At 33.9% G+C, this 71316-nt stretch overlaps 5 protein-coding genes across 6 annotated transcripts; 3 read left to right on the top strand and 2 right to left on the bottom strand.

The window, feature by feature from the left end:
• Positions 1–6189: 6189 nt before the first annotated feature.
• On the top strand, positions 6190–8253 carry LOC109806864 (uncharacterized). Its single transcript, XM_020370431.3, has 2 exons — positions 6190–7210; positions 7337–8253. Exon 2 carries the CDS (start codon positions 7337–7339, stop codon positions 7856–7858), a length of 522 nt encoding a protein of 173 aa, XP_020226020.1. The 5' UTR covers positions 6190–7210; the 3' UTR covers positions 7859–8253.
• A 34701-nt stretch (positions 8254–42954) lies between these two features.
• On the top strand, positions 42955–48235 carry LOC145954273 (uncharacterized). The gene is made up of 3 exons (XM_083068248.1): positions 42955–46762; positions 47235–48065; positions 48187–48235. The coding sequence occupies exon 1, from the start codon at positions 45051–45053 to the stop codon at positions 46515–46517; it is 1467 nt and encodes a 488-aa protein (XP_082924374.1). The 5' UTR covers positions 42955–45050; the 3' UTR covers positions 46518–46762; positions 47235–48065; positions 48187–48235.
• A 4463-nt stretch (positions 48236–52698) lies between these two features.
• LOC145954932 (uncharacterized) lies at positions 52699–56001 on the bottom strand. Its single transcript, XM_083069625.1, has 2 exons — positions 55663–56001; positions 52699–55524 (listed from the first exon to the last, which is right to left on the bottom strand). Exons 1-2 carry the CDS (start codon positions 55999–56001, stop codon positions 52699–52701), a joined length of 3165 nt encoding a protein of 1054 aa, XP_082925751.1.
• A 1825-nt stretch (positions 56002–57826) lies between these two features.
• LOC109809633 (uncharacterized) lies at positions 57827–60357 on the top strand. Its single transcript, XM_083069967.1, has 7 exons — positions 57827–57906; positions 58042–58137; positions 58275–58373; positions 58523–58615; positions 58766–58840; positions 58997–59116; positions 59410–60357. Exons 2-7 carry the CDS (start codon positions 58042–58044, stop codon positions 60115–60117), a joined length of 1191 nt encoding a protein of 396 aa, XP_082926093.1. The 5' UTR covers positions 57827–57906; the 3' UTR covers positions 60118–60357.
• A 5033-nt stretch (positions 60358–65390) lies between these two features.
• Positions 65391–70582, bottom strand: LOC109809323 (transcription factor GAMYB). Of its 2 annotated transcripts, none has more exons than XM_020372594.3 (4): positions 70107–70582; positions 68845–69218; positions 66247–67255; positions 65391–65877 (listed from the first exon to the last, which is right to left on the bottom strand). In XM_020372594.3, exons 2-4 carry the CDS (start codon positions 69202–69204, stop codon positions 65672–65674), a joined length of 1575 nt encoding a protein of 524 aa, XP_020228183.1. In that variant the 5' UTR covers positions 69205–69218; positions 70107–70582; the 3' UTR covers positions 65391–65671. The 2 variants fall into 2 exon arrangements, with proteins under 2 accessions (XP_020228183.1, XP_020228182.1); XM_020372593.3 differs by having other exon boundaries at positions 69987–70580.
• Between the last annotated feature and the right edge of the window lie 734 nt (positions 70583–71316).

Below are 71316 nucleotides of genomic sequence, written 5' to 3'. Positions count from 1 at the left end.
CACTCAAAGTAATCTCCCATTTGTCAAGATCACATACTCATTAGAAGAGTATCTCATAGATGGTTGTCTTTTCTTGTTAGACCTCCTAAATTGGGCTAGTGGTTGCTTAGGTGCATCTCTAAGACTTTTGTCCTATGATGTACATTGTTCATTTTCATCAACATCATCAATAGGAACATCTAACTCATTGATAAGTCGTTGTTCACCAGCATAGTCATGTTACTCACCATTTTGAACATTAATATCCAAATTCTGAATAGGAAACCAAACTAGATCAACATTATCCTAGCCACTATCTCCCTTGGGTTTAGTTTTCCATGAACTTCACATCATGGCTTTTAACAAGCTTCTTAATTCTCAACAGGTTCATAAAATCTATAACCAAATTCATCCCCCACCATAGACAATTGTAGACACTAGATTTCGTTCGGGCTATCAAGACTAAGGACAAAGGACAACTAAAACAACATGGATGGCCCCCGAGGACCTGATAAAGCACCATAATGGACTAGAAAACAACAAGAGGCCTAAAGACTCAAAGGTAGGATTTTAGGCATGGAATGGGTCATTCCCAAACTGGAATAGGTTGTTCCAAACTACTAAAATATCCTAAAACTCTTGTTGGAAATGACCTGTTCCCAATCTAGAACGGGCCATTTTGGCCCACTAAAATGGCCTGAAACCCTAGTTGGGAAGGCCTGTTCCCAATCTGGAACGGGTCATTTCGACCCACTAAAATGGCCTAAAATCCTAGTTAGGAATGATCCATTCCAAAAACCAGAATGGTCGTTCCACATCTTTAGGAGCCTATAAATGCGTGCCCAACGCACATTCCCACAAGCGCTACTCAATTGACCTAGTCCAAGCAGAAACTCTATCCTCTTTCTCTGTATTTTCTTGAGTGTTTGTGAGGTTTTTATAGAGCGAAAGACTACCAAAATGTGCCTTTGTACTGAGATCTTGATGGTTATTCTATAAAAGCTTTCTACGAAGGTATTTTCATTAAATTCCCTTCTTTTTTCGTTATTTATTTGATTATTGTTAATTATATTATTTCCATAAAAACGTCATTCATCATGTAGATATTTAATGTGTAAATAATTAATAAAAGGGGTAAATATTTAAATCATTGTCCATTATTATGTTAAAATCGTTGTAGGGTACCAATTTACAGCGTTGTGGGATGCCTAACACCTTCCCTACGCATAACCAACTCCTGAACCTAATTCTGGCTGTTAAGGCCATTAGTGAATTTTAAAAACCTTTTCCTTTTTCCGATGTTTGGAGTAAAATGTCGGTGGCGACTTCTAAGAACCTTTTTCAAAAGGCATTGGTGAAAGATTAGTCTGTTCTTCGGGCATTCCTAAACCAATGAGATTTTTAAATAAAATTCAAAATCATTTATGGTTAAGATTGGAATCTTTCGGGTTTCGACAACAATATGAAGATACACTCCATCATTTTTGCATCCAACTTGAATCTCTCATTCTTTGGAACATGCATATATGCATTACAACCAAAAACTCTCAAGTAATCATACTTAACATTCTTGCCAAATCAAATTTTATTTGGCACCTCACTGTTCAAAGGAACAACAGACTAAGGTTGATAACATGCATCATTGTATACAATGTCTCACCCTAAAAATGCTTTGGTAACTTTGCTTTAAAGAGAAAACATTTCACTCTTTCAATCATTGTCATATTCATTCTCTCTGTTAAATCATTCAACTGAGAAGTTTTAGGAGCTATTTTTTCATGTGCAATACCATGTTGCTTACAATAGACATTAAAGGGTCAATACACACCACCATTGTTAGTACGAATATACTTCAACTTATTACCTGACTTCTTCTCCAACACCTGGTATTTTGTCTTTAAAGCATAAGCCCATAGGTTGCTAAAAGAGTCATCAATAAAGGTAATGAAACAAAGTTCACCCTAAAAGACTTTACCTTCAAAAGTCCACAAACATTTGAATGCAACAATTCAAGCAACTCAAATTTCCTAGAAAGATGAGAACATTTATCCAACTATACATTCTTCAATCCTTAAAAAAAAAACATCTTATTTTGCTAAATAATTCAACCCCTTCTCATTGATATAACCAAGCCTTCAATGCCGCAATGATGATTCCATATACATGGCTTTCACACTATCTTTAGCAACCAAAGTTTTTATATGGTCAAGCTTAGAATTTTTCTCCCCTTTAGTGACAATCAAGTTCCCTTTGGCGAGTTTCCATTCTCAAGAATCAAATTGGTTATTGTAACCACCTTCTTTAAGAATCTACACAAAAATCAAATTAAAAAAGACATTTTAAGCATGTTTAACTCCTCTAAGAAATAAATACATCTCCATATTTGTTTGCAAGTAAACATCACCAATACCAATCACCTTGGACACGCCAACATTATCCATCTTTAAGGCTCTAAAATCACCTGGAGTATAAGAGATAAATAAGTTATTCTTGGTTGTAATATGTATTTTAGCACCACTATCAATTATCCACATGCTCTCGTAAGATACAAGATTAATTGTATCAGGATCAAGGAGAATAACAACATCATTGCTAGTAGTAGCAATCACATGATCACCATCATCATGATACCTCTCTATTAAATTTGCTCACATTTCTGGTTTTTATTTTCCTTCATCCACAAAAACTAATTCTTTTGTATGTCTTATTTTGTGATAAAAGTTACACTTCACATTCTTGTACCACGACCTGAACTCACTCTTGCTTTTATCTCTAACACCCTTGTGTTCTTTTTTCTGGCTTCACCTTATTTTCAATAGTAAGCACCTCTGAAAAAAATGAAGTACCCTATGTCTTTTTTCTCATTTTAAGTTCACCACTCTTTTCCATTTTCAAAGAAAATATTACAATTAAGGGCATCACTAATCATGAATACTCGAAATGTCTCTCATGAATCAGGTAGAGATTATAATAGAAATAGTGCCAACAAATATTCACCAAATTTTAAACCCACTCCAGATAGTTGATCAAAATGCCCTTGAAATTCACTCAAGTGATTTATAATAGGAATCCTCTCTTTGTACTTTAACTCCACAAAATTCTTCAACAAGTACCATTTATTAGTCCTTAATTTGAAAAGCATATAGGGACTAAAGCTTATCCTATAGGATTCTCGAATGTGTCTCATTAGGAATAAATTGTAAACTTTATCATCCACAAATTGCCTAATAAATCCACACACTTGTTGATGCTCAAAATCTCATTCTTCGTCAAGCTTAGAATCCAGCTTATTAGCAGCAAAAACAAGAAGTTGCAAATTCATCACAAATAGCAAGTCCTTGATGTTCCCTTTTGTAGGCGATAAATTTCTCCATTCAAAGAAATAATCTTTGTATGTGTCTCTGTCATTTAAGCAATCCAAACAACTCCTTAACTGAAGAGCTTTGATGCAATTGTGATGAGGGAAAGTCCAACACAATAACAACTTAATAAAAGAGTAATATTCAGCAAAAATAAAATCTCCTAACTTGCAAGAATCACCAAGGAGCATAAACAAAATTGAGAATAAGAAAAAAAGATAACTCAAACCTAAAGAGACACAAAGATTTTTAACATGAAAAACTTTTCAATATAAGGGTAAAAATCACGAGTCGTTTAGATCAAATAAAAACTTCATTATGATCAACAAAGGGTGCAAGAGAGTCTCCAATGAATGCACCAAACAATTGCTTTACAATAAGTTTAAAGTATGCCAAGCACAATTGCTTACGAATGAGAAACAAGAAGAAAAACCCCAAAAATAGTTGCTGATATGAACAACCTTTCTTCTACTCCAGACCTCCAATCTAGATCCAACCATTGAAAACAAAAATCCACCTATGACAAGCTTGTTGCCCAAATTTCAGCTTGACCAATTGGTGAAATCTAAAAAATGCTACCCAGTGCAAATGCGATGCACAGTGAATTTTTTTTCTTTTCGTCTTTCTGTGTTTTTTGTTGTTCTCTCTCATATTAATGCGTCTCTCTCAACTGTAATGTAACCCATTTTTATTTAGTTAAGCGAGACACAATAAACTTACACATTTGGATCTATTCTTTGCAAGAAAGGAGTCCAAAATCCTACATGACACGCCCGTGATATGGTGACTCGTTGATAATCATGTACTTCTACATTACTTTAAATATTTGAGATATGTGATTTTGAACTTACCCCACCATGCATATTTGCGTTAGGATCTAGAATGACATAGCATGACATGAATTAGTTTAATATACGAATGGTCTATAAATTGAATATCGGTATGTATATAATTTTTTTTGTTACTTGGCCTTTGTTTCATACTAGCTAAGAGCATAAGTGAAATATATCGCACTTAATTTTTTCTTTATTTATTTTATTTGTGTTTGGACTAAATGTTACTTGCAAGTAAGGATTATTATGGTGTTGATATCGGAAGAGAGGCTTAGACCAAGCTTTGGGTATCCTTATTCTAATAAAACATGACATTGAGTACTGGGGTCTAGATTTTATTATATTGCAACACCTATATGTCACCTTTAAATTTTAATTACAGAATGTTTGGTTGAAGAATTTTAGAAACTCAAAGAATTTGAAAATCTTGAAATTTGACTTCAAATTCTATCATTCTTTAAATATTTTATTTGGATAAGTCAATTCAAATTTTTTAAATTTTAAATTCTTAATTTAGATATAGTAATTTAATTTCCATCATGGGTAAAATTGATTTTATATATACATATATATATATATATATATATATATGTGTGTGTGTCTGTGTATTGAGATTTTGAGATTAAATTTTATAAAAATAAGTATTAGTCAATTTTTAAAATTTAATGGTTTTAAAAACTAATATTTTAAATTCTTACTTTTTTGGTTCTTTAAGAAATTTCAAAGATGTTTATATATAAAATTCTTTATAAATTTTTTATCCAAACAAAACATTTCATTTCAAGATATTTAAAATCTTTTGAAAAAATAAATTATTTTATTTAAATTTCTCATCCAAATACACTATTATTACAATTTTAAAATATTTGTATGACTTTCGGATGCTATAAGTTTACTCACTACTTTATGTTCCTTTTATTTAAAAGTTTTGGACTTTGAGTTAGATTGTGAATGTGAATCATTGACTCTTTGGAGAAAAGTTTTGATAACTTTTATGAATAAAAAAAACCTCAAAATGAGAGAAATTATCTTCATATTCGATAAAAAAAAATATATTCCTTCATAATGAAAAAGAATGTTATAACAAAAATAATGATTAAATTTTCATATAAATTTATTTGAATATGAAACAAACATGGTCTATTGCATTATTTAAAACACTTAATTTTTTTTATGAATTAAAAACACTTAATTTAAATAGTTATTAAATCCACTTATTAAATGAATTTGAAAAAATGGCATAAATTTAATATTTTCCCCTCTTTCCTCTCTTTTCCCCTCCTCTTATGTTAATTCTTCAAATAAAAGTTATAACAATTAATGCCCTGCATTACTTTATAAAAAGGTTCGGTTACTTATTACATATAATAATAAAAATATTGATTAAAAAATGAAGCTTTATATCTCATTTTTGAACCCGTAATATTACTTAAAAAAATGAAATTTTATCTATACATATTAGGAGATATTAGATATGTAATCGCTTTTAATCTTTACTTTTTTAAGTGAATCATTAAATCCTTTAGATATATAAAAAAAAAAAAACTTATATTTTATTTGAATAATTATACATAACATTCTAATATTTTATTTGTATATAATTATTAAAGGCACGAAACTCGGTTCCTCTAGTGTGTTATAAAGGGAATATTGGAATATATAATTATTTTTAGTTTTTACTTTTTAGTGAACCATTATATCCCTAGGATGTAAAATATATATATAAAAAAACTTCTTATTTTTTCTAAATAATTATCTACAACCTTCTAATATTTATTTGTATATAATTATTAGAGACACCTTATAATATTTATTTGTATATAATTATTAGAGGTATAAAGTATCTCGATCCTTTTAGTATCTTATAATGCGAGAACACTATTATATTTAATATTTTTAATAATATTTATCTATTTATATTTATTGAAATGTTACCTGTAGATTTAATAAATAGATTATTGCAACATTATTTTTTTAGACACTGTTATTATAGATTATGTAATATTTTTTTTATCTCAATATTGTTCTTCTAAATTTCTAAGTCTTATCCAAAATTATCCTAAAAAAATTATTTCTGAAAATTAAGTCAAATATTGAGTAAAAAGATAATATATAAAGAATTATTCCTTTGATTTCTGATTTTTTTTTCAAAATTAAAGTTTTACGTTGAATAAAATAATGACATATAAAGAATATATATAACTATAAAATAAAATTTAAGATAAATCAATTTTGATATGTGATCTAGATTTAGTTATGATTAATTTAAGATATTTTTTTTTACAAAAAAACTAAGATATCTTTAACCTTAAAGGACTTGTAAATAGGTGTCATAAAATATAAGTAATAATACAATATATATTAATATTAATTATCATTTTATAAAAGTTTATAAAAATTTAGTGATATTATTAAACATTTTTAAACAAATATAGAAACACGGAGTGTCTCGATCCCAGTAGAACTATATATAATGAGTATATGACAATCATTTTTCTTACGAATTAGTGTGTTTTATACAAGTTTAAATTTTTATTATTAATAATAATAAATTATTAAAATAAATGTTAAGAAAAATATTATTGTAGCTTTCATTATGGCTGGTAATGTTTAAACTTTAATTTGATCTCATCCAACACAAAATCATCATACCATGACAAATAAACAAGGATTCTCTAAAAAAAAAAAAAAAAAAAAAAATAGTCCACTAGTTATCTTAGGAATACATCTTTTTGGACTCAGAAAGTTGAAAGAAAAAAAAAGAAAGAAAGAAAAAAGAGGGGAAAAAATTAATTATACGATAAAATAAAAATATAACAAAAGAAGTGTGATAGTAAATAACAATTGGTTACTTTTTTGTTTTTATATAAAAATAAACAATGCTTTAAAAATATAACATAAAATAAATTGATTCCCATAATTAGATGATAAGAGTTAATCTCTTACCTTCTCTCTCTTTATTGATATATACCTGGTTACATTCTGTGGATTTTCACTCCACTTTCATGTTGTGTGTGTCTCTCTTTCATCTGCTTTAAGGTTCAGAAATCAGCATATTTTTTCAACTTTTGTTTTCAATACGGTGGTTAATATATTCACCCCTTTTGAAATTCCAAACTTGATTTTTCTCACAATTTTTTTTTTATATATATATTTTTTCTGCAGATGGATCCTTCTGAAAAAGGGGTTTCAGATGAAGTGATGAATGATGATGTTGATGCCAACAACCCTCAATCGCTGCCTCATTCTGGCACCAAAATAATGTGTTGTTACTGCAAGCGCGAAATCAAGCGTCTGAAAAGAAGTGATGAGAATGCACCAGCCAATAGTGGTGTGAAGGAAGGGCAGAAGGAAAATGAAGAGAGAGGAGAGAAAGTGGGTGAAGGTGATGCTTCCATAGAAATTGATCAACTGGTTGATGAAGCTGTTGCTGAGGTGCTTGAAGGAGGTGCTGAAGATTGTGTTGAAGTTGGTGAAAAGGAAGAGCAAGAAAAAGAAGATGCTGCCATGGATGGTAACAATGAAGGTTCTGGTGGTGTAGAAGAAATAATGGAGGCAAAGGAATCTAATGAAGTTGTTGAAGGTGGAGGGGAGAGTGGTGGTGGTGACTCTGAAGAACACAATTCAATTGCCCCTCCAAAAAGTCTAAACTTTGATCTTAATGAAATGCCTCCTGAGGATGATTGAAGCATGAAAGTGGTAGATTAATTAAGTGGTTGTGTTTTTTTAGCAAAGTCATGTATAAGAATCAATATATGAAATTTTCTGATAAAGGGTGTATTTCATTTTCTGAGACAATGTAATAGTTTTCTTTTATCCATGTTTAATTTCTCTATGAATTTGCATCCTCTAGTTTTTCTTAGGATCTGTAAAAAGAGTGGTGGTCCAGGGATCATCAGAGTCAAATTTTGTTGCTCCTCCCTAAATTTTTAACTTTGACCTCAAATGTTTTCTAAGGAGTATCAAAACACAGAGAAGAATGATGTTTACAGCACCGACTCACCAACTTGTCCTGATGCAAATTAAACATAATCAGGCACCACAACACATAACATCTCAGTTTTAACACATGGTTTGTAAACTGCCTTTAGATTATTAAAATGAAAAAAATTTAGTAAAGTGGGATGTATATGGTTAGATAAATAGACAAAACGTAATTTATGATTAAATTTCTTTTTGTAGGAGAAATGTGTTTGGATGCAAGTAAAGTCCCACATCGTTCAAACAAAAAGATAAATATGGGTTTATATACAAACAGTTGTCTTTCTTGGTAGGGAGACCTTTTGGATGATGTTCAAAAGCAAATCCGTGAGAGCTTGGGTCCAAAGCGAACAATATCTATTGGGATCCATCTGGAAGAGAGGCTTTCTAATAACATGCAGGTTAGGAGGCGTGTCCCACCATCATTACACTACTAAAAAAGTGTCACTTTCTTGCAAAAAAATATTCGCAGAAATTTTTTGCGAATTTATTTGCGAAAAATAACTTACAGATATTTCTTACAAATTTTATTACAATTTTAATAATCATAGAAATTTTTTTTCCATGGTAAAAATTTGCAAAAAATATTGTAAGAATTTTATTTTGTTTCTTGTAGATTTTCTTGCAAAAATAAATTCGCAAGTAATGTTTACTAAATGGTAGAAAAAATTTGTAAGTAACTTTTTCTGCGAATTTTCTTGCAAATTTTAATCTGAAGGAAAAATAAAAAAAATATATATTTAAATTTATAATTTTAATATTTTAAAAAAACTTCAATTAAAGAGTATATAAGTTGGGGCAACACTTACCTTACAAGTTGATTTATATGATTGAGTGTTAGGCTTATAATCTACCATCTTAGAATTTAAAAGATTATGTATCACATGTTGGAGGCATGGAAACAAATGCTTCGGATGAATTTATTGTGAACATTTAAAAGTTGAAAAATTATTAGTAGAATTTATAGTAATTTCTTTATTTTTTTTGTAAAAAATATTCCTGCAAAATTTCTTGCGAAAAAATTCACAGGAAACTTTCCTGCGAATTTTTTTTGCAGGAAACTTTCCTGCAAATTTTTTTTTGCAGGAAACTTTCCTGCGAATTCTTTCGCAAGAAATTTCGCAGGAAAATTTCCTGCGAATTTTAAAATTCACAAAAAAATATTATCTACAAAGGTGTTACCTGCAGATAAAATTTCGCAGGAAAATTTGCAGGAACGACATTTGCTGCGAATTTTTATGAAAAATTTACAGAAAAAGTCGCATGTAATAAGAGAAATTCTAGTAGTGTAAAAGAGGTCATGATAGAGGGTTGTTTGGGATGCAAGCAAAGTCCTAGAATAAACTGTTTATATACACACAGTTGTCTCCAGGTATAACCCCCTTGTGCTCAACAAAATGCTTATGGTCAAAATCTTTCTTATTGCTTGATAGTTCTGAAAACTTTTGACTAAATCATCTATCTCTAAACCAGTATTGTTTGAGTAATATACGTATGTCTCTGATTCAAAAAATTAGTAAATAAATAACTACTGTGTTTGTATATATACAAGTAAAACTGGCTACAAAATTGGTTTAAATAGTCCATGTAGCTTTATTTTATCCATGTCAATGCTTAAAAATATTATAGTTCATTTTAATGTTAGTTGAGGCAATAATAGAATAAGACATCATTGTTATTTAGTGGTGTTTGTTTAAGGATTTAATATTGGTTCTTGGGAATGTGAGCATACAAATGTAATATTCTCATGTTTATTATGAATTTTAAAAAATTATTCTCAAGTATTTATTTTTTGAAATGATTTCCTCCCATATTTCTTATCTTTTTATTCCGATGTTAAGGTGTGAGAAATGTTTTCATCAAAATAATAGAAATTATATTCTAATACACTTGTAACTTTTTTAATTATTTCTTAAAAAATTCTTTTATATTTTAAAAAATATTTCAAAGAATATTAAAATATAATCAAACACGTTTTTTAAAGATACCTGCAGGGAATAATATTTCAATCGAAATATTCTTATGAATATGATTTCTGGAAATACAATGCTATGCATCATTGCTAAATGGAGTTTCTTAAAACGCTTATTTTACTTTGAACATCTTAATTAAAGCTAATGGTTACATTCATTTGGAGATAAATGATCTGGAAATGATTAAAATGGACATTGAGTTACTTGTAGATTTTTAATTCCAGATGATAAATGATAGTATAGTTTTGAAATGGTTAAAATGATCGGTTGCAAAAAAACGTTTATGCAATAACCTTGTCTTAAATGTGTATATATTCAATTAATGATGGATTTGACTTTTAATTTTTTTCTTGAAAATAATTCGTTTAAATATGTTTTTGTTACTTAAACAACTGTGTGATTTTAGTTCTTAATCGAGCAATTTTAATATATCATATATTATAATTGTGCAATTTTAATCTCTAAAAAATTTAATTAAATAATTTTAGTCTTTTAAATATTGTAATTTAGTAAATTTAAGTATTGCACTTATACATTTTTATTTATTTAAGTTACATATATTATTAATTTTAATAATAATAAATATATATTATCTAATATATGAATAAAAATCATAATATATAATTTATATAGGTCAAAAAAAGTATATAATTGTAATATTTAAGATAATAAAATTGTTTAATTTTAAAATTTAAAAGATTAAAATTATTCGATTAAAATTTAAAATATCAAAATTGAATAATTATAATACTTAAGAGATTAAAATTATTCAATTTAAGTTTTGATAATCAAAATTGTACGATTATAATACTCAAAAATCTAAAACGCGATTAAGCCGAAATAATTTCACACCATACAAATATTTCTAAGATACTAAATAAGTCTAATAACATGATTGGGTAAACTGTCATGTATATTTAAAAATGTAATCACCTAATCGATCATATTTTCACTGTTATATCAGCGATCTAAATTGTTACTTTGTTTAGGAAGACTTAAAAAATTGGGTCATGAAAGTTATAGGTTCAAAACTAAAAGTGGTATTCAAGTGTTGTCTTAAAATAATGCACACAGTTATATATAGTTGGGTGTTCATGTGGTTGTAGTAAATTTTATACTCTAAACGATATTCAATTGGATGCAAAATACTTGTGTGTTGAAATGGAAAACGATCCGGAGCTAAATAAATACTATAGGAAATAATATCAAATTTGGAGATCAGGTATGTATCCATAAAAAATGACATTTTATATATAATTCAGGAGTATCTAAAAGGTGTAATGTGTGATACAATAGGTTGGAATGTACGTATATAGACAGAAATCAACTTTTATCCCTGTATAAGAATTTTCTCAAAAGAGCATAGGAAACACGTAAGTTAAACATTTAATGTTTTTGTTTTTAAAATGTATCTTGTTTTATAACTTGAATTTAAAAATCGTAGTCAGCGTAGGGAATATAGCCTATCGTAGAAAACTTTAATTGTCACCATAAGATAATAACATAATAGAATCCATTCAGCCACAAACACAAGTCTACACAACCTATAAAACCAAACCTAGAATCTTCCTCAAAAAGGATCTTAAGGTTAGCATTCTCTGTCCCACCAACACAATTTTGTGCAAAGACCCCTATATGTCCTCCAAGACTCCAAGCGATATAGGTTTCTAGAGTGTTACAAGTCTAATTCAACTTTATAAAATATGTTTGTAAGATAAATCCACTTATTATGATTTTATTCTTAAGTGATGTGAGATCTTCGATAATTATTATGATCATGTATACTCTTGGATCCCTTATGGTAAACTTGAACTCTAAAGGCCAAACCATCACCCATGTCGTTTTCCATCATCCTTCCCAACGTATGGTTAAGAATAGCAAGTCGAGTGGACCTTAGAGACACTTATTAATTGAGTGCCTAAGTCTCTTCGTGAAGCCACGAAAGGAAAAGATTAGACGACCTACGTACGAAGAATGTTGAACTCTCAAGCATATTCTTGTTACCATCAGTGGTCACATTGAAGGTATAATTTTGAAATGGCTTCTGTTTTAGAAGGTTTTTCGCATGTGTTGGGAGGCCACCAAGAATGAGTAGCCATTTTTGTTCACTAAAAATCCCATGAACAAAGCGTTAGAGTCACGTGGTCTCAAGAAGGGATGACAATGGGATTCCGTGGAACGGATAAGAATAGGGATGGTAAATTAACTTGTACCCGTGGATAATATCCGACCCCGTTCTAATTTTGACAGGCGTTTGATCGGGTACGGGTATGGGTAAAACCTGATATGTTAAACTGGGTACGGGTACGGATACGGGTATATACATACCCGTCCTCGTCCCCGTCCCTGATTGAATTATGTTAAAAAAAATTAATATTTTATTATGAAACATTTATAGTTATTTAATTATTAAGAAATCTCTTGATTAAAATATGAGATAGAGAAATAATTTAATTATAATTATAATATAATGAAAAAATAATTTTAAAATATTGTGTATATTTTTTGCAAAAAGAAATAATAATAATTTTTTACGGGTACAGGTATGGGTACGGGTATACCTGATACCTGACGGGGACGGGGATGGAGACAAAAATCATATACCCAGCGAGTACGGGTACGGGTAAGGGGATGAGTTTGAGTCGCGGGGACGGGAACGAATATCATGAAACTCGTACCCGACCTACCCCATTGCCATCCCTAGATAAAATAGTAAGATACTTGTACCAGTCTTTTAGTTAAAAACTTATCTCATACTCATTCATACCCGTACGGGTATCTGTTGACCAAATACCCATAAATTTTATAAATATCCATGGATATCCATAGATATTCATGGATATTTATGAATTTTTTTAAAATTAAAAAAAAATATTATAAATAATTTTAAATTTATATTTAATGTTAAATATATTGAAATATTAAACACAAACAATTGATATTAATTTTTGAACTTGCAATTAATAATAATTTTTTTGAAATATTAAAATTAATATAAAATATAAATAGTTAAGTAATAATATTTAGCGGGTACTGCGAGTATAGATACTATCATACACATCCCACCCCTTTTTTAAATGAATAAAAAAAATATCCATACCCATTACTCATGTGTATCCATTTAACACTAGTGGAAAAAAAAAGTTTTAAGATCAGACATTTTTTACATTTAAGATCGGTTAATGAACCGATCTTAAAAAAGACAAAATCTTAAAAGTTAGACTTTTAAGATTAGTTATTAACCAATCTTAAATGTGAACTTTTAAGACCGGTTTTCTATAAATGAGAAAAGTGCCGACGAGAATCATGGTGGCTAGTTCAAGAGAAACTGAGAAATGCAGAGAGAACAACGAATAGTTTGCGAAGACAAGCGGGGCACACTCCTATATTTCTGTTTTAACTAAGATCGGTTATTTCAACAACAGATCTTGTATGGGTTCTACAAGATCAGTTACTTAATAACATGATGGAATCATGCCAAGGAGGTCAAGGTGACGCATTGAAAAATCCAAGAAGAATGGGCTAGACATAAAGATTTGGGTATTTCAGAGCCTGGTGGGTTTGGTGGGCCCAAGTTGCTCTTCACTTGGGTCAGACTCTAAGACACACTATTTGTACATATTATATTAGTATAGGATTCATATATTTTGGTCTTGTATTTTAAACCACTTAGATTAGGGTTTTTGGGCCATAGGCTTATTAGGCTTGTTTTTGGGCTTAATGGGCCTGGGGTATTTTCGTACCCAATAATGGACTCATTTTCCTTCTTTTATTATTTCCTACTGTTTGTATTTGATAGGCCATTGTATTTAGGCCCTTAGGATAGGAAATTAGGGAGAATACTAAAGTAGGCAAGATTGGCTAAATTTAAGTTTCATTTAGAAATAATTTAAGTTGCATTTGGGTCACATGTTTTAAGCCAATGGTAGCTACACATGTGACGTTCCAAATCAACCCCAAATGGCTTCTGAATGCAACCTAAATGCATATTTAAACCCAAACAAATGGTGATGCACATGGGGGGCCGAGAATTTAAATTCAAATACCATTTGAATTCAAAATCTTGGAGCCAAAGCATAGCATATGGTTGGTGCCAATTATGTCAAGCCTTCTAGCCTATAAATGTAGTCCTCCTTAACATTTGTACTCACTTTTGATATATGAGAGTTTCAACACATGTTTCTCAGTAAATTCTCTCCCAAAAGTACCTAAATTCTTTGTGATGGAATAACACTAAGGCCAAGAAGTCCAAGAAGAAGTCCAAGAGGTGATGTATTGAAGGAAGCAAAAGGAATGGGTTAGTATTGAAAAACCATAGGAGGAGTGAGGCCACTTTTGGACCTTAGCTCCTAAGTTCTTATTAGCATAGCATTTATTTTTATTCCTATTTTGCCCTTGTACTTTGGGGTATTTTAGTCATGGAATTTATTTTACTTGTATTTCCAATTTTACCCTTGTATTTTGGGGTGTTTAGGACTTAGAATTTATTTTCTTTTGTATTTCCCATTTTACCCTTGTATTATGGGGTGCTCTAGATGATTAGGGTTTTTATTTTTGGGCTAGGGTGTTAATTAGAGGGTGACACATTTTTGGTGCTTTTTGGGTCTATTTTTGGTGTTAGAAAGGCTTAGGGCCCAAGTGGAGGGCAAAGGTTGCATGGTCTTATCATGCACCTAGATATAGCCAATCTAAACCCAAAGATTCCATCCTTGGCCACCAAGTTGCATCTAGGGTTCATTTGCATTTCATTTGGAATTCATTTGCCTACTCCAAATGCAACCCTAGATGCCTCCCCTCCTATACTAAAGACCAAGTAAAGAGAACCTTAGGCCCACCAAACTCATTGGGCTCGCTAAGCTTAGAAGCAGTGAAAAGTCGAAAGACCCACAAAGCCCAAAACTAGGCCCAATAAGCTTAAAACCCAAAAAGTCTTATACTAAGGCCCATAATACAAGACCAAACATTATAAACTCCTATACTACCAAATATATGAGAAAGGTGGTCATCCATGTAAAGACCAAGTAAAGAGAACCTTAGGCCCACCAAACTCATTGGGCTCACTAAGCTCAAAAGCAAACAAAAGCCCAAAGGCCCACAAAGCCCAAAACTAGGCCCAATAAGCTTAAAACCCAAAAAGTCTTATACTAAGGCCCATAATACAAGACCAAACATTATAAACTCCTATACTACCAAATATATGAGAAAGGTGGTCATCCATGTAAAGCCCAAGTAAAGAGAACCTTAGGCCCACCAAACTCATTGGGCTCACTAAGCTCAAAAGTAAACAAAAGCCCAAAGGCCCATAAAGCCCAAAACTAGGCCCAATAAGCTTAAAATCCAAAAAGTCTTATACTAAGACCCATAATACAAGACCAAACAATATAAATTCCTATACTACCAAATATATGAGAAAGGTGGTCATCTATATAAAGCCCAAGTAAAGAGAACCTTAGGCCCACCAAATCCATTAGGCTCACTAAGCTCAGAAGTAATCAAAAGTCCAAAGGCCCATGAAGCCCAAAACTAGGCCCAATAAGCTTAAAACCCAAAAAGTCTTATACTAAGGCCCATAATACAAGACCAAAACAAAAGCCCAAAGGTCCATGAAGTACAAAACTAGGTTAGTGAGCCCAATGGGTTTGGTGGGCCAAAGGTTATCTTTACTTGGGCTTTACATAGATGACCACCTTTCTCATATATTTGGCAGTATAGGAGTTTATATTGTTTGGTCTTGTATTATGGGCCTTAGTATAAGACTTTTTGAGTTTTATGCTTATTGGGCCTAGTTTTGGGCTTCATGGGCCTTTGGACTTTTGATTGCTTTTGAGCTTAGTGAGCCCAATGGGTTTGGTGGGCCTAAGGTTCTCTTTACTTGGGGCTTTATATAGATGACCACCTTTCTCATATATTTGGTAGTATAGGAGTTTATATTGTTTGGTCCTGTATTATGGGCCTTAGTATAAGACTTTTTGGATTTTAAGCTTATTGGGCCTAGTTTTGGGCTTCATGGGCCTTTGGACTTTTGATTGCTTTTGAGCTTAATGAGCCCAATGGGTTTGATGGGCCAAATGTTCTCTTTACTTGGGCTTTACATAGATGACCACGTTTCTCATATATTTGGTAGTATAGGAGTTTATATTGTTTGGTCTTGTATTATGGGCCTTAGTATAAGACTTTTTGGGTTTTAAGCTTATTGGGCCTAGTTTTGGGCTTCATGGGCCTTTGGACTTTTAATTGCTTTTGAGCTTAGTGAGCCCAATGGGTTTGATGGGCCTAAAGTTCTCTTTACTTAGATTTTACATAGATGACTACCTTTCTCATATATTTGGTAGTATAGGGGTTTATATTGCTTGGTCTTATATTATGGGCCTTAGTATATGACTTTTTGGGTTTTAAGCTTATTGGACCTAGTTTTGGGCTTCATGGGCCTTTGAGCTTTTGATTGCTTATGAGCTTAGTGAGCCCAATGAGTTTGGTGGGCCTAAGGTTCTCTTTACTTGGTCTTTAGTATAGGAGTTTATATTGTTTGGTCTTGTATTATGGACCTAAATATAAGACTTTTTGGGTTTTAAGCTTGTTGGGCCTAGTTTTGGGCTTCATGGGCCTTTGGACTTTTGATTGCTTTTGAGCTTAATGAGCCCAATGGGTTTGATGGGCCTAAGGTTCTCTTTACTTGGGCTTTACATAGATGACCACCTTTCTCATATATTTGGTAGTATAGGAGTTTATATTGTTTGGTCTTGTATTATGGGCCTTTGTATATGACTTTTTGGGTTTTAAGCTTATTGGACCTAGTTTTGGGCTTCATGGGCCTTTGAGCTTTTGACTGCTTCTGAGCTTAGTGAGCCCAATGAGTTTGGTGGGCCTAAGGTTCTCTTTACTTGGTCTTTAGTATAGGAGTTTATATTGTTTGGTCTTGTATTATGGACCTAAGTATAAGACTTTTTGGGTTTTAAGCTTGTTGGGCCTAGCTTTGGGCTTCATGGGCCTTTAGACTTTTGATTGCTTTTGAGCTTAGTGAGCCTAATGGGTTTGATGGGCATAAGGTTCTCTTTACTTGGACTTTACATAAATGACCACCTTTCTCATATATTTGGTAGTATAGGAGTTTATATTGTTTGGTCTTGTATTATGGGCCTTAGTATAAGACTTTTTGGGTTTTAAGTTTCTTAGGCCTAGTTTTGGCTTTTATTCATAAGATGTTTGATGTCATTGAGGAATGGGCTTCATATCTCGCTCAATTGAAAAACTATACTTAAATTTTAAATGTGATTTAGTAGAATGAAAAAAAAAAAAAAAACAAATATGTAGCCAGAACGAGCCGTTCCGAATTCAGAACGGCCCGTTCTGGTTTAAGTAATCATATGTTATTTTTAAATCTGGAACGGGCCGTTCAGATTTCAGAACGGCCCGTTCTGGTGTAGTTTATCACGTGTTTTTTTTCCTTGTAGAACGGCCCGTTCTGGTGCATTATTCCTGTGTTATTTTTTCATCTAGAACGGGCCGTTCTGGTTTCAGAACGGCCCGTTCTGGAAGTGACAGCTGCTTCATAATACGTGTTTTTTTTTATAGGTAATTTTAAAAATAAAAAAAAAATCCAGTAAAATATTCAGAAATTTTATCCAGTGTGTGAAGGTGTACAATATATCTTCTCACTAAATCACAATCTCAACCATTCATTGTTTTTAATATTATATCTATGGTGATTTTAAATGCACCATCCATGGACCACTTACTAAACTTCACTATCAGAGACTTCACCAATATTTAGCAAGAATAGTGCCCCACGCCTAATTTAAACTAACACAACTCCTTTAATAAGTGGTTCACTCTTGTTCTTTGCGAATTTCAAAGAATTGGTTCGAAAACGCGGCAAATTCTCTAATGGACCACTAGCACAAGTGGTGTATGGGTGCACCATCAATTTTGACCATAAGATGCATCTAAACTAATAGCTTATTATACACTCTATCACACATGATCAAAGTTCTCGAATTTTTTACTGAAATTATTTTTTTTTTTAAAATAATCTAAAAAAGCACGTGTTACGATGCATTGACGCAACTGCTATTCACGTTCGAAACGGGCTGTTCTAAAATCAGAACGGGCCGTTCCAGATGAAACAATAACACAAGAATAATAGATCAGAATGGCTCGTTGCAAATTCAAAAATAACACATGACTAGTTAAACTAGAAGGGATCGTTCTGAATTCAGAACGGGCCGTTCTGACTACATATTTGTCATTAGAACTTTTTTTTAAGCAAAATAATATTTTTTTCATACTACTAAATTACATTTAAAATTTAAGTAGTTTTTCAATTGATAATGTTTTTCTATTAGAATTAGAGGTTTACATTAATTATATGCGTAAATTTCTAATTATAATTAGAAAATAACACCAAACAAAATTTTCTATTATAAATATAATTTTCTCTCATTTAAATCATTGCAAAAATTTGTTAGTTTTAGTTTTATATCTCGACATTTTCCTCTTAAAAAAAATGATGTTACCAAATAATTTTCTATTTGATTTACATTAGTTTAATTGCTTTTAAGGTGCATAGACTTTCGTCGTTTTGTTGCCAATGCCACAAACATTAGGCGTTGATTAAATGTCACCTAGTGTGAGGAGAGATACTCATTTTCTGTTTGGATTTGCATTGGGTGCTAATGTATGTGGCGTTAAACATAAGTTAGACAAAGGCCCTCTGCCTAATTATGGTCGGGCGTGAGTTTTGTCATACCAGACACGAGAGAATAGGAGACTCTTTGCCTCAATGACATTAGGTGCGGGTAGTTTGGTGCTAAGCGTGAGTGAGATATGAAGCCCCTTCCTCGATGACATCAAGCATTCTATGAATGAAGCCCAGAACTAGGCCTAATAAGCTTAAAACCCAAAAAGTCTTATACTGAGGCCCATAATACAAGACCAAACAATATAAACTCCTATACTACAAAAAATATGAGAAAGGTGGTCATCCATGTAAAGTCCAAGTAAAGAGAACCCTAAGCCCACCAAACCCATTGGGCTCACTAATCTCAGAAGCAGTCAAAAGCCCAAAGGCCCATGAAGTCCAAAACTAGGCCCAATAAGTTTAAAACCCAAAAAGTCTTATACTAAGGCCCATAATACAAGACCAAACAATATAAACTCCTATACTACCAAATATATGAGAAAGGTGGTCATCCATGTAAAGCCCAAGTAAAGAGAACCCTAGGCCCACCAAACCCATTGGGCTCACTAAGCTTAGAAGCAATCAAAAGTCCAAAGGCCCATGAAGTCCAAAACTAGGCCCAATAAGCTTAAAATCCAAAAAAGTATTATATTAAGGCCCATAATACAAGACCAAACAATATAAATTTGGAATAACATCCAAAACTATGTCAAACCACTGTGTTATTGATTTTTTTTATACGCTCAATAGCACGAATTGGAATAACATGCACAAATTGCAATACTAATGTTATTTAACTGAAATTTGGCATACAACATAAATCTAACAGATTGTCTGCTAAATATATTGTTCATATAACATATCAGCGCAATGTGTATAATCTTATGTCTATAATGATCTGATATAGTTTCTATACTTCATAAAATCACTCATTAATAATGGAATAATTAAAATATTTAGGATTCATATATTCGTACTTTTTAATATATATATATAGAGGAGGGATCCTTTTACTCTAGGAGTAAGTCTAGATAGACTTATTCCGTTCAATAACTCATATTTTACATCAAATTTCAATGATCCAACCGTTCAATTTAAAATTCTTAATGCATAGATCAAATCTGTAAATTTTAAAAATTTTAAAAATTATTTGATAGTTCATTTCATTAATTCGAATCAATGTATAAAATGATTTTATGATTATCCGTCAATTTGAATTAATGAAATGAAGTATCAAATGATTTTCAAATTTTCTAAAAAATTTACATATTTGATCTATGCATTAAGAACTTGAAATTGAACTATTGGATCGTTGAAATTTGATGTAGAACATGAGTTATTAAACGAAGTAAGTCTAGGTAGACTTACTCCTAGAGTAAAAAGATCCCTCCTATATATATATATATATATATATATATATATATATATCCATATTAGTGAAATAAGAATTTTAGGTGTCGGTCAAACAACTTGATGGCAACTCCTAGTGAAGAAGATTGATGATCTTTACTCTTGAGTTGCACGGAATTTGATCACTTCCTTGAGGAGTTGAAATGGTGATCCAAACACGGAATTGACGATGAAGATGAAAGGAAACGAGGAACCGGAAGCACCTAAGCAAGAGGAGCAAAGGATTGCTCATAAATTAGGCTAGTCCTAGAAGAGTTTTAAGAACACTTTCGGCTAAATGACTTTGAGGGAGAGAGTTGCTGAATGAAATGTTCAGAATTCTCATATATGATTCAAAGTGATTACACAATTGAATGAAAGGCCTTTTATAGGTCCGGAAGCTAGCTCATTGGCGCCAAGAATTCAAAATTCAAATTGAATTTGAATTCAAATCCTTGGTAGCCATGTGCAGCTCCGTGTAACTAGGGATGCCCAAGCATTTAAGTTTCATTTGGAAGTCATTTAGAGTCCATTTAGAGGTGCACATGATCAGCCACACTTGGCTTAAAACATGTGACTTAAATGCACTTGAAATGACTACTAAATGAAACTTAAATTTTTTACTTTACTAGACCTATTTGGTATTCCTCCAATAAACCTATGCTAATGGCCTAAATACAATGGCCAATCAAATACAATCAATAGAAAAATTACAAGAATTAAAATGAGCCCAATATTGGGTACCAAAAGCCCAAAGGCTCATGAAGCCCAAAACTAGGCTCAATAAGCCTATGGCCCAAAATGCTACTCTATGTGGTCCAAAATACAAGACCAAAATTTATGAAACCTATACTAATATAATATATACAAAATATAAGAAAATGTATATATCAAGACATGGCCCATGTGAAGCTTAACTTGGGCCTTCCAAGCCCATCGGGCCCATTGGGCCTTGACTGGCCCAAATCTTCATGTCTAGCTCATTCCTCTTGGTTCCTTTAAGGTATCACCTTTTTCCCTCCTAGGCATGATTCCATCACAACTATAATAAAATATACAATAGTAGTAGTTAAGAGCTACACTACCAATAATATGGCTCACAAAAGCTCTGACTTGCCTCCAACGAAGCATATCTTACTCTCATATAAATATGATCATCACAATCCAACTACCACGAAACATACAAAGATACATAAATTGATTTCCAAAAGAATAAACATATATGTAGCAAGTAAAGAAGTAAAGACAACTATATTAATCATTAACACCAACATGTAAACCAACAGTAAAGCACCTCATGGTTTACAACAAAACACCTTAACATGGCATCAACAAGTTTAAAAGACAAGCAACTCAAGTATATCAAGTGTTAAGTCAGACGAAACAATTCCCAGTAAGATTTTGAATGAGACAAATATAATGCATATTATTATTTCTAACAAGTGTGATAGTGTTTCAGATAAAGACATAAGCACAGGAAAGTTAGCTAAAGAACAAAGAATATACATGTATTACCGTCTACATCAAAACCAAGAGATATGTGCGGCAAGCATTGGATAAAGGCTAAGCAAACGAAGGGAATACATCAGATGAAGACACCTACACAAGAAATGATGGAGGACCATCCATGGTACTTCATGTGAAACCCATCACATGGTCCAATGCTATGACTAATTTTGAGTAGTATAGGATTTATTTGGTTTATTCCAATTTTACCCTTGTATTTTGGGGTATTTTAGTCCTAGGGTTTATTTCTTTGTATTTCCCATTTTGCCCTTGTATTTTGGGGTGTTTAGATGCTTAGGTTAAATTCAAATGGGCTAGGCGTGACCATTAGGAGGGTGACGCACACTTAGTGGCATTGTTTGGACATTTTTGGTGTTAGGTAGGCTTAGGCCCAATTGGAGGGCCAAGGTGCATAGACTTATCATGCATCTTGTTGTAGCCAACCTAAACCCTTAGATGCCAAACTTGGCCACCAAGTAGCATCTAGGGTTAATTTGCATCTCATTTAGTGTGCATTTGGCTTGGTGAATTTCGGCCAATGCAACACCAAATGAAACCCTAGATGCTAGCACTCCTATTTATACCCTAGCCTATCACCTTGTACATACTTTGGATCATATTGAATTTGAGTGTGCATTTTTGCTCAACTTCTCTTCCATAGTCCCTAGGAACTCCACGACCCTTCCTTTCTCCTCCTCCCTAACCACCATGAGTGAGTTGAGCTTGGCCTTCCTTGGTTGGCCTTCACCCTCCTTAGTGAAGTGAGCTAGCCAAAAGGAGCAACACCCCCACCAAACACCTTCCTCCCCTTGAGCGTGACCACCACCACCCTAAACACCCACTCTTCCCTAGTTTCTAGGTTGCCTTTGGCTAACCTCCTCCCATCTCCACCCTAAGAGAGCAAAACCCTACATAGGTTTCATCCTACACTTGGATGAAACAACCTTGAGCAAACCATCCTCTTTTGTGCTTCCGCCAACATCACCACCATTCTTCCACCATTTTGGAGTCTCCTTGTTGAACCAAGATCAAGGGCGTGCATGGAACTAAGCCACCTTCCATCAAGTGGTATCTAGAGCCATGGTTCTTCAAGGGTAAACGTTTCCTTTCCTTGTCTTTCTTTGAGTCTTCTTAGTTCTCTCTTTTGATTCGGTCATTTCTTCTCCTTCTCCTAGTGACCGAATATTTTCTTTGTGTTTTGGTTCATATTTTGCTTCCTTGAACCTTCCTTGATGCTTTAGGTTTCCTTGTTTTTAGGGTTGTCATATTTCATGTTAGGTTGAGTATCACATGTTCATGCATTTTATTTTTGGAATCTACCTATAGTTTTGTCATTTTACCTCCTATATTTTGTCTTCCATTATATCCTTGTATGTACCCAAACACCTTGCATGAAAACATGAAAAATACCATGATGCATACATCTTAAGTGGGCGTGCCATATAGAATATTATCTAGGTCATTCATGCATGTTATTAGCTTCTAGCATGTTCTATATGTTGCCATGATTTTCCATGTGTGAACTTTCTTGCACATGCTAAAAACCGCCCACCTTACCCTTGCATTTTCACTTGTTTAAGTTGATTTCTTGTTTGCCAAGAATCCTTAAAAAAAAAAATATAAGAGGTGTGCTGGACTTTTTGTGCTAAACAACTTGACCTAATAGTACAAAACCATTTCCACTCAAAAATATTCCCTATAAACCTCTAAGAAAAAGCCACTTGTCTTTGTCTCCTTCTCCTAAGAATTTGACCTAATTTTTGTGCCACCACAAGTGCAAAACCTAAGCAACAAATTGGGCTGAAAATTTAAAAAAAATTGGACCCAAGGACATTTTAAAAGCCAATTGCCGTGACCAAAAAAAAAAAAAAGAACAAGAACAAAAAAAAAAAAATATTGGACAAAAAGGACTTGTTGCTAGACTTGTGGACTTGGACCATTCCCTTTGCATTTGGAGTTGGACATTTGACAATTTGGACATATTTTTGGGACTTATACCTTGGCTGGACCGAAAACATTAAAAGACTTAAGCAAGTGAAACTTAAACACAAACCCATTCTAGTGCCATTCTAGGTTTATTCTTTTGAGTGCTATCCTTTATTGATTGAGTCTTAATTTTTTTGCTTGTCTTTCTTTTGACCTCTTTTGTTTGTCTCCATCAATTCTCTTTGAGTTTAGCTTTCCTAATTGTGCCTTTTCAGTTTTATCTTTTTGGAACTCTTGCTCTTGGTTGGTTTTCATTGATTGTAGGTGAAGCACCTATCTAGCAAAGTAGCAATCCTTTGGTGGATTGAGTGGAGGAGTGAACCAAAACCCAACCTAGCCTTTGGAAGGGTTTTCACTAAACCAAAAGGAGAGTAAACACTTGGGAGAGGTGCTAACACGTGTGCTCATTGTGAAGGAACCACAAGAGGAGGAGTTTGAAGACTTGTTTTTCTTGTTTACATTGTTTTACTTACTTTCGGCCCTTTGTTTTAGGCCATTCATTTCTTCCCTTTGGTTTGTAATTTTGGCCATTTTAAACCTCTTCAACTTGGGTTATAGAGCGTGTAGAGAAGGTGATTTGAAAACCTTCACTAGGACCTCGACTAGTGTATGTTCTAAATTGCTTTCCATTGCATGCTTTATAGCTTTACTAGTATAATTGTCTAGGATTTTTACTTTTGCTTCCATAACGTTTAGAAGGCTTAATTCTTTTGCCTACTAGGGGTGCGTGCACACACACACTTAGTAGTGTCAAAATTGTTTTTGTAAGAAAGGTAAAAAGGGCTTAGTGATTTTTACTTGAAAAGGGCTTGGTTATTAAGTGATTCTTTGTAGTCCACCTCCCCTTGAAGGTTCAATTTGTATACTTAGGCCTTTTCTACTTATCTTGCACCTTTAAAAACTTTTTGTGAAAACCTTTTTATCACTCAATCTTTGTGAAAACCTTTTTAACTCTTTGTGAAAATTTTGTGAAAACCTTTTTGATCAAAGATGAGTGAGCATTCTAGTGTACATGGTCATAATTCACATAGTTCTAGGTCTAGTGTTAGGGATGAGCTTAGGCAATTGAAAGATTACCTAAGAAGAAAGGAGGAAGAAAATATAAAAAGAGAGGAAGAAATTAGAAGAAAAGAAAAAGAGCAAGAAAGAAATAATGAAGAAATAAGAAGGTTGCTAACTAGGTTAGTTGTAGGAGGAGAGGCTAGTGGTTCTAAACCAAGAGTCACTTCTCCTAAGTCTTCAAAAGGCAAAGGGGCTTTGGTCCCTTCAACTATTCACGAAGAGGAGGGGCACCATACCTCCCCTCCAAGTGATGTCTTTTATAGTAGTCATCACAATGATGGTTATTATCAAAGACCACCTAGGCACCATAGGCATAGGGAGTCTTCCACCAAAGAAACTAACATCACTCTTCCTCTATTTCATGGCAAAGATAATGTTGAAAGTTATCTTGATTGGGAAATGAAAGTAGAACAATTATTCTCTTGCCATGGAGTGAAAGAAGAGAGAAAAGTTTCTTTGGCTACCCTTAGCTTCCAAGGGCATGCCATGTATTGGTGGACTTCCCTAGAAAAGGAAAGAAGAATAAACCATGAGCCTCCAATTCAATATTGGAATGAGCTTCGTAGTGCCTTGCGAAGGAGGCATATTCCTCCATACTATGACCGTGAGCTTATGGATAAGCTCCAAAGATTGAAACAAGGGTCATCAAGTGTGGAAGAATATAGGCAATCTATGGAGCTACTCATGATGAGAGCTGGGATAAGGGAAGAAGAAAGGACCACAATTTCTAGATTTCAAAGTGGTTTAAACCTTGAAATAAGGGACAAAGTTGAACTTTTGCCTTATAGGGATTTGAATGAATTAGTTCAACTTTGTTCAAGAGTGGAGCATCAACTAAAAAGAAAATCTTTTCGAAAAGACTCCACTCCATCTTATTCCAAGAATTTTAAGAAGGAGGGCCACTCTTCCCTACCTTATCCCAAAGAAGAAAAAGAAAAAGGAAAAGAAAAAGAAAATTCATCTTTTAAAGCACCTTCCAAAGAGTCTAAGACAAGTGAAATCAAGTGCTTTAAGTGTCTTGGAAGAGGACATATTGCTTCTCAATGTCCTACAAAGAAAACCATGGTTTTAAAAGCCCAAGATCACTATAGTAGCCTTGATGAAGCTACTTCATCTTCCTCTAGTGGAGAAGAAGCCATAGACTCCGAGGAAGAAATTTTACCTTGTGAAGGAGACTTATTGTTGGTTAGAAGGCTCCTTAACAATCAATCTAGTGAAATTGACCAATCACAAAGAGAGAACTTGTTTCAAACAAAATGCAATGTCTTAGAAAGTACTTGTTCTCTCATTGTCGATAGTGGGTCTACTTCTAATTGTTGTAGTACTAGATTGGTTGATAAGCTAGCCTTAACTACAAAACCTCATCCTAAACCTTACAAAATGCAATGGATCAATGAGGAAAGAGGTGTTGTAGTCAACCAACAAGCAAGCATACCAATCTCTATTGGCAACTATAAAGAAAATGTTTTGTGTGACATAGTGCCATTAGAGGTTAGTCATGTCTTGCTTGGGAGGCCATGGCAATTTGACAAGCACATAATCCATGATGGCCTCACCAATAAAATAAGTTTCCAACACTTAGGTAAGAAGTTTGTGTGGTGTCCTCTATCACCCTCTCAAGTGAATGAGGACCAACTCAAACTAAAGGCTAAGAAAGATGATGAAGAGAAAAGCAAAAACAAAAACAAAAAGAAAAGAAAAGAAAAAAAGAATTTTTCCTTTGAAGAAAAAGGGCTAGATTCAAGTGAACCTTAACCCTTGTGCCATCCTCTTTTCTTTGGTGCCAAAGAAAGATGGCAATGGAGGATGAGCACCTTTTTAAAAGCCATCATTGAATAAAAGGCACCCAATCCTAAGTTAGATGATTTGGTGAATGAATTGCATGGGTCAATAAATTTTAAATGGTGATGCCTCTTTGGCTCTTCCCTTTTGCCCTAAGCACCTTCATTCAACAAATTATGTACTTAAGGATTGCATAGTTAAGTTTTAATATTTTACTCCCCTAATTGTGGTTTCAATTCTTTTGAAGGATCAATGGAATGGAAGAACTTGAAGATTTGTGGTCAAATCCTTCTCAAGAAGGAGGGTATGATGGAGGACCATCCATGGTACTTCATGTGAAACCCATCACATGGTCCAATGCTATGACTAATTTTGAGTAGTATAGGATTTATTTGGTTTATTCCAATTTTACCCTTGTATTTTGGGGTATTTTAGTCCTAGGGTTTATTTCTTTGTATTTCCCATTTTGCCCTTGTATTTTGGGGTGTTTAGATGCTTAGGTTAAATTCAAATGGGCTAGGCGTGACCATTAGGAGGGTGACACACACTTAGTGGCATTGTTTGGACATTTTTGGTGTTAGGTAGGCTTAGGCCCAATTGGAGGGCCAAGGTGCATAGACTTATCATGCATCTTGTTGTAGCCAACCTAAACCCTTAGATGCCAAACTTGGCCACCAAGTAGCATCTAGGGTTAATTTGCATCTCATTTAGTGTGCATTTGGCTTGGTGAATTTCGGCCAATGCAACACCAAATGAAACCCTAGATGCTAGCACTCCTATTTATACCCTAGCCTATCACCTTGTACATACTTTGGATCATATTGAATTTGAGTGTGCATTTTTGCTCAACTTCTCTTCCATAGTCCCTAGGAACTCCACGGCCCTTCCTTTCTCCTCCTCCCTAACCACCATGAGTGAGTTGAGCTTGGCCTTCCTTGGTTGGCCTTCACCCTCCTTAGTGAAGTGAGCTAGCCAAAAGGAGCAACACCCCCACCAAACACCTTCCTCCCCTTGAGCGTGACCACCACCACCCTAAACACCCACTCTTCCCTAGTTTCTAGGTTGCCTTTGGCTAACCTCCTCCCATCTCCACCCTAAGAGAGCAAAACCCTACATAGGTTTCATCCTACACTTGGATGAAACAACCTTGAGCAAACCATCCTCTTTTGTGCTTCCGCCAACATCACCACCATTCTTCCACCATTTTGGAGTCTCCTTGTTGAACCAAGATCAAGGGCGTGCATGGAACTAAGCCACCTTCCATCAAGTGGTATCTAGAGCCATGGTTCTTCAAGGGTAAACGTTTCCTTTCCTTGTCTTTCTTTGAGTCTTCTTAGTTCTCTCTTTTGATTCGGTCATTTCTTCTCCTTCTCCTAGTGACCGAATATTTTCTTTGTGTTTTGGTTCATATTTTGCTTCCTTGAACCTTCCTTGATGCTTTAGGTTTCCTTGTTTTTAGGGTTGTCATATTTCATGTTAGGTTGAGTATCACATGTTCATGCATTTTATTTTTGGAATCTACCTATAGTTTTGTCATTTTACCTCCTATATTTTGTCTTCCATTATATCCTTGTATGTACCCAAACACCTTGCATGAAAACATGAAAAATACCATGATGCATACATCTTAAGTGGGCGTGCCATATAGAATATTATCTAGGTCATTCATGCATGTTATTAGCTTCTAGCATGTTCTATATGTTGCCATGATTTTCCATGTGTGAACTTTCTTGCACATGCTAAAAACCGCCCACCTTACCCTTGCATTTTCACTTGTTTAAGTTGATTTCTTGTTTGCCAAGAATCCTTAAAAAAAAAAATATAAGAGGTGTGCTGGACTTTTTGTGCTAAACAACTTGACCTAATAGTACAAAACCATTTCCACTCAAAAATATTCCCTATAAACCTCTAAGAAAAAGCCACTTGTCTTTGTCTCCTTCTCCTAAGAATTTGACCTAATTTTTGTGCCACCACAAGTGCAAAACCTAAGCAACAAATTGGGCTGAAAATTTAAAAAAAATTGGACCCAAGGACATTTTAAAAGCCAATTGCCGTGACCAAAAAAAAAAAAAAGAACAAGAACAAAAAAAAAAAAATATTGGACAAAAAGGACTTGTTGCTAGACTTGTGGACTTGGACCATTCCCTTTGCATTTGGAGTTGGACATTTGACAATTTGGACATATTTTTGGGACTTATACCTTGGCTGGACCGAAAACATTAAAAGACTTAAGCAAGTGAAACTTAAACACAAACCCATTCTAGTGCCATTCTAGGTTTATTCTTTTGAGTGCTATCCTTTATTGATTGAGTCTTAATTTTTTTGCTTGTCTTTCTTTTGACCTCTTTTGTTTGTCTCCATCAATTCTCTTTGAGTTTAGCTTTCCTAATTGTGCCTTTTCAGTTTTATCTTTTTGGAACTCTTGCTCTTGGTTGGTTTTCATTGATTGTAGGTGAAGCACCTATCTAGCAAAGTAGCAATCCTTTGGTGGATTGAGTGGAGGAGTGAACCAAAACCCAACCTAGCCTTTGGAAGGGTTTTCACTAAACCAAAAGGAGAGTAAACACTTGGGAGAGGTGCTAACACGTGTGCTCATTGTGAAGGAACCACAAGAGGAGGAGTTTGAAGACTTGTTTTTCTTGTTTACATTGTTTTACTTACTTTCGGCCCTTTGTTTTAGGCCATTCATTTCTTCCCTTTGGTTTGTAATTTTGGCCATTTTAAACCTCTTCAACTTGGGTTATAGAGCGTGTAGAGAAGGTGATTTGAAAACCTTCACTAGGACCTCGACTAGTGTATGTTCTAAATTGCTTTCCATTGCATGCTTTATAGCTTTACTAGTATAATTGTCTAGGATTTTTACTTTTGCTTCCATAACGTTTAGAAGGCTTAATTCTTTTGCCTACTAGGGGTGCGTGCACACACACACTTAGTAGTGTCAAAATTGTTTTTGTAAGAAAGGTAAAAAGGGCTTAGTGATTTTTACTTGAAAAGGGCTTGGTTATTAAGTGATTCTTTGTAGTCCACCTCCCCTTGAAGGTTCAATTTGTATACTTAGGCCTTTTCTACTTATCTTGCACCTTTAAAAACTTTTTGTGAAAACCTTTTTATCACTCAATCTTTGTGAAAACCTTTTTAACTCTTTGTGAAAATTTTGTGAAAACCTTTTTGATCAAAGATGAGTGAGCATTCTAGTGTACATGGTCATAATTCACATAGTTCTAGGTCTAGTGTTAGGGATGAGCTTAGGCAATTGAAAGATTACCTAAGAAGAAAGGAGGAAGAAAATATAAAAAGAGAGGAAGAAATTAGAAGAAAAGAAAAAGAGCAAGAAAGAAATAATGAAGAAATAAGAAGGTTGCTAACTAGGTTAGTTGTAGGAGGAGAGGCTAGTGGTTCTAAACCAAGAGTCACTTCTCCTAAGTCTTCAAAAGGCAAAGGGGCTTTGGTCCCTTCAACTATTCACGAAGAGGAGGGGCACCATACCTCCCCTCCAAGTGATGTCTTTTATAGTAGTCATCACAATGATGGTTATTATCAAAGACCACCTAGGCACCATAGGCATAGGGAGTCTTCCACCAAAGAAACTAACATCACTCTTCCTCTATTTCATGGCAAAGATAATGTTGAAAGTTATCTTGATTGGGAAATGAAAGTAGAACAATTATTCTCTTGCCATGGAGTGAAAGAAGAGAGAAAAGTTTCTTTGGCTACCCTTAGCTTCCAAGGGCATGCCATGTATTGGTGGACTTCCCTAGAAAAGGAAAGAAGAATAAACCATGAGCCTCCAATTCAATATTGGAATGAGCTTCGTAGTGCCTTGCGAAGGAGGCATATTCCTCCATACTATGACCGTGAGCTTATGGATAAGCTCCAAAGATTGAAACAAGGGTCATCAAGTGTGGAAGAATATAGGCAATCTATGGAGCTACTCATGATGAGAGCTGGGATAAGGGAAGAAGAAAGGACCACAATTTCTAGATTTCAAAGTGGTTTAAACCTTGAAATAAGGGACAAAGTTGAACTTTTGCCTTATAGGGATTTGAATGAATTAGTTCAACTTTGTTCAAGAGTGGAGCATCAACTAAAAAGAAAATCTTTTCGAAAAGACTCCACTCCATCTTATTCCAAGAATTTTAAGAAGGAGGGCCACTCTTCCCTACCTTATCCCAAAGAAGAAAAAGAAAAAGGAAAAGAAAAAGAAAATTCATCTTTTAAAGCACCTTCCAAAGAGTCTAAGACAAGTGAAATCAAGTGCTTTAAGTGTCTTGGAAGAGGACATATTGCTTCTCAATGTCCTACAAAGAAAACCATGGTTTTAAAAGCCCAAGATCACTATAGTAGCCTTGATGAAGCTACTTCATCTTCCTCTAGTGGAGAAGAAGCCATAGACTCCGAGGAAGAAATTTTACCTTGTGAAGGAGACTTATTGTTGGTTAGAAGGCTCCTTAACAATCAATCTAGTGAAATTGACCAATCACAAAGAGAGAACTTGTTTCAAACAAAATGCAATGTCTTAGAAAGTACTTGTTCTCTCATTGTCGATAGTGGGTCTACTTCTAATTGTTGTAGTACTAGATTGGTTGATAAGCTAGCCTTAACTACAAAACCTCATCCTAAACCTTACAAAATGCAATGGATCAATGAGGAAAGAGGTGTTGTAGTCAACCAACAAGCAAGCATACCAATCTCTATTGGCAACTATAAAGAAAATGTTTTGTGTGACATAGTGCCATTAGAGGTTAGTCATGTCTTGCTTGGGAGGCCATGGCAATTTGACAAGCACATAATCCATGATGGCCTCACCAATAAAATAAGTTTCCAACACTTAGGTAAGAAGTTTGTGTGGTGTCCTCTATCACCCTCTCAAGTGAATGAGGACCAACTCAAACTAAAGGCTAAGAAAGATGATGAAGAGAAAAGCAAAAACAAAAACAAAAAGAAAAGAAAAGAAAAAAAGAATTTTTCCTTTGAAGAAAAAGGGCTAGATTCAAGTGAACCTTAACCCTTGTGCCATCCTCTTTTCTTTGGTGCCAAAGAAAGATGGCAATGGAGGATGAGCACCTTTTTAAAAGCCATCATTGAATAAAAGGCACCCAATCCTAAGTTAGATGATTTGGTGAATGAATTGCATGGGTCAATAAATTTTAAATGGTGATGCCTCTTTGGCTCTTCCCTTTTGCCCTAAGCACCTTCATTCAACAAATTATGTACTTAAGGATTGCATAGTTAAGTTTTAATATTTTACTCCCCTAATTGTGGTTTCAATTCTTTTGAAGGATCAATGGAATGGAAGAACTTGAAGATTTGTGGTCAAATCCTTCTCAAGAAGGAGGGTATGATGGAGGACCATCCATGGTACTTCATGTGAAACCCATCACATGGTCCAATGCTATGACTAATTTTGAGTAGTATAGGATTTATTTGGTTTATTCCAATTTTACCCTTGTATTTTGGGGTATTTTAGTCCTAGGGTTTATTTCTTTGTATTTCCCATTTTGCCCTTGTATTTTGGGGTGTTTAGATGCTTAGGTTAAATTCAAATGGGCTAGGCGTGACCATTAGGAGGGTGACACACACTTAGTGGCATTGTTTGGACATTTTTGGTGTTAGGTAGGCTTAGGCCCAATTGGAGGGCCAAGGTGCATAGACTTATCATGCATCTTGTTGTAGCCAACCTAAACCCTTAGATGCCAAACTTGGCCACCAAGTAGCATCTAGGGTTAATTTGCATCTCATTTAGTGTGCATTTGGCTTGGTGAATTTCGGCCAATGCAACACCAAATGAAACCCTAGATGCTAGCACTCCTATTTATACCCTAGCCTATCACCTTGTACATACTTTGGATCATATTGAATTTGAGTGTGCATTTTTGCTCAACTTCTCTTCCATAGTCCCTAGGAACTCCACGGCCCTTCCTTTCTCCTCCTCCCTAACCACCATGAGTGAGTTGAGCTTGGCCTTCCTTGGTTGGCCTTCACCCTCCTTAGTGAAGTGAGCTAGCCAAAAGGAGCAACACCCCCACCAAACACCTTCCTCCCCTTGAGCGTGACCACCACCACCCTAAACACCCACTCTTCCCTAGTTTCTAGGTTGCCTTTGGCTAACCTCCTCCCATCTCCACCCTAAGAGAGCAAAACCCTACATAGGTTTCATCCTACACTTGGATGAAACAACCTTGAGCAAACCATCCTCTTTTGTGCTTCCGCCAACATCACCACCATTCTTCCACCATTTTGGAGTCTCCTTGTTGAACCAAGATCAAGGGCGTGCATGGAACTAAGCCACCTTCCATCAAGAAATAAAGAACAGGACACGAGCAACCAAGATGAAGGGCAAAAGCTAACAAGATGTTAGATAAGGAGATCAAACAATCAAACGAAATCGAGCCCAGCATAAGAAGGGAAATAATGAAGACTCAGACGATACAAGACCACGGACAATGGGAAAATCCTAGCAAGAGCACCTTAGACGGAGTCAAGTACTTACAATAGCCAACTAGACAGAGACTCAAATACACAGACGATGGTTAAAAAAGCTATATTGCATCTGAAAACACAACAAGACAAACTATCTAGCATCCACACTTCCGAAAGAACAAATGAAGAAACAAAGAAGAAGAGAAGCACGCAAAATCAGAGCATGCATGTGTCAGAAAAAGTGCATTACTTTTTCAGAAAAGGACAACGACTATATTGCTGTATGACCAGAAAAAGACAAATAATTTCTTGGTCTCAGATAAAGTCAAATACTACTGCAACAGGACAAAGAAAAATACATGCAATGTCTAAGAACAGTAAGCAACATTTAATGCAAGACCAAATGCATTAAATGAAAGGATCAAATTAGTCATGAACGACTATGTCTGCTTCAATAGACACTTGCAACGGGCAGATTCTACAAGAATATATATATCACTACCTCAAACCTTAAAAGGTTGGCTTTTCGATTAGAAGAAAAAAGAGTGATATCAAGCCCACGAGACGGAGACCAGAGATGAACATACAAAGTCATATGTACAATGTAATATTGTATTTTTTATCTCTGTAGACTAAGGTGTTCAAAATGTCAGTGATGGACTAAACCTTAGTGAGTGTTGTAAACTTATGTATCCTCTCCATGAGAGTAACCCAAACACTCAAACACAAGTCTCTGCAAAACTAAGGTAGCAAACCTTAGTGAGTGTGAGAAATTCCCAATCCTCTCTGTGAGAGTTATGTATGCACTCAAACCAAAACTGTCTAGCCAACATTGTAAAGCCTAAAGAGGCTAGGAAAAGAATACTTGTAAAGCCCGGAGGGGCTTGTCAAAGAATACTCACTGCTAGCAAGAAGTGGCTGAGAAGAATATACTAGTGTTGGTGAGTGAAGTCGACGGGCCAGGAGTGGTCGAGAATACGTGGAGAACTAGAAGTGGTTTAAGAATACTAGCACTGGTGAGTGAAGTTGGCGGGCCAGGAGTGGTCGAGAATACTTGGAGAACCAGAAGTGATTTAAGAATACTAGCGCTGGTGAGTGAACCTGGCGGGCCAGAAGTGGTTGAGAATACTTGGAGAACCAGAAGTGGTTTAAGAATACTAGTGTTGGTGAGTGAAGCTGACGGGCCAGGAGTGGTCGAGAATACTCAGGTCTAGGAATGGACGATAATACTCAATGTTCTTCATTTCATATCTAGTGAAACCCTTCAAGTTGAAGGAGACTAGACGTAGCTTAGTTGAGCGAACCAGTATAAAATGATTATATTGTTTTATTTATATTTCCGACGCAAATCCTTCTTAATTGATAAATCATATTAAAATCTTCGTCTACTAACTATTCCTCATTAAAATCATTTTTTAGACGAAGACGCAAATTTTGTTTAAGAAATATATCGTACTGAAAAGTTTTATCTACTGCTTATCCTTAAATGAAACCATCTTCAAAAAGGAAAATGCAAGAACTTTGATTATCATTATAAACCATTTTCCTAGTAGATGATAACATCTTTCAAATGCAATGAGCTTGTGTTAAGCAAATTCTGCATAACCATCTGACATCTAAAAGTACCTTGGACGAAGAACATTACCATTGCAAAGATGATTTTAAAAAATACCCTTGTTCACACGCACACATATTCAACCCCCCTTCTATATGTTTTTCCGCTAACATCATCAAGCTTACACCACATGCAACCATGTCATTCAATGATATAATCACTAAAGAATATTAAAAAAAAACCAACCCACATCACATTATATGAATACACCTCAACAAATGCGTTATCACGCATTCACCTATGAATATTTCCAACAATAAGATGAGCAGTTTAAGTGACTTGACCCTATCGAAGAAAAATGACCTTTTCAACACATGCTAGGCCAACCACAACATTAGAATACAAATCCCTAACAACATAATTTCTCATATGTCGCAAATTAAACTAGGAAGTCTAGTATTCCTATCAATGTAGAACATTTGGGTATGAGTCTACCACAACATTAGCCTGTAAAACTAAGCCCTATGGAATTAGCCCACCGACAACCCTCCAAATACTACACTCCTTTGATATTCAATTAGGAACTAAGCCTCTAACGTCATACTTTACTCAATTGGTCACTTTATACATGTATGCATCAATCTTGCCCACATACAAATGAACAATGGTCACTTATAATTAGTATAGTTCGACCAAACTCCTATATTGTGATCACTTATAGTCGGTATGTCTCAATTTGATCCACATACCACATCAACTAAGGTCTTAGAGGAGACTCATTCATCCACTCAAAGTGATAACAATTACTTAATGAGGGTTTTTCAACCACTAAGCTCATAGAGCACCACACCAATACCCATGTATCGGATATCCAACTTTAATTTCAAAAATAACATTTTCTCTAGTCCTAAGTCAATCAACATGTTTAGATGTTTATAGCATTCTCAACATCAACACCTCAACAATATTCATCCATAGTCATTACCCTAGGTCAATAGATATAAATCTAACAACATGAATCAACTCACAACATAGAAGCGCAACTCAATAGTGTTGAGATTCATGGAGCAGTGAATCAACTCAGACTTGGAGTATGAGAGTTTTGATGATAACAAAGGAGTTGAAGCTGATCAAGGATACAAACCAGTCAAGAAAGGAAGATATGAAAATCATGATGTGTAATAGGAGTAGCTCATAAGTTCTTATGTGTTGTATTGTGTTGCTTAGTTTATTTTGCATGAGTGTGCTTTGTGCATGAGTTAATTTTAATCTAAATTGACTAAGAGTGAGTATGATGATGATTTAAAATACTTGAAAAGATTTTTAAAGTATAAAATTGAGTTTTTGAAAACTAACTCAAAATAATAGATTATCATTAAGTGTAATCGATTATTCCAGTAACAGGTGAAAAGAGCCTTGCTGTAATAATTGATTATCTGTGAAATAATCGATTATTCCAGGAAGCACTCTCTGGAATAATTGATTATCCTGCAAAATAATCAATTATTCTGTTCTTGAGTGATTTCCATAAATCATGAAGAGCAAAATAATCGATTATCTTTTAAAATAATCGATTATCTGGTTCTGAAATTTTTATAAATAGTTTTCACACTTTGAAACTTCAGAACAGAGAATGAATTGAGAATCAACGAGAGAAAAACTATATTGTGAAGTCTTTGTGACCTTCTTGGAGTGTTTTCTTTGGAAACCAAGAAGAAAAACATTTTGTGAAATGCTTTGAAAGAGATCATCATCATCACTACATTCTTGGGAGAGAAAGATTAAGATTTGCTTTTGGAACTCACAGTCTGATTTGTTCAGCTTCCAGGTGAATTCGTTCCTTTAATTCCTTGTGTAAAGTGTAAGGGAAATCTTGAGTAGGTGTCTCAAGTGGTAAGGAATTCTTGTAGTAGGTTTCTACAAGAAGTGCTTTCTTGGGGGCAAGAAAGTGGTTATCTTGAATGTAGGAGTATATTCATGTGTGGTATGCTTGTAAAACTTCTTCATTGAGATAGTGGAACAAATCTTGATCATGTTATGATTGAGGACTGGATGTAGGTCACATGTAGAGTGGCTGAACCAGGATAAAATACCTGTGCATTCTTCTCTCTCACTCTTATCTTTTACATTGAGCAAAATCTTGGTTGAGTGTTAAATTGGCTGGTCTTGATTAATATGTTTGTATGCATAACATTGCTTTAAACTAAATCAAAGTATTGATATTAGTTGTTCTTAACATTGAACTTAATTAAGATTAATCAAGAAAGCATATAGGACTCATTCCCATTGGCAAGTCTTTCAAGAAACTTCTTTGAGAATTCATATTAGAAAAGTTTAAGTTGAAATAAAGATCCTTAGAACTCTGAAAAAAATTTTAAGTGTCATAGAATCCAATTCACCCCCCTCTTGGATTGAGTCATTCTTTTCTAACAAATAGTTCAACCATACAACCATATATATATATATATATATATATATATATATATATATATATATATATATATATATATATATCTGTGTGTGTGTGTGTGTGTGTGTGTATATATATATATATATTATCGCAAATCATTATACATATAACAAATATCACCAAACAACAAATAACATGTAATAGATTCATCTAATTAACCTATCCATGTTCATCATATCATCAATCACACAACAAGAATTTTCAAAGTAAATCGCGTTTGTCACTACACACCTTGTTCTCAGTGTCATTGAGGTAGTGAGCTTTTTTCCCCACTCACACCCAACATTATTCAACTTGTGTTCAACATGGCTAAGGTAGGGAACCTTTGGGCCCTAAATCCTAGCATGGCAAAGTTCCACGCCCGACCTCAAATTGGGCATAGACGAGTCTCTTTCCTCATGCTCAACACCACTCATTTAGTGCCTACTGCCAATCTAGGTAAAGTACCCCTAGTTGAAGTCATGCTCAATATGCCTTAAAGGCCCCTTCAGCACAATAATGAGTGTTATATTTGCAAACTCACAAATTTGGCTCAAACCACTTGAAAAAAAAAAACCAAGCATCCAATGCAACATTATATACATAACAATCAGTCACAACTCGAATCTGAACTCAAATTCAACATGCAACCACAAATTGGCTAACATCATCAGTTTCACCTCAACATGTTCAAAACACCAAAAGTTTAATATTTTCATCATATAATCCAAAATCCATCAACAAAAACATGTTTAATGACAATCAACCAGCTTCACACGCAACTTAACAAATTAACAACAAATCATTCCTAACTTCTATTACCTCACTAAAATCACCAAATTTAAGAAGAAGAGAAAGAATTAAGGAATAAGAAAAAGCTCTAAGCTTCTCTGAGAAACTTTGCACAACTCGACAACTATGAGAATCTTTGCACAACTCAACAACTATGATTCATGGTTCATTGACCTAAATCAATAAAACACAACTAAATTAAGATTCTAGGGAAAGAATCACCCTTTCAAGACAAGGTTTATAGATGAAGAGAACTCATGCACCCAAAGCGCTTCTCTCTAACTTATCTTTCTAGGTTTTCTGAGAAATGAGTTTATGAGGCTTAAATCTAAAAAAAAAAAAGAAAAAAGACCTTATATATTCTCCTCTCTCAAGGTCAAGGTGGACTTCTATCTAAAGAAACTCTCTAAAACACCTAAAAATTCCTTAAGAGTTTCCATAACTTCTAAAGTCTATTAACCACACCTCAACCCAACTCAACACATTATTATCGATAAAATTACAATAATTAACAAAGACATATAATATTACAATGTCAGACAACTGTGTTATTTAATTTTTTTAATAAGCTTAATAACACAAATAATGTTATTAATAATACTATTATTAGTGTAGTAGAAAAAATATATAGTACGTATTATTAATATTAAGAACATCTTAATAAATAAATAGTGAGGAATATTATTTATAATTTCTCAATATAGTGAATACATGCAAAATATTATTTGAAGTGGTTAGAGAAGGTTTTTTTTTGTTAAAATTAAATAATATACATTAAAAAAAACTAAATGTTCAATATATAAGTAATTTAGAACTACTAAAATTGGTCCAATAATAAGAATTGAGATAATATATATATATATATATATATATATAAATAAAAGAATAAATAGAAGTTAAAACATATTGTCTAGTCAAAAGACGATCTTGGATCCCTTAAGTTTTAATAACAAATAAAAGATTTTTCTTTAAACAAAATGAATTATCTACAAAGATATTCTATATCAGAAGAAATGTGAAAAATATATATCGTCTCTAAGTCAGTTTATTTGTCAAAAGCAAAAGACAAAATCTCGAATATCACATAAAAACTCTACAAAGAACTGTTCTACACTAGCTTCAATTGTTCTACACTGACATTACTTTTTTCATGCCCATTTTAGAAGAAAATGATGATAAGTAGCTTGCTAGGTCAGATAAGAGATGCATATTTTACTGAAAGGCATTTAATGCTTGCATTAAATGTAACAACAGAAATCTCTAGGATCAACAAAGAAAACAAACGATGCCTCAATTATCATCTTCTCTATAGCTACTACAAAAGAATCAAGCCTTCAAACAATACAAGATAAAAGTGATACACATCAAAAAAAAATTATATAGAGAAGCATACTAAAATACATAGTGCAAAAAACTACAAAGAAACACTTATTGTAAATTTTGTATACATTTCTTTATAGATTACTTGTGTTTTCATTGTTAATTACACCACGTTTAGAAGAGACTTGTCTAAAAGAATACTTAGTGTTTGAACTTGAAGAGACTTATTGGTTGAACGAATACTTGGTATTAAGCCTGGAAAGGCTTGTTATTCAAAGAATATATACTTAAGTAGTTGCTTGAAGAGTAGGATTGAACCAGAAGTGGCTTGTTAAAAGAATTCTTGCAATTAATATAAGAATTAATAATGAGAACATAAAATAATAATTATAATTTTTTTTAAAAAAAAAAGAAAATTTTTAAGAGATCAAAATCAAAACTTGTTTATTTTACAAGTACTATGAACATATTTAAATTTTTATTATTTAAAACATTTAATTTATTTAATATTTATATTCAGCTATTAAATGAATTTGACTAAGAGGCCCTAAATTTAGTATTGGTTCATCCGTTTCCCTGCTTTTCCTCCTTTTACTTCCATAAAATTAATAGCCTGAGTCACTCTAAATTATATGTCAGTTACTTTTTCTTTTCTTTTTTTGAGGGGAAGTTACTTATTATTTTTAATAACAAAAATATTACTTAAAAAAATGAAGCATTGATTCCCCGTTTAAGGACAACACCCTGATGCAAAAAATGTTCTAAAAATTCATCCCAAGTTTGCCAGATCGTTAATGATCGCCTAGACTTCTGAATTAAACACAAATGTACATGTAGTTGAAATCAAAATGGTTTATATTAAGTTATAGAATACATTTATTTCTTTGTCACAAAAAAAATTCTAATATTAAGATTTTGTACAATTATTTTATTAATAGTAATGGGTCATTCGGCTAAAGTTGAGTCATCTAATGGATAAAAGAGAAACTTAAGACGTTTGGCCAAAAAGATTTAACTTTTTGAAAAAGCATCGGTTTATTTATATATATATATAAGGGATTTATTTATCCTATGAGTAAGTCTAGTTCAATAACAAATGTCTTTCATCAAATTTCAACTATTCAACATTAAATTTAAAGTTCTTAATGCATAAATCAAATATGAAAATTTTAAAAAAATATTAAAAATCATATGATGTTTCATTTTATTAATTTCAACCAATGTATAAAATGATTTTATATGATTATCTGTAAATTTGAATAAATTTTTTTAAATTTTTATAAAAATTTGTAAAATTGATCTATACATTAAGAACTTTAATTTCAATTGTTGAATCATTGAAAATTAATGTAAAATATGAGTTATTGAACAGAACAAGTCTAAGTAGACTTACTCTTAAAGTAAATGGGTCCCTTCTCATCTATTAAATTAAAAATTCTTAATGCATAAATCAACTCTACAAAGTTTTAAAAAAAATTGAAAACTATTTGATATGTTAGGGCATCTCCAATGGAAGCAACTCATTTGAGTTATTTCATGCATTAAAAAATGAAAAAAGTGGTCCCGAGTGTGCCATGTCAGTATTAAGTAACTCAAACATAAATTTACTCCAATGGTAAGAAATTTTAAGAAATTCAACTTTTAGAATTTTTTTTCTAATAATTTATGAACCAATTTTAAATTTTTATTAAAAAGGGTAATTGCACTACAATGAAAGAAAATAAATTATGAGAAAAAATACACAATAAATAGATATTAAAAATAAAATAATAATAAATACATAGACATTATACGAAATTAATTTTCATCATTATTATTTCTGAAACGTTCCCAAATATGTTCAATAAGATTTACTTGAAATCTGGTAAGGAACGGTTGCTTGAGGAAGCAACTCTCTCTCTTCTTCAAACAACTCATGTTGCCACGTCAGAGTCCTCCAATGGTAAGAAACCGGGGCTTGAGTTGCTTCATGGGACAAGCAACTCCCATTGGAGTTGCTCTTATTTCCTTAATTCAAATTGATAGATAAAAATTAAAACATTTTATATGTTAATTTAAATAAATGAAACGGAATATTAAATAGTTTTTAAATTTAATGTATGCATTAAGAATTTTTAATTCAATAATTGAATCGTTAAAATTTGATGTAAAACATAAATTATTGAGTAGAGTAAAGCTAAATTAACTTACTCTTAGAGTAAGTGATTCCTATTTAGGGATGGCAATGGGGCCCATGGGGGCGGGTATAGTAAACCCGTCCCCGCCCCGCAGAATCAAAATTGGTCCCATACCCACCCCATATCCGTGCGGTATCCATTAAGCGGGTATCCATGAATTTCTTGAATACCCACGGATATCCATGAATATTTATAAATTTTTAAGAAATTAAAAAAATTATATTAGAAATAATTTTAAGTTTATATTTAATGTCATTGAAATATTAAAAATAAAAATTCAATGTTAATTTTGAACTTATATTTAACGTTAATTTTGTTGAAATAATAATAAAAATGCAAGATAATCAATAAGTAAAAATACATCAATCTCACAAGTGAAAGTCTCATACTAGAAAGCTACAATAATTCAATCTCATAATTTCAAACGAAAGTAAACAACTTAAAATACATAAATGATGACTAATGTGTGGGCTGTGCGGCTATGGAAAGAAAATAAGATGAGAGAGTGTAGTTTTAGGGTTATGTGGTACAAGGATAATTAGGATATTTAAGAAATATTATTAAACGGGTACCCGCGGGTATGGATATCATCATACCCGCCCCGTTTATAAATGGATAAAAAATTATTCGTCCCCATTATTCGCGAATACCCAATTAGCCTATTCATTTATTATCCGTAGCGGATTTTACCCATAAATACCCGCGAGTGCAGGTATTTTTTCATCCATATTCCTATTCTTTATATATATATATATATATATATATATATATATATATATATATAGAGAGAGAGAGAGAGAGAGAGAGAGAGAGAAAGAGAAAGAGAGAGAGTTAAGATCTATTAATGTTAGGCATAAGTCTAAATACTTAGACTATTCTTATACTTTTAATAATGTTTTATATAATATACATTTAATTGATCCAACTGTTGAATTATGTGATATCATACTTTTTTTTTAAGGGAATGTGATATCATACTTAAAATCATGTATATTAAATTTCATGTGATTCAAAAATTATTTGGCATAGTTCATTATGTTGCTTTATTTTAATGTATAATGTAATATTTAAAATGTGTAAAAATTTATTTTTTTATAGCATATCTAGAAAAGTTAAAATCATATGAAATTTAATAAACATGATCTTAAGAACAATATATTACATAATTCAACCATTGAATTGGTTAAATTTACATTATACAAAAAGTTATTAAAGATATAAAATTTGGTATACGTATTTAGACTTACACTTAATATCAACAAATCCCCACTCACATATATGTGTGTATAAGAAATGACAAACTTACATTATAATGAAGATGCACAAATGCACTCTCTCATTTTAATTAAATCATTAGTGTATGTTTAAAGATATTGTATTTTACACCCCTAATTTTATATATTGAACTCAATGATAATTATTTTAAACATTTATGTTTTGTCCTTTATATATATATATATGATTGTTAATTTTATTTTTTAAAAAAATTGCTCCAGTAACCAAAAGTCTTAGATTCATCACTGTATATGAAGAGGAACTCACTTACTCTACTCTATTCAATAACACATCGATCAAATTTTGATAATCCAACCAAAACTTTTTATATTAGAAAATTTTGTTATATATATATATATATATATATATATATTTTAACTATATATGTTTTTAAATTATAAACATGAAACAAAAAAAAATATTTACATTAAGTGAAGGTCTAAACAACTTATATCTTTAAGAACTTATTATTTTTTAAATGATAAATTTTATCAAGTTCACTAAGAAATTAAAATTAGAGTTCTATAAAAAAATATTAAACTTATTCTGCATACATTAGTTAATGATTGATTAATACTTTATTGAATTATTAATTTTAACATATTATATACTCTTTTAATTTAATTATCTTTATTTATACGTGATAAATAATTATCGAGTTAAAAACATTTATTGGTTTTTGATGAATAAGAAACCAAAGACAGCAAAACAAAAATACAAAAGTCTCGGGAATTTTGTCAAAATACTCGGATTTTAACATATGTTTTCAACTAATTTTATAATGTACTCAATAATACATAGCAAGGAAATCTCTTACTCCAAATAGTGCTTAAAAATTTGTCTAATCAATCCTAATTTGTTTCTTTTTCACAGAGTTACTATTATGATTTAATTAGCTTCCATCAAAACTTTTCTGTATCGATAAAACTTTTGGTAGATAAACAATATTCACTTTAATGATCACAACATCTAGAATAAATTAGTTTGTGACTTTGAAGGTATGCTATTGTACCAAAAAAAAAAAAATCTAACCTAAGCCTTAAGGAGTCAAATTCATGACGAATTATACATCACTTATTACGAGAAAAAAAATTGTTATAAAGTGAGATTATTCTATGGTGACATAAAAATTATTACTAAAAAATATTTTATTTTATATAATAAATAAATAAATATATGTTAAAATATTATTAAAATATTTAAGTATAAACTATAATAATACTGTTTACGGTGGAATTAACCATCAAATCCTGGATTCTTTTTATTTAGACTAGCATACGAACGTATTTCAATTTAGGCGCTTTACTGTGTTATCGTGTTACCGCGAATGGAGAGTAGGATGAAAAAGTCTTAGCAACTACTTGTCTCAAAATGTTCTTCGATTAAAACAAACAAGCAATGTTCCCGCATGCAAATAACAATATGAATAGAATGAACAATGTATACATTCTCAATACAAATCATGTTCAAATTACATAATGTTCAAGCATTACAAGATTAAAGTCTATAACTACGTAATTAAAAGGAGAGAAGAGAAAAGAGAGACTACACTAATCCTACTCCTAAAAAGAGAAAAGACAAGTGGCCGAGAAGTAATCATACCCAAAGATGATTCCTCGCATGGAAGCCATATGTGCAGGCAGAGAATGCTTCAGAATTTGGTTAGAGTATGAGTTTTCCGACCTCAGTAAAGGTCCGTACTCCTTGTATTTATAGAGCAATCAAGGGCGGTTAATTCTGTACATGTACGCTTTTGACTCATAACCGCTATCCACTATATTTGCTACGTGGTCTTGACTCACAACTTCCTTTAACCGCTCTTCCCACGTTCCTTGTTTCCTCGATTGATTTTTTAGTAACCGTTTTGGCTTAACCTCCATGTTCTGATAGTCTCAACTTTTCAACTATTCTCGAGCAACACTTGTTTTTTCGAGTCCCATAATTTCGAGTGCTCTCACGCCCCACATGAGATTAGTCACAAGTATTCAGCATGTGTTGATTTTACTTCTTAGGCAGCGCTATCAATCTTTTCGAGTCACATGATTTTCGAGTACGCCTAACAAATGCCCCCCTAGGAATTTGGTTTCGATGAGCATCTTAGGAGAAAACTAAATTCCTATCAAGGTTGTTCTTCGATACTTCCTCGATTTGTTTCTTGATGTTCACTTTTCTTGACGTTAACTTAATCTTTCTTTCGATGAAAACCTATTCTTGTAAGGTACTGACCATTTGGATGTGACATTGATAGCTCTGACGGCGCATACTTCTATTTTTCCATAAATTTGTCTTCTGATATGAAACGTTTTGGCGGTTGTTTTGGAAATTCAATTTAATATTTCAAATAATCTTGCCTAACCTAACCCGTTTCAACCTAGGCCCATTTACCTCGTTTAAAACCCCTTTTTCACCCTAGGGTTAAATTGTTTTCACCATTCTCTTCCTTCGTGCCCAAGTTTTCTTGCTCACTGTTTCTTTTTTGCTCTGGTTCTTGATCTTCTTCTCAGACCGTTCTCTCTGTTCTTGCTTTTGTTTGTTATGGCTTCTTCTGCTGCGTCCACTTCCGCTGCCGTAGCTTCTTCAATGTCTCCTACTGCCACCACTTCTTCCCCTATTTTGATTGCTACTACTTCTGCTGCTATGAACACCACTCTGGTAACCACTATGGCCACCGCAACTACTATCCAGGACACTCCTCTGCTAATGACTGGTGCTCAAGTTCAAAAGGTCAAAGAAGGTGATGACACTTTCATTCCGATTCCAGGCATGGAGGAGGCTAGTTTGAAAATATACCAATCTCAGGTACTTCTTCCTTTTTCTCTAGCAGATGGTTCTGTTCATGCTTTCCTTGGTCCTTTTGCTGGTCAAAATACCAAGAGATATGGTAATACCCTTTTGCCTGAGGACTCCACCATCCTACCTTTCATTTATTCCCCAGAAATAGACCTAAACCTTTTTGGGGATACTACCAAAATTTTTAGAGCGTTTCCCCCCGTTAAAGAAAGGCACCTCTCTTGGTTAGCTCGTGTAGAGGCTTCTATGTCCTCAGAATGGAAAGAAACAAGTATTTTTGAATTTATCCAACTAGCTAAGTTCGACCTCCACCTTTTCGACCCTCAAATGCTCCTTTCTGCTATCTTCTTCTGGAATAGAGAGACTCGGGCTTTCGAGTTTCCTTGTGGCTTCATTTGCCCGACGTTACTTGATGTTGCTGCTATAACAGGGTTAAAGCCTATTGGAGATAGGTTTTATCCTGACGCCTTTGAAGAGGAAATTTCGATCAAGGATACTTCAATTTCTTGGGATAAGAAGACCTATTTGGCCTTTATTAACGCGCATATGGGACAACCTGACACGCCTGTCTCACCTTCAGAGCATATTGCCTTTCTTATGTACTGGTTGTCCGCCTGTGTCTTTTGCACCCCTTCACTTCAAGTCCCAAAATATTATTACAATTTAGCTCAGGCTCTTCATTTGCAAAGGAAAATCTGCTTAAGCAAACTACTTCTGGCCTCTCTTTATACTTGTCTTGATGAAGCTTCCGAAAGTCTTGCTCGAGAATCTGGGCCTCGAAATCTCTCTGGCCCGTTATGGCTACTTCAACTTTGGCTCAACGCGCTATTGGAGAAGAAACTTCATTTGCCCTCAAAACCCATTCCCATATGTGAACTCGAAGGAGCTCGTTTAACAACCCTTACCCCTCGAAAGCGTCTGGTAGACAATTTCGAGAAATATATTAGAGCCATCCTTAGCTTCACTGACTTCACTGAAGACTTAGCCCCTTTCATTCGACCGAATTTGATAGGTCCTACATGGTTGCGCCAAAATAACCAAGTTGGTAGCATAAGTCCAGCTTCAACTGACCTGTGGTTTGGATTCTTGTCTTGGGATGTGATCATGTCGGGTATGAGGCAAAAAAGATGTCAGACTTTATCCTTATCAGCCCCAACTTTTTGCTCGACAGTTTGGGCTTTGCCAAATGAAACCTCTTCCCCTTCGACGTAAAGAAGGCATTGATGCGGATATTTGTGTCGAAAAAGGGAATTATGAAGAAGTCCTTAACTTCATCCTTCGCCCTGATAAAGAACTTAGGCTTACACCGACCACCTTTTCTCCTTCCTTCTTAGTCTCAAAATGCTACCTTCGATGGTGGTGTTACTATATTGTAGATAAACTCACCGATTTTGATGGCTTTCTGAAAAAGCTGATTAGTTCTCCTCTTTCTTGTTCGCAGGGGCCTAAACAACCAGGTACTTTCAAGAATCAACTTATCATTTATCAATTCGAACAATTTTTTAAGGTTTGTTATCGACCTGACAATGCGCACCGAACCATTTTTGACGCTTCTGTCTCATTATCGAAAATGGTACAACGGAACATTCGCTCAAAAAAGGTAATAAATCCTCAAGGTAAAACTGATTTTGAAAAATTTTGTCCAAAGCATATACCTCCTCTTCCAAATGCCCTTTTTGGTCTAGTTAAACATGTATCTCATCCTCCTTGGGTGAAAACACTCGACCCGTTTTACCTTGAGCGCAAAGAAGTTCCTGTAAAGAATAAAGTTACCTACGCGAGATGTTCCGTGTACGATTTTCCTCGAAACAAATGGTGGCCATTATGTTGGGTCAATAACATTAACCCTCCTCCTGGTAAATATTTTTCACCTCCTTCTTCTTCGAGTATACCTTAAACTTGTCTCACTTCTTTGCTCGAACCTTGTAGCTGCCATCCCTCAGCGTGTTCCTCGACATGTTGATCCAACTCCTGATTGGGAGAGTGACGATGACGAGGATAAAGAGACATCTAAAAAGGGTCGAAAGAGAAAGACCGCTGCTGACAAGGTTTCTTTACGTTCTAAGGTATAGCTTGTTTGGATTGCAGTTTTTCTCGAAACTAATATTTTATCTTACCTTCTCGAAATTCTACTCTACAGAGTATTGGAAACTCGAAGAAACAAAGAATAGGTTCAGACAATACCAAAACTGTTAAGTAACTTAACTCAAATATTAAGATTATTTTCTTGCTCGTGTTTCATACCTAACCAATTATTCTCCAATTCAGGTCTCGACCACAAAAAAGCAAGACAAGGGGAAAGGTAAGATGGTCTTGCCTCTTCCCAAGAAACCTCAACAATCCTCTGGCGAGAAGTTGCTCAAAGACGCCATGAAGTCCGCTCCTAAGGTATCTCAATTTCGACGTCTTTCTTCATTTATATTTCTCTTATGCCTTTAACCGTTCTAAAATCCTATTAATAGGATATTGCGATTATCCCACTGGATTCTTCTCAAGGGGTGTCTCAAGAGGTGCAGAAAAACGTACCCTTTGCCACTGAGGTAACCCAACATGTTCATCTTGTTATACCTTGTGACTCAAATTTCCTCTTGATGTTTAGCCTGACTTCTTCATTTCCTCAATTGTCTACTCCTCAAGTGGATGTTGCGACGCTTGCCTCTGCCATGGCTTCGATAGAAGTTCCCCCTCCTGTCGAAGAGGGTAAGATTCCCCAACCCGAACCTTTGACTAATATGGAGACGCGGCAAGACTCCGCTCAAGGTGAACCTTCTTTCGAATTACAACCTCCCTTGGATCCGAACCAGGGTATATTTCTTTCGACTTTAATCTTCGATATGATACCTTGTTAATGGAAGTTTCTTATGTATTTACTTTTGTGCAGGTTCAACTGAGTCCCCTAGACCTTTTACCACTTCTCCTTCAACCCAGGGTGGTGCTACTTCTTCTGTCCAAGGCCTCTCCTTGATTCCTTCTCCAGATTTGGATTTGATGAGTTTCTTTAATGACGAGGACGAAGATATCAATACTATCGTCGAGGTGTTGGACAACTGGACGAGTGGTCCCTCTGGGTCAGAGAAAGACAAATTGAAGGTTGTTGAGCCAGCTTCTGAAACACCTTCTTACCAACCCCTACTCGACTCTTTTCGCTCGAAGGCATACGTTAAAGATCTCGATCAAGCCTTCCTCATTCCTGAATTCAAAACGGAAGTGCAACAAATGATTGATGAGTTGCTCAGTTATTCGGACCTTCCTTCTGATATTTCTTTAGAGCTTCAAGCATTTATCAAGCCCTTTAGCCGCGCCTGGGAACTTCGAACTCAGTGGTCTACTGCATATCAAGAAGTGACCCAAATTGAGGTCGAAACTGAAGGAGACCGTGCTAAGCTCGAGAAACTCCGAGACGAGTTGGTTTCTATCAAAAAATCAACGGAAGAAATGATTTCTGCTTTACAAGCATTGCAAAAGGAGGAGGCTGATATCGAACATACTATCGAAGCCTTAAACCACGAGCTTGACAGAACTCGCTCGAAGAAGGATGGAGTGAAAGTTAAGAGTCAAGAGATCAAGCAACATCAAACAAGGCTTAAGGAAGAGGGCAAAGCCATTTCTTCTCGATTAGCAAAGACTTTGGAGCAGAAGAGGCATTTAGAAGCTCAATGTGCGTCTCGCAAAAAGAATCTGGACGAGGCTTACAAAGCTTTTGAGGATTTCAAGAAGCAATTTTTGCAATAATTCATTCTTCTTATCTGTTTTTCCAACCTTTCAGTTTATATTTGCCTTGTATTGAACAATTATTCTTCTGCTCTTTTATGGAAATGTTTTAAATATTTCCCATTTATGACTTTGCTTGCACTTGAATTATTTATCTCCTTAATTACATATGCGTTCTTTGAATATACTTGCTCGACTAGAAATGGGCCTTCCCAATTATATGACCACTTCCCCAAACATCGAGATTTTTGATCCATGGGAAGTATAACTTTTAATACCAATTCTCCGACTCGAAAACGTTGCATATTCACTCTCTTATTATAAGTTTTCTCGACTCTTTCTTTCTGTTGAACAATATTCTGTAACGCAATTAATCTTTCTTCCTCTAAAGAGATCAACTCATCATACATCAAGTTCCAATAATCCTCCACGGGTAATTCATTTTGTTTTTGTATATGAATTGATTGTAAGTTAATATCGATAGGAAGAATAGCCTCATGGCCATATACTAATTTATATGGGGTTGTTTTCGTGGCATCTCGAGGTGAGTTCCTATATGCCCATAGTATTTGGACGAGAGTTTCATGCCAACTTCGAGGTTTATTTGATATGTGTTTTTTGATTAAACCAATTACCACTTTATTAGCAGCCTCAACTTGACCATTAGCTTGGGCATAATATGGTGTTGAAGTTACCAACTTAATTCCTCTTGATTCTGCATATCGAGCAATGTTTCGACCCGTGAAAACCGTACCCTGATCAGTAGTGATTGTTTGAGGAATTCCAAACCTTGTAATAATATGGTCTTCGATAAAATCAATTATATCTTTTTGCTCGACTTCTTTTAAAGGAATAGCTTCAACCCATTTTGTAAAATAGTCTATGGCAACTAGTATATACTTGTGGTTTTTCGAGGAAGGTGGGTGTATTTGTCCGATTAAATCCATTGCCCAACCCCGAAATGGCCAAGGTTTGATGATCGAATGCAACTCACTTGCCGGTACCTTTTGTATTGGTCCATGCTTTTGACATTCCACACAACTTTTTGCGAATTCGATACAATCTTTAATCATAGTAGGCCAATATAAGCCTTTCCTTGACAAAACCCATTTCATCTTCTTTCCAGCTTGATGTGCTCCACAAATGCCTTCATGAATTTCTGCCATTGCTATATAACCTTCATGGTCTCCCAAACATTTGAACAAAACTCCGTCGAAGCCTCTTTTGTACAATTCATCATTTAGTAAGAGATAATTAAGAGCTTGGAGTTTAATCTTCCTTTCGACCTTTATGTTAGGATTTCGCAAGTATTCGATCAATTCGCTCCTCCAATCTTGTTGACCTGCTGAACTTATACTTAGAATTGCTCGATAGTCTAACACTTCACTCTCTGTATGAATCAGATATTCGAGATACTCTTTACTGATTTTATATCCAGAGGCTATTTGAGTCCCGAGGAATGTGTTGTAACTCTACTTCATCAAACGTGTCAAGTAATTGTGTAGCTCGAGTTTTGAATTCAATTAATTTTTTATTTAAACACTTATACTCTCGAGTTAATTGTTTGATGACCAGTTGTGAATCTCCTCGAATTACCACATTTTTAGCGCCTAATTCTTTAAGAATCTCAAGTCCAGTGATCAGTGCTTGGTATTCAGTTTCATTATTCGAGCATCCTGTATTTGTTTTGAATGATAACTTCGTCGAGACCCCTTTGGGAGAGATGATTAAAAGACCTATTCCGGCGCCTAACTCGTGTTTCGAGCCATCGAAATATAATTGCCAAGGCTTGGTGGTTATGTAATTAACTTCTTCAGTTTCATTCGAATGTTCTGCAAGAAAATCTGCAATTATTTGTCCTTTAGTTGCTTTTAGCGGCTCGAAAGTTAATGGGTATTCGGTTAAGGCAAGTGCCCATTTGCCGACTCGAGAATGTAACACAGGTTTACACAACATATATTTTATCACATTACTTCGACAAAGTATTACAACATTACGAGTCCTAATATAGTACTTCAACTTAGTACACGCAACATAAAGACTTAAACATAATTTCTCTAAAGGGGTATATCTAAGTTCTGCTCCTACTAACATTCGACTTAAATAGTAAATGACTCTTTCGATGCCATTTTCATCATCTTGCGCCAGCATGCCCGCAATAGTCGAATCATTAGCTGAAATGTACAACTTCAGTTGCTTCCCTTCAGAGATTGGTGCAAGCACTGGAGGATGAGCCAAGTAAGCTTTAATTTCTTCGAATGCTCTCTGGTGCTCTTCATTCCATCGAAATTCTTGCTCCTTTCTTAAACGCAACAAAGGAGAGAATGCTTTAGTTTTACCAGACAAATTCGAAATAAATCTCCTCAAAAAATTTACCTTACCTAAGAGAGATTGAAGCTCTTTCTTGTTCGATGGAGGCTTGGTCTCCATGATAGCCTTGGTTTTGTTCTTGTCTACCTTGATCCCCCTCTGGTGTATAATAAATCCCAGAAATTCGCCTGCTATGACACCAAAAGCACATTTCAGTGGATTCATTTTCAAACCATATTTCCTCATTCTCTCGAAGGCTAGTTTCAAATGATATAAATGGTCTTTCTTTTGTTTTGAGCCAACAATTATGTCATCAATATAAACTTGCACGAACTTACCAATCAAATCATGAAAGATTAAATTCATCGCTCTTTGATAAGTCGCACCAGCGTTTTTAAGACCAAATGGCATCATCACCCATTCGTAGACGCCTAAGGCACCTGGGCATCGAAAGACAGTTTTCGACACGTCATTCGCTGCAATATAAATTTGATTATATCCAGAATAACCATCTAACAAACTCATAATCTCGTTACCTGCAGCGACATCTATCATATTTTCAGCAATGGGCATAGGGTACTCATCCTTGGGAGTTGCCATGTTGAGATCTCGAAAGTCAATGCAAACTCTGACTTTCCCATTTTTCTTTATAACCGGCACTATATTCGAGATCCAGTCAGGATATCTCGAAGTTCTGATGAACTTTGCCTTCAGCAATCTCTCAATTTCCCCTTTGATTTTCTCGATCACTTCAGGAGCAAATCTTCGAGGACTTTGTTTCACGGGCTTCCTTCCTGGGATCATTGGTAGCCTATGTTCCACCAATTCTCGATCCAGACCTGGCATTTCATCATAATCCCATGCGAAGCAATCTTTGTATTCATGCAAAACTTGAATTATCTCCCCTTTCAGCTCCCCTTGCAAGAACTTGCTAATGTAAGTGATCCGCTTATTTTCGATAGTTCCCAGATTAACCTCTTCGAGCGGATCTTGGGATTCTAACTTATGCTCTTCATTAGCGGCACTCTCGAAACCCAAAGGTGAATCATCAAAAATGCAGTCCAGTTTGAGTTCTAGCTCTGCTTTTTCTTTTTGCTTTTCATTTTTATCTGAGACTCCTTCGTCCCTTTGATTTTCTGTTTTTTGCTTTTCTTCCCTCTTTTTCCCGATTTCGAACTCCTTTTCTTTTTGTTGTTTTTCTTTTTTCTCTATTGATTCGAAATCCATCTCTTCTTTTTTTTTTGTTTTTCTTCGGCCAACATGGCCGTGCTAACCTCATTGTCAAATTGATCTTTATCGGCCAAGTTGGCCGTTTGATCGGCCACGTAGGCCGATATTCGAGCTAAGAAGCTCGAGTAAGGATCTTCGTCCTTCATGCATCCAATGGAGCCGAATTCTTTTCGGCTCGAATCACGAATCCTCTCTTTACATCCCAACAAAAGGTTTTCTTGACACCTTCCTCTTCATCCATCACCCCAGAGTTGTAAGCGTCGAAAGGTTTGGTCTTGGCAAATGCTGTCAGTTGTTGATCAGCAAAATACATGCCAACTTCATAAGTCTTCTGATCAGCTTCGAGAACCTCTAAACCTTCATCATCGTTCCAGAAGAAAACCTTCTGGTGTACGGTCGAAGGAACAGCACCTACACCATGGATCCACTCTCGACCTTGCAACACGTTGAAGTTTTCTTTGGAAGGTGTTACTATAAACATGGTAGTCCTCTTCACACTTCCGATCTGTACATCGAGCAGAATCATACCTTCAGGATGTGAAGACTTGCCTGCATAGTCGGAGATCATGATGTTATGGGGTTTCAGATCAGCCAAGGATTTCCCAAACCTTTTCAGCATTGTCTTAGGCAAGATATTCACAGCTGCGCCTCCATCGACCAAGACCTTGTTTACCTCTTGCCCCTCAATCATCAGTGTTAACAATAGGGGTTTGAGATGTCCTTTCATTTCCTCTGTGGGAGAGTCGAAGACAGCAGAGTTGAACTTAGGGATAACCCTCGAGATTTGATTGACCCATATGATTTTGGACTCATAATTGGGGTCCTCGAAAACGTCTTCCCTGTTGATATCCTCTTGTTCATTCACGGATTCCATAGCACCAGCATACTCCGAAGGTAAAATGGAAACTACCCCGCAAATATCTTCCAAAGAATCCTCGAAACCGCTCTCGAAGCAGTCTGTTATCATGTCTTCATCGTCTTCGATGAACTTTCCAGAAGACTCCCCTTTTTGAGGAACTGGGATCGAAAAACGATTTCCTCCCATACCTTCAAAGGTTGCTTTACGCATCCTTTGCTGCCTCCTCCATTGGGTTTTGGTTAAGTTGTTAAATGGCTGTCGAAAGCCACGTCTATATCCCCCAGCTGGAATTCCAACATTCCCTGTAGTCAAATTCGAAAATTTTCCTGCATTTCTCTGTACCGGGTTTCCCATGCTAGTCATTACTTGTTTACCTCGACCCATCATAGGCCTAGGTGGTGCGTTCCATCTCCCGACAGGTACATTCGCGTTCGGCACAAAAGTATTGTCGAACCTAGACGAGTTATACATCTCCATCTTCCCAACCGGGGCATTATATTGAGGCATATGAACTTGCCTCATAGTCAAACCAGCATTCGACCTAGCATTGGGCTTCATTTTTTCACGCAGCTTCTCAGCTTTGTAATTCTTCATTATTTCAGACTCCTCGAAATCCTTAGCCGCTGCTCTGTCGAAGACAGCACTGCATCGAGGACACAACATGACCTCTTTATCAGCTTCTTTTTTCTTCGATAAAAACTCCACCAGACTATCCCCTTCCTTTGGGTATATGGGTTCTTGCTCTTTAGCAAAATCCTCCATTAACTCTTCGAGCTTCTCGTCAGAAATGGGCTCAATGCTATCATCGTCCTCAGCAGCGACTTCCACCATGTTGATGGACATCGAAACTGGTTCAACATAGCCAGTATGGGCAGCAAATGGATCAACATCTACTTTCATTTCCTTCTCTTCAAAAGCCAGGCGACCATCAGTAATCGCCTTCTCGATGAAATCCCTGAAACGCACACAACTGTTAGTCCAATGTCCATACATATTATGATATTTGCAGAATTTCTTTCCTTTTCTTTGCTCGAAAGGTGGAATTTTATGATTCTCTGGGAGTATAATCTGTTTATCTTTTAACAAGGTATCGAATATCTTTTCTGCCTTACTAACGTCAAAACTATATTTCTTAGTCGAATTCCCTTCTATATTACCTCCTGGTTTTAGCATTTGACATTGGTACGTAGGTCCAGGGCGTAATTCTGCCAAATTAATCTCGAAAACTTCACTTACAACTTCATAATTAGAATCCTCATTTAACTCAGAACTTTCTAAATACGCTATCTTTTCTTTTCGAACGAACTTGTCGAATTTCATCAACTTTTCCTTTTCTAATTTAATTTGTTCAATCCTCCTCACTTTCTCAGCGAGTTGAGCCATGTCCCTCAATTGTTCGTTTACTAATTTTTTGCGTATTGAGAAGTCTAAACCTGTTGCGGCGATTCTAACCAATTCATGTTCTGGAATATTAGTATAGCATCGAGATTTTAATTGCCTAAACCTATTTAAATAGTCATCTAATGTTTCATTACTTTGCCTTTTGATATTCATTAGATCGACTATACTAACCTTTGTTTCTTCTCGAAAGAAATGCTCATGAAAGCTACCCTCTAGCTGTACCCAAGTATGTATCGAATTAGGAGGCAAGGTAGTAAACCAGGTAAAAGCATGTTTAGTCAACGAACTTGGGAAATATTTCATTTTCAAGTATTCATTATTAGCCAAATCCCCACATTCGACCCCATACCTAGCTATGTGTTCAACTGTTGACTCAGTTAATTCTCCTGCAAATTTCGAGAATTTTGGGACTTTCACTCCACGGGGTAATTCTACTTGTGTAATATAATCTGGAAAGGCTGACACAAAGTATGGGCGTTCATTTCGACCTACATCGAATCCATGTCTATTCAATATCCTTTCTACCATTTGATCTAAATTATCATTAGGGTTCCTGTTAGGTCGAACTATGTTTTGCAAATTTCCATGCCCCCCAGGGTTTTCTGTATCGTTCAAATTCACACTCATTGCTCTCGAAGGAGGCCCATTACCCAACTTATCTCCTATTTTGTTTATTAGCTCGTAAAGGGGTGTCATGATGTTGTGCATCTGAGTAGACAACAAATTGACCATGTCATGATTACTATGGTCCATTTGTTGTCGAAGGGTCATCATTGCTTGATTACTAATACCCGTGGGCATGTAACTACCTTGTCGAATTAATGAACCCTCCTGACTTGTTCCTACATGTTGATACGGGTCTTGCATAACAAAACCCAGTCCACTTGGCCCAGGATTATATCCCTGTGGGGATATATTCATTTGTGAATTTGGCCCTATAAAAGGCATTGACATTTCGACATACGCAGGCTGGGTATTTCGCCAATTAGGTGGCATACCCCAAGGGTACTCTCTAGTAACATTTACCAACTCTTGAGTGGTATTATTATGCCTAGCATGGTTTTCAAGCAACACAGGAGGAGATCTTGCCCCCCTGGTCACATTGGTGGCATTATCAAGATTGGAGTTAGGCTGTTCTACATCTACATTATTATGGTTTACGTTCATGTTATCAGACGTAGACATAGTTCTTCCACTCCTTAATCTCATGCAATTCACACACCTAAAACTAGTCCAATTATGTTCTAAATTAAACGGGTCCCACTGGGCGTGCCAATTTGTTTACGGTGGAATTAACCATCAAATCCTGGGTTCTTTTTATTTAGACTAGCATACGAACGTATTTCAATTTAGGCGCTTTACTGTGTTATCGTGTTACCGCGAATGGAGAGTAGGATGAAAAAGTCTTAGCAACTACTTGTCTCAAAATGTTCTTCGATTAAAACAAACAAGCAATGTTCCCGCATGCAAATAACAATATGAATAGAATGAACAATGTATACATTCTCAATACAAATCATGTTCAAATTACATAATGTTCAAGCATTACAAGATTAAAGTCTATAACTACGTAATTAAAAGGAGAGAAGAGAAAAGAGAGACTACACTAATCCTACTCCTAAAAAGAGAAAAGACAAGTGGCCGAGAAGTAATCATACCCAAAGATGATTCCTCGCATGGAAGCCATATGTGCAGGCAGAGAATGCTTCAGAATTTGGTTAGAGTATGAGTTTTCCGACCTCAGTAAAGGTCCGTACTCCTTGTATTTATAGAGCAATCAAGGGCGGTTAATTCTGTACATGTACGCTTTTGACTCATAACCGCTATCCACTATATTTGCTACGTGGTCTTAACTCACAACTTCCTTTAACCGCTCTTCCCACGTTCCTTGTTTCCTCGATTGATTTTTTAGTAACCGTTTTGGCTTAACCTCCATGTTCTGATAGTCTCAACTTTTCAACTATTCTCGAGCAACACTTGTTTTTTCGAGTCCCATAATTTCGAGTGCTCTCACGCCCCACATGAGATTAGTCACAAGTATTCAGCATGTGTTGATTTTACTTCTTAGGCAGCGCTATCAATCTTTTCGAGTCACATGATTTTCGAGTACGCCTAACAAATACATAAAATATATTATTACATCTCATTTAAAATTAATATTAAAAATATGTGTAATTATAAGTCAAATAAACATATATCTACATATATTATACTATCGGTAAATAGTAAAAAACATCATCACATCACTAAATAATAAATATAGATAGATACTTGCTGGAAAAACTTTTTAATTTATTTTTAATTTATCTCTCATTTTTAATCTCTCTATCTCTCTCTATATAACTCTTCTTGTTACATTAATTATATTATTTATTATAGCTTTTACATTTTTTCTTCTATCTTTTAATCTATTTATAACGAGTATATAACAATCATTTTTCTTACCAACTAGTGAGTTTTATATAGATTTCAATTTTATTAATAATTAAAGTTGTTAGATTAAATTATGTTAAAAATGAATGATTACCTTTCCTTTTGGTAAAAAAAATATGAATTGTTTTCCAAATAAGCAGGTTAAGGAATGTTAATTTGAGCTTTAATTTGACCTCATCCTACACAAAAATAAATCAAGTCACCATGCCAAATCAACTTTTATTACCTGAAACAAAAACTAGAGTTTTTTTTTTTTTTTTGGAAAATTTTCAGTTCACACTTAGAATACAAAGATTGGGTTCAAAGAGTGATGAAAAAAGTAAACAGAGAAAGAAGAGATAATTAATACTATAAGAAAAAAATGTATAAAAGAGTAAATAAAGTTGCCAGGTGTTTAAGAAACGATCAAAAATTAATTTGCTTTTTGTTTTTATATAAAATATTAATTAATACATTAAAAATATTAAATAAAGTGATGCTCTTACATCATATCAGTTTATCTCTTACTTTTCTCTCTCTCTATAGTATCATACGTTAAGACACAGGACACTTCCATATATACCTGCTCACTCTCAGTGTTGATTCTCACTTCTCATAAATCTCAATCTCTTTCTCTTTGATTGTGTTTGTCTCTAATCTATCATCATCCCCCTGAAGGTGCAGAAACTCATATATCCTTTTAGAGTTTTTTTCTTAATGCTGATATATGTATTGTATACACACTTTTGAACACCTTCACTTGATTCTTCTCAGTTTGAATTTTTTTTTCGATCTTTTCTTGTTTCTCTGCAGATGGATCCTTCTGTGGAAAGAGTTTCAGGAGCAAAGGGGGAAAACAGTGGTGATGGCAACAATCTTCAGGTGGTGCCTTATTCTGACAACAAAATGGTGTGTCCTTACTGCATATCCTTTTATGAGAGTTTTTTCTTAATGCAGATATATACATACACCCCTTTGAACACCTTAACTTGATTTTTCTCACAGATTCTTTTTTTTTTTTTCTTCTTTTCTTGTTTTCTCTGCAGATGGATCCGTCTGAGGAAAGAGTTTCTGGAGAAAAAGGGAAAAACAACGGTGCTGGTGGCAACCATCTTCTGGTGTCTTATTCTTCTGACAACCAAAATGTTTGTCCTTACTCTTACTGCAATCATGAAACTCACATATCCTTTAGAGTTTTTTTTCCTAATGCATATATGTATATACACACTTAACGTGATTTTTTATTTTTGTCAGTTTTCTTTTTTAATATTTTATTTTCTTGTTTTCTCTGCAGATGGATCCTTCTGAGGAAAGGGATTCAAAAGGGCACCACAATGATGGTGGTGCCAACAACCTTCAGCTGTTGCCCAATTCTGAGAACAACAATGTTTGTCCTTACTGCAAGCCTCAAACCCACATATTTTTTAGTGTTTTTTCTTAATGCAGATATATATTACCTTTTGAACACCTTAACTTGATTTTTCTCAGAGTTTATTTTTTTCTTTTCTTGTTCTCCCTGCACATGGATCCTTCTCAGGAAATGGTTACAGGACAAGGGGAAAAAAGTGGCGGTGGTTCTCAGCTGGTGCCTTATCCTGACAACTACAACAACGTTTGTCCTTACTTCAATCATGAAACCCACATTTCCTTTAGAGTTTTTTCTTCTTCCAAATATATATATGCATACATGCACCCTTTAGAACACCTTAACTTGATTTTTCTCAGACTTTTTTTCTTTAATTGTTTTCTGAACATGGATCCTTCTCAGGAAACGCTTATAGAACAAGGGTGCAACAATGGTAACAGTGGTGAAGGTGATGGTAACAAAGGTGATGAAGGTGATGGTAGCAACCTTGAGGTGGTGGTGCCTTTTTCTGCAACCAAAAAAGTGTGTCCTCACTGCAAGCGTGAAACCAACATTTCCTTTAGAGCTTTCCCTTAAGATATATATACAATTATACGTCCTTTTGAATGAGAAATTATTAGATGATCTTATACTATATTGTCTCTAATATATTAATAATCAAGTATTATCAAGTTTTTTTATAAATTAAAAATCTTAAATACATGTCGTATAATAATGATCAAAATCGTAGTCCTGAATCATCTAATAATTTCTCCTTTTGAACATCTTGATTTTTCTCACAGTTTTTTTTCTTTGTTTTCTTGTTTTCTCTGCAGGTGGTGCCTTCTTCTTCCACCAAAAGAGTTTGTCTTCACTGCAAGCGTGAATTCAGCTGTGGAAGAGCCTTGGGAGGGCACATGAAAGTCCACACCAAGGGCCGAAAGAAGTTCCAGTTCACGCGCACAAAGATGAGCAAGTGGAGAGTGTCTCGACCCTCTTCATCAGCGCCACCAAAGAGGAGCACCAAAGCAAGTGGTGCTGATCATCACCGCAAGACCACTGATTCCTCCAAGTCCCTGCTAAGGTGGAAGGTTCAGAAGAAGAGGGGTAGCAACGAAGAGAAGAACAAAACCGTGGCTGCACCAGATGATTCCTCTAGCGACGATGATTACATCGAGTGCCACCAGGATGACTCATGCGATGAAGATGACTATGACAACATCAGGCTGAGGAAGAAGCTTAGGAGATTTGGCTTCAATGGCACTGCACACAAGATTTGTTGGACTAGGAGAGTGATGATGTGCAAAGTTTGCAACCAGTTTTTCAAAACATTCGTTGGTGTGTTTCAACATGTGGACGAAAAGGATCCAACATCGGACACTGAACAAGAGAATGCAGGTGAAGGTCCTTCCACACGAGGTGTTGGTGAAGTGGATGCTGCCATGGGAGATAACAATGCAGGTTCTGGTGAAGTGAGTGAGAAGAGTGGTGGTGGTAAAGTTGAAAATTTGGATCTCAACAAGATGCCTCCTGCTGAAGACTGAAGCACAAATAATAGTGGTGTATGAACTAAAATAAAGTGGGGTTGTTAGTTTTTCATTATCTAAGTTATGTTTAGGGATATCTGAAGTTTTTTCAGATCTAGGGTTTAATTATCTGTTTCTTTCTGTTGTTGGACAATGTAGTAGTTTTCTTTCATCTATGTGGATTTGCATGCATCCCCTTGTTTCTAGGATTTATCTCTTTGTGATGAACAATATAATAGTTTTCTTTTACTTGTTTAATTTATCTGTGAATTTGTATCTCCTTGTTTCTAGGGTTTAATTATCTCTTTCTGTTGGACAATATAAATATAATAGTTTTCTTTCATCCTTGTTGAATTTCTCAGTGAATTTGCATCCCTTACTTTTTTCTTAAGATCTGTGAGAACTGAGAAGATAAGAACAAATTTAAATATCTGATTATGGTGGGCTATGAAGTATGAACTGCCAAAATTGTTTCCTTTTTTTTTTCTCTTGGCATCACTGTGTATATCTTCAAGAAAAATTAAATGGGAGTTTTAGATCCTTTTTTTTTTGCTGTCTTTCTTAATGTGGTATGTCCATGTTACGTTTCATTAATGTTTCTGAAAAATTGTACTTTGGATTTGAATCTTCTGAGGAAACACTAAAGAAGGAAAATTATGTAAATGACAAATCTTCTGAAGGAAAAAACTCAAAAGGTAAAATATATAATGGACATGGTAAGATACAGTGGACTAATCATTCATGGAAAATCAAATAAATAAGCTTATGAGATTGCTCATATTTTGAACAAAATTTGAAGCGTTTAACATTATTTCAATTGTTCACTTTCTATTGGCACATTCAGATAGGATGTGAATTTGGTTTCATTGAGTGAACTGCTTTAAATTTGATGATACGTTTCTTTCAGTTTCTTATATTCAGGAGTAATTTCTGATATATATATATATATATATATATATATATATATATATATATATATATATATATATATATATATATATATATATATATATATATATATATATATATATAAAAGGAGGGTTCAAACGATACTGATATAATTTTTACTAAGTGTTACTAAGATTGAAAGTTCTTTACTCTTAGATTATATATATAAAATTTTATATTAATCCAAGATGATTTGATACTTCATTCTTATAAAATAAAATTGACGTAATATATTTATTTTAAAATATACTAAAATATGAACAGTTTGATTACCCTTAAATTGTTGTTCAATTTTAACAAAATTTGATATATACATATAAAGTTATATTAATTTTCAATCTAATAGTTAGATTTATAAAATTCACATTTAATTTAAAGTTATTGAGCGGTATAACACTTAGTAAAAATTGTACCGGTGTTGTTTAAACTCTCTTTTATATATATATATATATATATATATATATATATATAAGCACATAAAAAGTCAAAATAAAATTAGTATTAAACGGAAAATTATCGAAACTTGTAAGAAGACAGGTGTAACGGAAGTAATTCTTTAAACTCGAAAACTAGAAGATATTTAAAATACAAGATAATAAAGTTTGCAGACAAGTTGTGTTCCAAAATGCCTCTACCGAAGCATTCTCGATTCGTATAAATAACCAGTACTTTATGATATGCATAGCATAAGTTAAATCTATATCTATATATAAAAGAAAATTTTTATTTTGATGTACATTAATGTTAAGTAAAAGTTATGAAAGATTATAAAAGTTATTGTATATATGTTAGGCCTACTCAAAAACCGCACGGGTCGAAATAGTATATAAGATTTCTCGAAAAATATATTAGGAAACCAACACCTGCCGATAATAGATGTTCGAGATCGAAGAAAATTATTTCGAGATTGAACAATGATGAGCTCGAGATTATGGTCATATTAAGGTAGTTATCAAGCCCAGGTCGAGAAGTCAATACACGTGGAAGAACGGTTATGAGAAGTTAAATTTAGAGCCACGTACAAGTATAGTGGATAGCGGTTATCCGATAATGATCTACGTGCACGAAGTTAACCGTTGGTAATTGGCTCTATAAATTCAAAGGTCCTGCGTCTATACAGAGGTCGGAAAACTCATATTAAGACTAGAATCTGAAGTACTCTCTGCCTGCTGCGCATATGGCTTTTGTGCAAGGAATCGTTTTTGGTATGGTTATTTCTCGGCCACTTTTCTTTTCTCTTTTTAGGAGTAGAAGTAGAATAGTTTTCTTGTTCTTCTTTTAATCACGTAGTGTATTCGTATACTTTGATCAATATGCTTTTATGTGTAATGTAATTTGACTATTGTATGAAATGAACTATGATTTGCATTGCTAATATATGTAATGTTCATTCTGTGCATTTAAGTATTTACATACATGAACGTTATTGCTTGATAATACTTAACGAATATTTAGAGACAAGCAATTATTGAAAGTTTCCACTCTGTCTCTTTTCTTTGCATTGTGTTTCAAATCCATAAGAACGTTAATATACCTAAATTGAAACATTGATTATGTTAATCCGAGTAAAAAGAATCCTTAAAACAAATTCTACCATAAACAATATAATAACTAATAATTTTTTTGTTAGCGTGGATAATTATTCTAGATATTTTTCTCTCACTAATATTTATAATGGAAATAAAATATATAAAAAAGACATATATAAATAAATATAAATTATATTATATTAAAGTTTTATAAGATAATTATAAAAAAATTAATAATATATGATAGAGGTAATTATATGGGCTACAGGATAATTTTATTTATAATTTTTAATTTCAGCAGTTTTTTTTTAATTTAATAATTATTATCAATAATTCTTATTTCTTATATTTTGGTTATATATTTCAAAAATTTATCTAAAAAATTGTAATTATATATTTCAAAGTTTTATTTATATTCTAATTTACTAAAATATAATATCACCCGCACCCACAAAATAAATAAAAGTGGATAACGTTATTTTTAAAGAGAACTATTATTTTTGAGAAAATTGCACGTTTTATCAGTGAGATAAAGAAAATATAAAAGTGAATTAGTATTTTATCAATTTATTCTTTTATTTTTGAATTATGTACAATATGTTTTATTGTTGAAAATTTTCATCGTTCTTCAATTTTTGTTAGGATCACTCGAAGACCAGGTAACTCGAAAAGCACATTCAGGAGTTTCAGGAAGTATCAAAAGCTCAAGCTGTCCGTATTCAAAATATAGTCGAAAAAATAAGTTGAATCAAATCAAGAAGGGCTCGAAAGATGGAAATTACTGAAGGTTTCCAAGTAGTGAGTAGTCATCTCAGAACGGTTAACGGAAAATGGATCGAAGTGAAAAGAAAAAGAGTGGAACGAGCGGTTACGAGAGGTTACATTCTAAAACCACCTATTGGGCATAGTGGATGGCGGTTACCTTTCCATGACGCACATGCACTAAAATTAACCACCTTCATTTGTCTCTATAAACACAAAGAAATATGTACTTTCAAGGGGTCGGAAATTTCATACTCACATTTCTGTAAGCACTCTCTGGCTGCGCATATGGCTTCCGTGCACGCATCTGCTGGGTACCAATTTCTTGACCACTTTTCTTTTCTTTTTAGGAGTAGAATTAGCGTAGTTTTCTTAGTTTATCTCTTTTAAACCCACGTAGTTATATTACTTCAGCATTGTAATTCCTGTTAATTATGCAAATGAACCATGATCTGTATTGCAAATGTATCCATCGTTCATTATGTTCATTTAAGGCTTTACTTTCATGAATTTAATTACTTGTTGGTCATTGATGAATATTTAGAAACAAGTAACGTTTAAATCTTTTTGCTCGATCTCGCTTTACATCAACGTCTCAAAAAGAAATATACCTAAATTGAAACGTGTGTCGTGCTAGTCTAAATATAAAGAACCTATAAAACAGATTCCACCAAATTTTAAAAATAATAATTTTTCAGTTCATTTCTTTTAAAATCATTCTTTAAAAATTATATATTTTTTAAATCGCGACATGCATGATATTTAAATTATAATTTAAGAGTTAAAGTTGAGTAAGAAATTAAATCTTGTTACTTGTTAGCACTTGTATTAGTAATTTAATGCACAAATAGTATTATCTTATATAAAAAAAATTATATGTACTTAATAAATAAATATGAGACATTAATAGTATTGCAATTTTCCATTATTTTTTTGTATATACATTTTTTTCTTATTTTATTCTTAAATCCTTAAGAAAATATCGGTATGAAAAAAGTTAGAAATATAAAAGTATAAATGTCTTTCAGAAAGTGGACATAAAATTGTGATACTTCTTTTAATAATGTTATATATATAATGATCAGATTACATCAATATAATCTTTTTTAACTATTATATTATTCAATTAAATGATGTTTTCTTAAAATCTCATTAGGTTATATATACAAAAAAAAATCTAGAATTATTTTGTACCTCATTTATATAAGTCAAAATAAGCATAATATATATAAAGTTATAATTTAACATAAACATTCAAGATATTATATAAATTTATAATTCAATAATTAGATTAACCAAATTTACATTTTATATAAAAATTATTGATAAAATAATAATCGATAAAAATATATAATTTGATCCCTCACACGCATATAAAGAACACACACATAAATGTGTGTGTGAGAAGAACATATCAAATAAGAAGAGTCTCTTATTTTTTTATGAAATATGAGAGAATTAAGTAATATTTTTTGTACTAAAACTATCTGATTAAATTTAATTTTTAATTAAAACTATGATACAAAATATTGGAAACATTGAAAATCAGGGACTGAGCTTGTTTTGCACAGAAAAGTAAAACAGTGCCATCGGGTTATATGCATAATGTTTCCGATGACAAAGAATTCATCCGATAATTTGTCCCTCTTTAGATTAATAAGCTTAGACAGGGAAATATATTAATAGATTGGATGCACAAAAAAAAAAAAAAAAAAAAAAAGTCAACTTCAAAAATTAATGCCATTGTAACTATGATTCATTTACACAAAACTCATTTCTTTACCTGGATTTCTAACTGATGAAACTGGCCGTAATTACAACTTAGGAAAAGCACGTTGGAAATTAATTAGTGTTGAAACCAAGTTATGTTTTCAATTGTTCTTCAGCAAACTCCCGGCTATATTAAATAAAGAATTAAATTTCGTACTTTTGTTCAATTCAAAAGTTAATAAACATAGCATAAAACACATAATGTGCGTAACTTTTATGCTTAAACAAATCCTTTTTCAGGGAGAACAATTGAACAAAGATGAGTTCAATGCTATTTTCAGATGAGCTAATAACATTTTCAGATACCATTCATCCAATATTAACACCATGTAAAGTAACACCAGATAGAATTCATACCACACCACCTTCAAAACATTGATAAAAATGAAATATGTGCTATAAAATCTCTGAACATCACAACTGAAGCTTCTAAAAGTTGCTGAGAAATTAAAAAAAAAAATGACCTAATACTGTTAAGAAAGTTGACAAAAAGTAAAATGAAGTTATGTCATGAACAAGCACTACACTAAGGCCAAAGCAATATATCCATATCCACCCACTAGCTACTGCTCACCCTGGAAATCTTCACCAAGAAGTGCACTTAAAGCATCTTTTAGAACAGATTGATCACTACCATACTCGGTGTTATTTCCAAACCAACCTAAGTCAAGTAAAGCATCGGGCCGCGTAAACTCTATCTGATTCAAATTTTCTTTCTTCCCAGAACTATCTGGGAACTGGTTGAGTGCTCCATGCTTATCATCATGATCTGTCAAACAAGGGTGAAAAAGCATCATTAAATGAAGCCACTTAAATATGGAAACATTCCATATTTAGGACCTGTTTGGATAAGCTTCTTTAGAAATACTTATAAGTTATAAGAGAGAAAATAAAGAAAGTTAAAATAAGTTTGCCCATAAGTTAAAACTAACTTGTGCATAAGTTAAAAATAAGATTTTGAAAAAACTAATAAGAGAGAGCTTCTACAAATTAACGTTGTGCATAAGATAATTTTAACTTGTGAAAAAACTATTTTCATTTTTCCTTCATATTTTTCTCTCATAGAAGTACTTATGTAGAAGCTTACCCAAACAGACCCGTAAAACTAAATGATATGAATTATATGTTAGAGTGTTACCCTGGGTGGTTTCGACTGATTGAGGGCCATCCACTGAGCTTATGCTTACTGGAGTATAGTCAGTCAGAACGGAAGCAGCAGATTGGCCTAAGGAGGAATTTGGCTCCTCTTGTTCATCCCATTCTGTCTTAAAGGGAAGATTCAAGATTGAATTGTTGATTGCTTGGTAGGGCGTATCAGTTGTCTCTGGCAATAACGAATCATTCCGTGAGCCTTTCAAGGTATTTGAGTTGTAGACTATTGCTTCTAGCAAACCACAGCTTTGTGGAGAAACAGGATCTGACAGAATAGGCTCAACTAGAGGAGACTGAATTAGTGTATCAACAGACTCAAGTGAAGGAAGCGGGGACGTAGGTGTATACATCCCCCAGCTACCATGTTGAGTTTCAGGATATTGGAGTGAAGGGAGCTCCAACTTCATGGACCCAAATATGGGCCCAGAAGAAGAGGCATTGCCATTTAATGCGGCATGGCTGCCAGTAAGGTTATCACCATGAAACTGATCACTGGTGTTAAGAAAAGGATCACATGGAAGACACAACCTATTATGGTCAGAAAATCTCTCACAATTATAATTGCCATAAGGGTCAAGTACTGGGACAGCATTACTTGTACAGCTGTCAAAACTATTGTATAAAATTTCTGACTCCCGGCGGCGTTTCGAGGGATGCATAGTTGGGAACAAGATGTTATAAGTATGGGATGTGTCCGAACTTTGTTCAAACAAGCTGCTTTGAGGCATATCAAAAATTGATGGTCCATGTGATAGACCAGGACAGAATTTGAAATTTTTGAATTCCCCATCTTGTATATCAAAATTGTCAGTTTGCGAGAGATCATCATGCTGGGACGCTTCATTTGTCAAGGTGCCAACATTTTGACTTTCTTGATTGGCATTGTGTATCCGTTGGTACACTTCATCAGGGTAGATTGGTAAGCCAGCTCGTTGCATTCTTTTGATTCTTGTGTTCCAGTAGTTCTTGATCTCATTATCGGTTCGTCCAGGCAACTGAAACAGACAAAAGGAATGAACACAAAAGCATATACCTCAAAAAGAAAATGCAGAAATATATTGGCCTCGATAACACAAAACACAAAAGTAATACTTAGTAGGCAAAATTAAGAAAGAATGTTGTAGAGAAGGACAATATAGTCATTATGTAGTTAGTGCTTTGTTACTTAATAGTGAATTCTCTGTCTATCCTTTCCCTTCCTTTCTCCCTCCACCCTCTTATACTCTGTGCAAGCTCACCTTAGAATGCAGCAAGCCTGCTTAGGCTGTGCCCCCAAAAGATTTTCACACTGGCTTTGGTCATGGTTGTCTGTTACCAGCAATTATGAGGTCTGAGCTTCAGACTTCAGTAAACAAAATTTTCTAGTACTTCTATACTTGGACGGATAAATATGGTTTTCCTATAGGGTTAAAATATTGCATAGCCTCTTTCTGCATTTGCGCTACACTATCATATACATGATGGTAATAAGGCCATAGTACCTATCCACAACACACAACATTTGCAAATAGTTTTTATTGCATATCCAGTTAAAGGACTACATATTTCCCTTAAATCTATTCTTCTCCTCCACATTTCTCCATTAAAACTTAACGCATTTTGCAAATATTGACACAGGCATCAGGTTTTAATGCTATCCTGCCAAAGTTTTCAACATTTACAGAGATTATGCCTTCACAAGAAAAGAAACAAATTTGATTTGGAAAAATAATCACCAAAGCAATTAAAAGACATAAGCAAATTCATGTCAGAAACTATGGATCATCTAGCAGCATGCAGCACAGACACATACTGTTTACATTTCATAATATATAAAGAAAAAAAATCAGTTCAAAGTATCTATACATAGTTAAAGATTAATTCAAATTAATTTGTTTATACTTTACGCTGTGTAATATATACTTCATTCATAGTTTTCCAATGAATTAAGTATATTGCTATAATTGCATAATGATCCCACTGATAGACATAGAACTTAAGTGCATAAAGTTCAACTATTAACAACACATATTTGGAAAAATTATTTTAATTAAGGCCACTTCAAAAATTAAGTTCAACTGTGACAATATAGTATATGCAGAATTTAGTTGATGTAGCTTAAACAATAATGAGTAATACTCCTATACTTTTTGAGAATTGAAATTATGTATTAATGATTAAATTTATATACAATCAGAAGATTTATTTGATTCAATTTTTTTTGCTCTACTTACAGCCCATAAACTTGAATCCTTACAGTATCTTCAATAATACAATTACAGTAACTTGGGCTGTAACGGATAGCAATAAAGATTAGACCTATACCAATCACATCCAAAATCCAGAGAATAATATATACCTGCCATGAGTCATGAGCCTCCCATATTTATAGATATGTTTATATTGACAAAAATAGTATTATATTCTATTATATATAGCATTGTCCATACCAGAAATTCATCTTTAGTGGTTGAGTCTTCTCCATGTCATAAATCAAAGATATCAAACACAAATGACTATGTGGATATGTTTCTTATATAACTTAGCTAATCATTAGCATAATATACAATGACAAAACATTAAAAGACATAACAATTCTACAAACCTCTGCAGCCATTCGAGCCCATTTGTTTCCCATCTTAGAATGGAGCTCAATGATTCGGCTCTCTTCCTCTGCAGTAAATGCTCCTTTTTTCAGATCTGGTCTTAAATGGTTTGCCCACCGTAGACGGCAGCTTTTCCCACAACGAGCAAGTCCTGAATACTTTTGGACTGCATTCCAATTGCCTTGTCCGTGCTTTTTGACATATTCTATCAAAATTGCATCCTCTGCTGAAGTCCATGGGCCTTTCTTTAGAGGACCTTCTCCCACGTTTTCTCCATCACCATCTTCTTCAACTAATGATGATGACTGGCGACCTTTGGATATTTTCCGAGTATCACCCCCACTTGTCATGCTACTCATGGCTCTTAATATGCCTGCAAAAGTAGAGAGGCACTTAAAGATTTTAGTGGAGAGCGAGAAAAGCTACAACCTAGCATCACTAAACCTAAAAATAATGCTTAGCAGTATGATATTCAGATTTCACGTTTTTATTTATGCATATAATATAATTTTACTTAATATAAAACCTTGTGAAAATCCAAAATCCAAACTTACATACTGATCAACCAATTCAAGAAACAAAATCATACTAATCCATTACTTCCACAATGCCTATTACTTTAAGGAATTAGACAAGGGAGAAAAACAATAAATGTAACCACGACCACAATTAATCTCACAAACAATTAAACTTTCACCCAACAAATAAACTTATACCAAAAATCAAAGGTATATAAAAATTCACAGCACCAAAAGTAGTCAGAACACCAGAATCTTTATGTAAATTGTTATCTCTTGGAGACAAAATCTGTCCTTAAATGAAAATCATTAGTGCCTAAAGCAAGCATAGATGAATAATTAATCTTACATACCATAAACATCTGAGTACGTGGAACAATTATAGCAAACAGAAGTAGCCATTATATCATTTAAGTAAATACTAAATCCTCACTGGTAAAAGATTTTGCAAGACAAAGATGAAACACTCTGTTCCATGTCTCTTATTGTGATAGTTTAACATATATCAGCCATGTATGAGAAACAAAGATTTTACCGGTCAAACAAAAATCAAAAAGATAAATAAATTTGAACATAACATAAAAACAACATGATTTTTACTACATATATACATAGAGATCCACCTGAACGAAAAGGTTTCCAAGCCAAACGATACCGAGCCAAAATTCATTAACATCGATCTTTGAAACTAAGAAATTGAGGTAAAGAAAAACAATGGAAATGGAATATAGAAATTCAATAACCCTTCAAAGTAGCCCCGTTTTCTGTTTTTTCGGCTGAATTAAAAGATCAACAAGCTCGAAACATAACAACAGGATCTGCAATCACACCACATCTACTCCAGACACATAATCCCAACCTGAATTCAACACTCAACACGCTTCATTACCCCCCCAAAACAAAGAAAGAAGAAAACTTTACACATTTGAGAGAAAACCCACAACCAAGAATCTCAGAAACGAAAATTACCACCCCAGAAAAGAAAAAACAAGAGAAGAAAAGAAAAACCCAGAAAGATATTTCAGAAGTGACATGAAATTACATATATTTGATTGAAAAAAAAAAAAAAAAAAAAAAAAAACCTAAGGAAAAGAACCAAGTACAGATCCACATGTAAAGGAAAAAAGATTGAGTTGGAAGAGAAAAGATAGAGAGAAAAGAGTTTGATCAGTACATTGAGCTTATTTACACTAGTAGTGAAACAAGAGAGGCTTATTTTTATTTTTATAAATAAAAATATAAAAAACTACGAAACACCGTTTTTTTTTTTTTTTTATCAAAAGTATGAGCACTTTACCTCCCGAAAAAATGATAAAAAGCAAAATTTTATCAAAAAAGAGAAAAAGTAGAATGTTTTATTTTTAATTTAAAAATGGAACTCGAAAAGGAACCTAATTTGAAGGGGTTCAAATGGCATATAGTGAGAAAAGCAAGGAGAAATAATCGATCCGACGAAATGACCGGAAACTTTTCAATAAAAATAATAAAATAATTAATTAATTAATTAAGTTTCTCTCTCTACATATTCTTCTCATTTAGGTTGACAATCCAATCAAAAATTGGAGAAACAGAAGCAACATTTTGTGTTGCATTTATGCAATATTAGATTTTATATCAGTGCATTGGAGGATGTAAATACCCATTAATAGATATTAAAATGTTAAATGGATATGGTATTAATAATTTATAGAACTTTTATTTCAATTTATTATATAGTATTGAAAAGATAAAGAAACCGATAATTCATTCATAAAATTAAATTTAAATTTAGTAAATAAAACAAGGTAAATTCTCATGTGGAAGAGCAATTAAGTGGGATCATCATTCACAACTTAGATATAACAATTCACAACTTAGATATAACAATAAAAGGTGTAGATTAACTACCTTTAACCGGTAGTATATGTAATATCAATAAAATTTACAAATTGTTGATAAGTCTCTAAGTATTAC

The sequence above is a fragment of the Cajanus cajan genome, chromosome 2 (genome assembly GCF_000230855.2).
Source record: "Cajanus cajan strain Asha chromosome 2, NIPB_CcT2T_4, whole genome shotgun sequence".
NCBI lineage: Eukaryota > Viridiplantae > Streptophyta > Magnoliopsida > Fabales > Fabaceae > Cajanus > Cajanus cajan.
The sequence above is the reverse complement of the archived record's forward strand: the minus strand, read 5'-3'. Positions and strand labels throughout refer to the sequence as shown.

Excerpts from the sequence above, each read along its gene's own strand:
- LOC109809633 (XM_083069967.1), top strand. The coding sequence starts at position 58,042 with ATGGATCCTTCTGTGGAAAGAGTTTCAGGAGCAAAGGGGGAAAACAGT. Across the intron at positions 58,374-58,522 it reads ATTCTTCTGACAACCAAAAT|ATGGATCCTTCTGAGGAAAG; the intron begins GTTTGTCCTTAC and ends TTTTCTCTGCAG. Across the intron at positions 58,616-58,765 it reads CCAATTCTGAGAACAACAAT|GAAATGGTTACAGGACAAGG; the intron begins GTTTGTCCTTAC and ends GATCCTTCTCAG.
- LOC109806864 (XM_020370431.3), top strand. The coding sequence starts at position 7,337 with ATGGATCCTTCTGAAAAAGGGGTTTCAGATGAAGTGATGAATGATGAT.
- LOC109809323 (XM_020372594.3), bottom strand. The coding sequence starts at position 69,204 with ATGAGTAGCATGACAAGTGGGGGTGATACTCGGAAAATATCCAAAGGT. Across the intron at positions 67,256-68,844 it reads GGGCTCGAATGGCTGCAGAG|TTGCCTGGACGAACCGATAA; the intron begins GTTTGTAGAATT and ends TGTCTGTTTCAG. Across the intron at positions 65,878-66,246 it reads ATCAGTCGAAACCACCCAGG|ATCATGATGATAAGCATGGA; the intron begins GTAACACTCTAA and ends CTTGTTTGACAG.
- LOC145954932 (XM_083069625.1), bottom strand. The coding sequence starts at position 56,001 with ATGTCTACGTCTGATAACATGAACGTAAACCATAATAATGTAGATGTA. Across the intron at positions 55,525-55,662 it reads TGCAAGACCCGTATCAACAT|ATGCACAACATCATGACACC; the intron begins GTAGGAACAAGT and ends TTGTCTACTCAG.
- LOC145954273 (XM_083068248.1), top strand. The coding sequence starts at position 45,051 with ATGGCTTCTTCTGCTGCGTCCACTTCCGCTGCCGTAGCTTCTTCAATG.